The sequence below is a fragment of the Hoplias malabaricus genome, chromosome 5 (assembly GCF_029633855.1).
Source record: "Hoplias malabaricus isolate fHopMal1 chromosome 5, fHopMal1.hap1, whole genome shotgun sequence".
NCBI lineage: Eukaryota > Metazoa > Chordata > Actinopteri > Characiformes > Erythrinidae > Hoplias > Hoplias malabaricus.
Window position 1 is genome coordinate 2,290,652 of NC_089804.1, and position 72,089 is coordinate 2,362,740.

Consider the following 72,089-nt stretch of genomic DNA (forward strand, 5'->3'; position numbering starts at 1 on the left):
TGGGTTTTGGGTAATTGGAGGGATAAATGTTGAAAGTTGTAATATATAATGTATTCAGTAAAGAGGACAATATAATTTCTAAAAGAAATGTATGGTTTTGGTTATTGGTATAATAAATATCCTTCTGGTATAGCTGCAGTTCTAAGCAAAATGAAATTAGAGGTAGGGTTTAGCAAAGACTGTACAAAGCATGGATAGATTCATTTATTGGGCACCCCTGGCTAAACTGTGCGTAATTTATTTTAAATAAGTTACACATCCTCTACTGTAACCATACTTCTGCTCCTGCTGATGCACAAATATTGAATATTTTGTGAATTTAACATATGACTAAATGTAGTAATAATATTGACAAAAATGCACTCCCTCTAAAAAAATCACCCCATTACAAAATTACCCCATCTACACACCAAAGCATGTCACCAAAGTAATTTTTATGTGTATTAGGCCTTACAGCTCAGAGATAAGAGAAGAATTTTATTTCGGCAGGTGTAACAACAGCATTGCCAAAATAGTACTCCCCCTTCAGAAATCCCCCCTATATAAGCTACAAAATGCATTGAGTAATATGGACATTTAACATATGTGGGGCTTTACACACCACACACAGAAAAACATATTTGGAACCCAGTTACATGCAACAGTGTTAACAGGATAGAAAAAGAGCATAGTTAAACCAGCAATTTCACCAGCAAACCTAAATGAAGCAGTTTACCCGAGCATTTATTTCACGCTGTGATCTAAACTGATGTTTTTAACCAGGGGTTTGAGGGTTTAATCTGAAGACTGTGCTTAAATATATATACTTTCTTTCCTTTGACAGATTCTTGTTTAGGTAGTGCAATGCTTTTTGGGTTACTGGTCACCATAATGAAATGTGTATAACCCAGCTCAGTAAGCACAGTTGATTTGTTATAACACAGCTATTGTCTGAGAATATTTTTATATAGTTTAATTATTTCTTTTTAAAAGCTCTGAAAATTACAGGATGTCAGACAATGATGAGAGATTCCCTTGGTGGTTGTACAAGGTTGTGTAAAAAATAGGTCGAGTGTAAAAATAAATAAATAAATAAAAATGAAGCTAGTGCTTGATGCCACTTGGCACTGTTTTCTGTGACTGAAAATAAAAGATTAACATTTTTTTATAAACAGAAATAACAGGAATCGCGAGCGTAACCCGTTAAGTCCGTGTACTGCTGCGTGGGGCGCGTGCACGCGAAGGGGAGTCGGATTCTGGCAGGGTGTCTGTTTTCGGCACAACACCGGCGTGCGTGATTCGGCCAGAGTGTGGGCCGATATAATTTTGCTAGCTGGGATCCTCTGCATGACTGGAGTGTATTTGGGAAGCAGGAACAAAGAAAGATGATCAGAAATTCCGAGATGGGGGAGGGGTGTTGTTTTGTATGTGTCTGCCATGTTTGTATAAACTTTGTCCAAAGTTTTTTGTCCCCTTGTGGTGCAGGAGACATTCTGAAAAACACTTTGGTTGGTAGTCCAGATTTTAAATCTGAGTGGTTGAAGTCTCCTGATACAATAAATGCTCCGTCCGGATGTGTATTTTGCAGTTTGGTGATAGAAGCACAGAGACACTCCATAGCCGAGTTAGTGTTAGCGTCAGGAGGCACGTAGACTACGGCTGAAACAATACAGCTGAACTCACGGAGCAGATAGAAGGGTCTGCATTTAATGATCAGGAACTCCAGGTCCGCAGAGCAGTGGGTTTCCACAACAACAGAGTCCGTGCACCACGCTTTGTTTACGTAGATACAGTTTCCTCCGCCGCGGGTCTTGCCCGTAGTCACGCTTGACCGGTCAGCTCTGAACAGCGTTCGTCCCTCCATTTCCACAACACTGTCCACCACATCGTCCCTTAGCCACGTTTCCGTGAAAAACATTAAATTACAATCCCTGAGCCAGCTCTGTGTGAGGGTCCTGAAGATAAAAATGTTCCTTTGGACCGTTCTCAAAGTATTTAAAATTTACCTCATGAGAAAATAACAAAAAAGGTCCAAAATACACCCTCCCTCTTCGGGGGAGGCATGTCCGTTACGAGAGAGTCGCAGACACCAGTCGAGTGAAGTTCAAAGCAAATCAAAGTATTTATTTCCCAAAATACTGGATCCAGGAGACCTTACACATTGAGAACAGTGTGATACCCCTCCCAAGTGAAAATTCTGACCTCTCATCATCTGACTCCAACAGTTATACCCCAGATGACGTATAGCCTGGTGGTGAGGCGTTTCTGGCTGATTAGCGTATATTAATATGCATAATTTCACGTGTTAGTACTCAGCTCTTCACGTGCAATATTCAGGTGCCTGTTGTGACCCTGAAGACATTCATTATCTGGCCAGGCTGACAATGGGCCTCTCTTCTCAGCACTTTTTCCCTAGAGACTAAAATTTAGGGAGTCAGAAATACACTTCAAGGCCACAAACAGAAGCTACAGATCAGCGCCTCCGTGCCCAACACTATGATGTCAGTGTGTTACAATCCTAGAGTGCACATTTGTTCAAGGTTAGACGTTAAGAATTAAAACTGTGTGTAAATATCAAGTTATCATGCCATATAGTGAAGTTAGCTTATAATATGTCTTTAGGAGTAATTATCATATGAGTTTAACTATGTGTAAGTAATTCATAATGTAAATGCTGGTTAGTCATTCATATAAATGCATATAGGGTACAGGATTTCACACAATGAGTATGTAATTATAAATACTAATTTAACTAATCATCATTTAAGGATATTTGTCAACAAACACAAAGCAATAAAATTGTTTTCTACAACAGTCCAGATTATTCTTTTTTAAACCGTGTGGGTTTAGCCTTAGTTTGGCACGTAAGCCACCGCGCTTACCCCATCTTTGTTTACGCTGGCGTCGCCGGCGTCAGGTCCTTCCGGTCGCAAGATTGACTCGCTTGGTCCCGGTGTTCGGATCAACTCTGGTGGAAGTTGGTGGAAGTCAAACTGATGCGTGAATCCGGTGTTTGTGCAGTGAATGCTAATTTCAAAAAGTGTCTGTCTGTCGTAGCTGTAGTTCGCAAGAGTTATTTGCGCAAGAAACCTGGAGATAGCTAAGTATACTATTACTAAAACTGGTAAGACGCTGAGCCTCGCGGTGTGATCGCGACGCAATCTTGGTCTTCATACCATTAATCATAATAATAAAACCATAAACATACACCTCCTACACGTTCTGTCCAGTTCACTGCAGTAAAAGTGGACACTGTTTCCATGAAGAACACCTCAGAGTTACTGTAGAACTCACCTGAATTCACCTGCAGCAAACAGTAGAGTAGATACACACACAGCAACATCTTCAACACCAGACTGATTGTTTCTCTCTCTAGCTGCCTCTCTCTCTCTCTCGTGCTTGATCGCCGTGTCCACTCTGACACTGAGAGAAGGGTAGAGATTGTTTTTAACTCTCTATCTCTTTCACCACATCCTGAGAAGACCTCCCTTTCTTTCTCTCTCTGGTGCCCACTCTGAGACTGAGGGAGGGGTGAGTGCTGTGTTTAACTCCGGCTCATTCACCACATCAGGGAAAACACATCCGCTTCTTTTTTCTGCTGAAACTCTGCAAAACGTCTTTGGAGCTCAACACACTTGGAGGAGGGCACTATTCCTGCACTGACTAGTGTCACACCGAATGATAAGGGCATGGGGCACTGAGAGAGAAATGTAGTGGAAGTAGTATGCACACATTGCTGTGGCATTTGCACTACATAGTGGAGTCAATGATAATTCATTATTATTTAATTAATAATTAATTATTTAATTCATTTTGCTAAGCTCCATGTTTGGGAGCCATTAACTAATATGTAGTGTCCTTACCTGTCTTAATTTTAACTTAGACAAATAGGTCATCTTCACATATTATACAGCAGAATTAGCTAGAATTAACTATTATTAATGAATTATGCTCATTGACCCGCCGTGGGTTCTTGACTCTGAAATGGAATCTGAACTAGAAGTTATAATTCCATACAAGAAAGGTGCACACACAAACAAATAACCAAGGATTGGTTTTATCACACAACTGGTTTATTAATAATAATATCAAATAATGAATATTGATTAGACATTCATATAATAAAATGGATTACAGAGATATATGAGGGAACAGGGAGATTAATATATGAGGGAATTTCTCTATGATAATTATCGTCCTAAGTTCTAAGAAAGGCTATTGTTTATCCCAGCAAACTTTCAGTACCAACCCATGAGCCATGAGAGACATGAGACCATGTGACCTTACGTATTCGGAGATGGACAGGGAGCATGTCGCTGACGGTGCCTTCCGGCGCAGCCGTCGGAGCTGGTGGCGTTCTGAAGGTCTCTGTGGGGATTCTTCGTCGTCGCTGATCTGCTGCCTTGTGAGAGAGAGAGAGAGAGGCACGTCCATGCAGGTCTCTCCTGTGCAGGTTTCCACATCTCAGAAGGTCATTCTGAGGGTGCGTGCAGCAGTCCTCTTCGTGGCGTTGTCGTCATTTGGAGGGTCAGAGGTCTAAGGTTGCCTTCATGCTCTGGGTGTGGCGTTGAAATTTTGCTAGCGTTAAACTATAGCTCTTCTTAATCTGTAGTTTCTATCTGGACCACACTTTAAAGGTCCAAGACTGTTTAAGAAAGCCATGAGTCTGACGCCTGCAGAGTCATTTCCAAATCTCAGGTCATTTTACTCTTTTAGCCTTGAAAAAGCTAAAAGAGACAACGCCCCAAGTGTCTGGAGCCTTCAAGTGAAGAGTCGAACATCGGAGAAAAAGGGGCAGAAGCCCAAAAAGTTCGAAAAACCTTACAAAGCTCAAAAGCTGGAAAAAGCTTGTGTCATTTGGCGCCACAGGTTTTTAACTAGAGTTTAGAAAACCCGCCCCGAATACCTGATTCGTCCTCAATGAGGGAGAATTGGAGCTTTTCTTGCTCCTGATTGGCTGTTTCCTGTACCTTGGGAGTGGCATCACATAGAATTTATGACACTTGACAAGACAAAGACTTGACCATCCCTGAGTGAATACTTTGCAATATAAAAGATTATATGTTAACACAAAGTAATATAATTAAGAAAAAGATAACCATGTTTCTTTATAATTATTAACCAACTAAACACATAGTATGTGACTACCTTGGTTCTACATTTGGGATGTTTGAGTCTTTTAGAGTTAACAGTCTTTAAAAAGGTGTCCTTTAAAGAGGGCATTGTGGGTTTCAATCAAGATTGAGTCTATGTGTCTCTCTGCATTCTTTCCTTGACCCTGGGGGTCCTTAAGTCATAAAAAGGGTCTTTGGAGGGGGTTTTACGGGCCTGCTCTGGAGGTTTATCTCACCTTACGATCTTGGTTTGAGATGTCTCTGAAACGAGCTAAAGTTTGGGTATATCAAATCACATCTTCAGAAAGTCACAATTTCGTATTAGAAATTAATACACATTCATCATATCCACTACAGAAACTAAATACAAATGTGGTCAGTGAACTTCAAGGAGAAAAATATCAGGAGAAAATGTAGGGTATGAGCTCTTTAAATTCTCTAAGACACCACAGCGTGACACTCTCAGATCTTCAGGAGTTTACACACGTTCCTCTGTCACTAAACAGAGTTCTTTAAGGGTTCTTCAGTAAAAGTTTTAGATATTTTACTAAAAACAGAAAGTGTAAATGCTCTTCTCTGGGACTCTGCTCTAGAACCCACTGTAAACAGTTGTAGATAGCACTGAGAGGGTTCTCCAGCTGGTGTCTGGTGTAAAACCTGTTTCACTAAGAGTGTTTATCTAAGTCTGTTAGATCTTACAGGAGTGGAGTGAGGGAGAGGACTTTGGATGGAAGCTGATGAGGGACAATAGGAGACAGGTGTGTGAGACTGAACCGGTGCTGGGACAGTGGTTAATATTCAGGGGAGGAGGACCTCTGGTGGACAGGCTGAGAGCTGCACCTGACAGGTTTTTCTGTGTCTGTAGGGGGCAGTATTCACTGTAGAGTTTAGAGCCGAGTGCAGAGACATGTTTTATTCACTGAGTAAAAGCAGTGAAACAGAAGATGAAGAAGAATGTGAAGATTTCAGTAAAATACAGAAACACCACATGACTCTGAGTGATTTTTTAATTTAATAAACAATAAACGACAAAGAAAACCAAATCTAACAGACTTTAAAAGCAGAGCAGATGACAGAAGAACAGATTTAAACTGAAATAAAGTCGTATAAACTCTCCCACACAGAACACCTGAGGACAGTGGAAGATAAAGAAGGTAAAAGTGTAAAATCACACTCTTCTGGTTCTCTACCATCACTTTGAATTCTCCATCAGTTCTGATTATCATTAAAGTACAGGGTCCGAGTCTCTCAGTTCTCTCTCTGTCCACTGGAGGGCGACTCAGAGTTTTCTAGGGTTCCTCTCACAGTACTTTACATGCTCTGTAGAACATAAACATACACACACAAAAATGGTCATTGTAATTAAAAAAAAATAAGTTAAATTGTTTCCAGCAGCAAACGCTAGTGTTACAGATGATCTACAGAAGTAGTTCAGAACAAACTGTGTGTGTGTGAATAAGAGAGACTCCAGTAGTGTACCTCTCACACTGAGGCTGAAGTGGCGGTACTGGTTCTGGTTTATCCAGCACGAATACCTTCCTCCATCCTCTTCAGTCAGGTCTGAGATCAGAACAGAGAGATTTCCTGGAGACCTCTGGTTAAACGTCTGAACTCGGCCGCTGTAGCGCTGAGGGAGTTCAGTAGAGAGGAGATCTCCATGGTGTGGTGTTATCCACTGCACTGTCTCAGGTTTGTCCTGCAGCTCAGTGCAGGAGCAGGACAGAAGAACAGAGTCTCCTGGAGATCTACTGATGGTTACAGTATGTTTATTCTCCAGCAGAGCGCAGCCTGAAACAACAAACCAACCACTGAGAAATAGTTCTTATATCTGCACAGAGACCTGTGTTCTCCACCTGAGCTGCTACAGTTACCAGTGCCAAGTGCAGTTGGCACCTACCTGTAGATTTAAATTGCTGTCCATTACATGTCTGTCATTACAAATTACATTACTGTCTACATTCACTTTCATCTCACTTGTGGTGCTTTTCCACTGCATGGTACCTACATGGCTCTACTTGACTCAGCTCAGCTCTATGCCAATCCATTAGCTTCACATAGGGTCCACCACACTCTCTTCCTCCCTGCAGCCACCAAAATTCCTGTTGAATCCTACACTTCAACACTAAGGTGGCTGTGGTCATTTATGATCCGATCAGTAACCGGCTCCTTAACCTCTACACCCAAGCCCAGCCCATGAGCACACACACCACCCACTGTATCACTCGCTCTTCACAGGGGTCATCAGGTAGACACCTCCTCTCATTGGTGTTTCACTGAATTAAGCCCACAAAGTCTAGAAGAACTGTTCCAGACCTACCCCCTCCAAACCAGCTTTACAGTCCTTTACCCTTTACCATCAGCAACCGTTAATCCACACTGGCCTCCCTGGTGACTAAGACTGTACCTAGCCCCACTGGCACCGTTAATGCATGCTCAGTGCCACCAGTTCCATGTGATCTTTACATGCTACATCTCCAACAATCCCAATAGCACCTCTCTAAATACACTCATGTACACAACTGCTGCTTGGCTTTATCAGTAGAGGCCTCTTCTGACCCATTTCATTGTTGTTGCTACAAAAACAGTTCCCACAATTCACTGATTCAACTACAGACTTTACGTGAAGTCAGTGATTGGTCGAGAAGAACAGTGCTGAGCCCATTTCTGTGGCATAGTTCTTGATCATTTTGTGAAACTATAATTCTTTTGAAGATTATGTGACTGCATCTGTATGAGGTTAGTGTGTGTGTATGTGTGTGTGTGTGTGAGAGTGTGTGTGTGTGTGTGTGTGTGTGTGTGAGAGAGAATAAGAGAGACTCCAGTAGTGTACCTCTCACACTGAGGCTGAAGTGGCGGTACTGGTTCTGGTTTATCCAGCATGAATACCTTCCTCCATCCTCTTCAGTCAGGTCTGAGATCAGAACAGAGAGATTTCCTGTAGAGTTCTGGTTAAACGTCTGAACTCGGCCGTTGTAGCGCTGAGGGAGTTCAGTAGAGAGGAGATCTCCATGACGTGGTGTTATCCACTGCACTGTCTCAGGTTTGTCCTGCAGCTCAGTGCAGGAGCAGGACAGAAGAACAGAGTGTCCTGGAGATCTACTGATGGTTACAGTCTGTTTATTCTCCAGCAGAGCGCAGCCTGAAACAACAAACCAACCACTGAGAAATAGTTCTTATATCTGCACAGAGACCTGTGTTCTCCATCTGAGCTGCTACAGTTACCAGTGCAGTCAGCACCTACCTGTAGATTTAAATTGCTGTCCATTACATGTCTGTCATTACAAACCTGTCTACATTCACTTTCATCTCACTTGTGGTGCTTTTCCACTGCATGGTACCTATACGACTCTACTTGACTCAGCTCAGCTCTTTTGCTTTTCCACTGGCCAAATCTGGTCCTGTTCCTTGGAACCGGGAAAGTTTTCAGTCCCAGCTCACTCCGGGTTCTAACTGTGCAGAGTAGGTACTAAATGGTGAGGCATAAGCCCTGCAGAGCACTGATTGGCCAGAGCCATGTCAATCACCAGGAAATGCAGAGCTCATTCAAATCTAGCACAAACCACTGCTTGTAAAATCTCTAAAGTTACAGCAGCGTTCACATTTATTTTTATCGGAATCACAGTGGCAGCTTGCAACTTTACCTCGAGGCATTTTGAAGGGGTTTAAATGCTCCTTGGGCTGATGGCCGACAAAAATTTCTACTGAAAGCACAAACATGCAACAAGTAACTGATCGGTGAGAACTGGGGGCGGAGCCATGTTCAGTCCAAAAAACAAAAACAACACGCGGATACATGACGAGTAAACAGCACCTAACTTTACCACCACCGTTATTGTGGTTTTCAAAGCCAGTGATTCCTGTTAGAGACAGGGATTTCAGGGAGGAGCCCTGCCAGTGGAAAAACTTCAGACTTTAAGCGAGCCGAGCCGAGTCGAGTAGAACCGGACCCACATGGTGGAAAGCATCATTATATTTAGTGTTGATTATTCTATCATCAGGAATTCTAAGGATCATTGCGCTGATTAAATGAATATTCAGATAAAAATCAGTTTTCTGTATAAAAGAGTAACGTTAATATAAAGGAAAAATTCTGATCTCTTCAACTGAAAAACTGATGGGTTTCCTTCTCAGGAAGGTGAACTCTTTTATTGTTAAATCACATAAAATTCTAATATCTATGAATGTAAGTGCCATATTATATCTGAATTTTAAAATAGGGAGGGTTGTGTCAAGAAGGGCATCCGGAGTAAAACAGCCAAATCGATAACACAGATCACATGATCCGCTGTGGGGCCCCTGACGAGAACAGATGAAGGAAGTAGATCATATCTGAATTTTAAAGAAAACACTTTTAAAATGCAATTACAAACAAATAAATGAATCAATAAACAAAATCAAGTTTTTAAAATCAGTTTTACATCATAAATATGATGGATTCTGATGAGATCAGTCTCTAATTTATCTCAGTTCTGCTGGAGTCCAAAAATGCAGCGTATAGCTCTTAAGTCTCGTTCACTTTTACAGTTCACAGAGAGTCACACTGCGTCCTAAAACACATTGAGTTTTCTGTAAGAACCTATTTAAGACTTGGATGTGATTTGAGAGAAGTCCTTGTGAAGTATTTTTACTGAAACTATTCTGAATATTTGGGCAGCTGTTGAGTTCCATATTTTTTAGCATTGTTGGCTGTTATCAACATTTTAACTAAATGAATGAAGCAAAATTCTGATTCAAAACACGTTTTAACCTTTTGATTACATCTGGGTTCAGTGGAAAATCAGGTAAATTAGATTATTTTATTACACTCTACCTTTAAATGATAACATTAACGTTACTTTGTGTCGTATTCCTCTGAGGAACGGATGCTTTCTGCTGAGATGTTGAAGTGGTTTTACAACAGACACTGTACAATTTTATTTTTAAGTTGAAATGATCTCAAACACTTTTTGCCCTAAAGGTAACTTCAGATTCTCAGGGAATGATTTCAGCCCAAAGACAATTTATAACATTGTGTCTGCGTTTAGAATAATAGAGTCAAATATGATCATAATCATGACATGTTTTAAATGGCATTACATCTGACAGTGTTCCCCTAAAGGTATTTTAACACTGTTTACATTGAATTTGTCTTGCTTTACGTTTTAAAATAACTCTGTATTATTTGTTTAGGTTTCAGTAACAATATTAACAACAACAACAACAGTAAACTGAATTTATATGGCGCCTTTCTCATACCACATGTCAGTGTGAAATTCGACATAATACAGAATAAGCTAGCAGCATTATTAGCTGCTTGCCCAGAAATAGTAAAAGGCTCCTTAATTAATATTAGCAATCATAGATCTAGTCTTAGATCTAGCAGTCCCAACTGTTAGCATCTGAGTTAGCAAGCCGCTAATTACCAGAGAGCAATAAAGAAACCTGCCCCCCACAACCCCCACCACACACACACACTTCAGTAATTACAGCAGATGTGTTCACTAAATTTCCAAAGAAAGGGTAGAACCTTGTAGTCAGTGAGAGAAATGATGACACTATGTAATGAGTTTAGTGACTAACCTGTGACCTGTAGTAAGACACCTGGTGGACTGTCCTCGTAGACCGTACAGAGATAGACACCACTGTCCTCTTTAGTCAGGTCTGAGAGGAGGAGAGAGAAATTCCTGGACTTTTCTTGATCAAACGTCCAGACTCTGCTCCTGTAGGACCCTGTATCATTAGACACTGGGGTCTTTACTTCACTCTGTCCCTTTGAGAAGCTCCATGTGACTGTCTTTGGTGTGATGTTTGCGTCTCTGGGACAGAAGCAGGGCAGCAGTAGAGACTCTCCTGGAGATTTGATGAACACGTTCCCACTAAAATCCAGCGGTATACAGCCTGCAGATTCACACAAACATCATCACCATCACTCTACAGTCTACAACATATTAACATCCCTCACTGATTTATACCACACTGTTCAGTCCTCTGTTCACATCAGTTCAACAGGAACCTGTCACTCCTGATTCCTGCTTTAATCACAGTTTACTGACTACTGCTTTAGTGAGAGGTCAATCAGAGAAGTACAACATCACGTTAACGGTCAGGAATGAGTTATTAATGATGTTATTAATCAGTTATTGATGATCCATTATTGAATTAAGACATTGTCCACTTCAGAACAGACACAGAAATGAATCAATGTTGTTACACACAGAACGTGACACACATCAACAACATAAACCGGGGAAATATTGGCAAATGATCGTTCACAGAAAACACTGATCACAGAGAGGAGGAATGGAACTGAAGCAGGAACAGACTACAACACATTCCCCTGTTGTACGACATCTATCCACAAACATACTGCTCTAATAAAGGCCACAAAAGACCAGATGATTTTGTGTGGTGTATTTCATATGCTGTGTTTCTGTTACATTTACCTTTGACATAAAGAGTGATAGCGCTGGCAAACTTTCCATTGACGCCACACACATATGTTCCTCCATCTTCTTCAGTGAGGGCAGAGATGTTCAGAGATAAATATCCTGGAGGATACTGGATCTTTCTCTGAACTCTGCCTCTGTAGCGCTGACTCTGTCTGTCGTCCTCTGGAAACACCATTACTTCAGGTGTGTAATCACCTTGTTTGAAAGTCTTTGTATATCCCCACTGTACTGTGTCTGATTTACTCTCAGGGTTTTTACAGGAGCAGGGCAGCACCACAGAGTCTCCAGCTGATTTAGTGAAGATACCTTTCAGACCTTGATCTACCTCACAACCTGCAGAAAAATGAGCAGAAGTTGTGTTACAGTCTTTAACTCTTTCAGCTCCAGCTCAGTCTCAGTCCAGCTGTAAATCACCAAACCTTGACGTCAGTGTAGAGCTGTGTGTGATTCACCCGCTCACATCTGAACAACCTGATATCATGGCTGAAATGTGCCTATGCTACTAAAAGACCACACCAGCTAAAACGTACATTTAACTACGTTTAACTTGATATGCGTCCCCTAGCCTCTAAGGCCGCTTGGAAAACGGCATGCTGAACCAAAGCATTCAAGTAGAAGATTATTTAACTTTTTTTTAGTGGAAAAATGTGTAGGGCGGCACGTTGGTGCAGCAGGTAGTGTCACAGTCACACAGCTCCAGGGACCTGGAATTTGTGGGTTCAATTCCTGCTCAGGGTGACTGTCTGTGATGAGTTGCGCCCAATGATTCCAGTTCGGCTCTGGACCCACCGCGTCCCTGAATTGGATAAGTGGTTACTGATATATATATATATATATACACGTGTGTAGGATATTTTATTTTGCTTGACACCAAGACCTCCCTCTAGATTTATTTATTATATATATATATATATATATATATATATATATATATATATATATATATATATATATATATATATCAGTTGATTTTCTAAACATTTTTCCACAAAAAAAAAGTTAAATAATCTTCTACTTGAATGCTTTGGTTCAGCATGCCGTTTTCCAAGCGGCCTTAGAGGCTAGGGAGCGCATATCAAGTTAAACGTAGTTAAATGTACGTTTTAGCTGGTGTGGTCTTTCAATAGCATAGGTATGTTTCAGCTATGATATCAGGTTGCATCTGAAACAACCACATCAACAACCACAACACAACAACAACTGCTTACAACTTAGAGCCACAGCCAAGATTTGATGTAGAACAATCTGGAGCTGTTTCACACAGGACTACATTTATCTGTGAAAGACATTCAGACTTGTTTATAACTCATTTATTACACATCATACGTGATTCTTCAGAAGGTGAATCCTTGTTTCTGCTCGAGCTGATGGATCCGTTCTGTCCAAACAGCTACAGTTTTCTGATAAACTTTAAATGGAGAGGAGTTCAGTTTGAACTCTGCTTTTTCACAAATAGTTTTATCAGCTCAAGCTGAGCTACAAACCACAGGGATATAGATGTGAACAATAATAAACTACTCATTACTTCTCAACACTATTCCAACATCTGTATCTGATGTCATTGATTATATTAATGATAATAGCATTAATAAAAAAAATATTTATAGAACATATTTCTTTAATGCAGCCATCAAATCTTTGAGACCCTCAGTTTAATTAGTATTATACATAAAAAGTTAAATACAAACAGCTTAATTTTTAATGTACACATAAAGTGGTGTTCAGCTGTTTAATAAAAACTCTACTTAGCTTTCCTCTCTGATTACGTTCCACAGTTCTGAAAATGTAATATACCTCTCCATGTCTAATATATTTTACAGAAGGTGTTTACAGAGGACTCTACAGATCTAAGACTGAGTGCTGGAACATAAACAGAGACTGTATTCTGTGGTAAACAGGAGCTGTAGGAAGATTTAGAGTTTAAAATGTCTCCTAAAAGACACAGTGGGCTGGTGGAGCTCTTTCAGGATGGGAGCGAGAGGAGCTCTGTATAGTGTGTGCTAGATTCTGCTGATTCAAACAAATAACTGCCTCTTTATTAAATATAATTTAAACCATTGTAAGATGGAGCTACAGAGGCCAACCCAGTTTTCTGCACTATGTTGTGATCAACTGTAACAACCATCTGATAAGATCTAATGAGATCAAATAAATGAATTCTCTTTTTTATGTTTAGAGCGAAACATTGACTGAACTTTTCTTAATAATTTATTTGATTCACATTTGTTTGAAAACTATATTTTGTCTTAATGTTTTCTTGAAGATGTAATATTTGTGATAGATCTATAATTATAAACTCAGGCAGGAGACATTTTATTTAGAGCTGTCAGCATAAGTGTTACATATGTGAGTGAATTCATTTAAAATATCGTTAATCAATAAACATTGGTTCACATTTGTAAAATCTGAAATGTGGCGAATAGAGTTAATAAGCTCTTCTTTCACATATTTGATCATTTCAATTCATTAAAGCAAAGATAAAAAAGACTCATAAAAATGTAATGGTGTTTAGGACGGATATTAGGAGAGACACAGAGGACACAAACATGGAGAATACTATTATCTCACAAAGTTCACTGCAGTAAAAGTGGACACTGTTTCCATGAAGAACACCTCAGAGTTATTGTAGAACTCACCTGAATTCACCTGCAGCAAACAGTAGAGTAGATACACACACAGCAACATCTTCAACACCAGACTGATACTCTCTCTCTCTCTCTCTCTCTCTTTATATATATATATATATATATATATATATATATATATATATATATTTATTTCTCTCTCTCTCTCTCTCTCTCTCTCTCTCTCTCTCTCTCTCTCTCAGTCGTCTGTGTCCACTCTGAGACTGAGAGAAAGGTAGAGACTGTTTTTAAATCCAACTCATTCACCACATCCTCAGATAACTCTTCTTATGCTTCTTTTTCTGCTGAAACTCTGCAAAACGTCTTTGAAGCTCAACACACTTAGAGGAGAGCACTATTCCTGCATTGACTAGTGTCACACTGAGTGTGTGTGTGTGTGGTGGGGGTGGGGTCACTGGAGGAAACCCACGCAGACACAGGGAGAACACACCGCACTCCTCGCAGACAGTCACCTGGAGGAAACCCATACAGACACAGGGAGAACACACCACACTCCTCACAGACAGTCACCCGGAGGAAACCCGCGCAGACACAGGGAGAACACACCACACTCCTCACAGACAGTCACCCGGAGGAAACCCGCGCAGACACAGGGAGAACACACCACACTCCTCACAGACAGTCACCCGGAGGAAACCCACACAGACACAGAGAGAACACACCACACTCCTCACAGACAGTCACCTGGAGGAAACCCACGCAGACACAGAGAGAACACACCACACTCCTCACAGACAGTCACCCGGAGGAAACTCATGCGGACACAGAGAGGGGCTGTGGTTTCGAGTCCTGCTCCGGGTGACTGTCTGTGAGGAGTGTGGTGTGTTCTCAACCACCATATATCTCAAAATCATAACATGTTATAGAATTTCATTATTTTGAGATACTGTCTCATTATTTCAAGATACTATCTCATTATTTCAAGATACTATCTCAATATATTGACTTAGTATCTGAAAATAATGCGATAGTATCTCATTAATACTTGCTTATTAATGAAAAAAAAAAATGTTACATTTTTTAATTATTTTATGTGGTGGAAATGGGCGTCCAAAAAACTTTACCTGTAAAACCCTGTAACTCTTTATCTTTATGTTGTACATTATCTAGACAGTCTTTATCATAAGGAAATTACAGACATATTTTTCTTAGTGTTTTGCATAAAGTGTGTAAATGTAAATTCACCTGGTGTTGGGTGGGTTTGGTTTATATGTTCCTTGGTAAATTACAGTCTTGTATGTTTCCCAGTCCTGAGGAAGGTTAAGAATTTGTACATATTACTGAACACAGACCGGCTGATAGTGGTAGTCATTTACGATAGATATTTTTCCATGTCTTTTAGTCTCCATCCTGTTTCTTCTTCACAGCTCTTCCTGTAGAGTTTGAATGTAACTTCATTTATTCACTCACAAAGCTTTTCTTTACACAACCAAAATAATTCCTAAAATACTAAACTGTATTGTCTCTGTTTGATTTTAAAAGTATCTACAAAATTGTACTGATCACAAACATTACTGTCTCTAAACTAGAAAATACAATCAGTTTCAAAGCGTCAGTGCAAATTTGTCTTACATCATCCATTTGGTTTTACCTTACATACAATCAATTTATCATACATACATAATTTTACTGTGAACATGTCTCAAAATCATTACATGTTTGAGCATGACATATGGTGGTTGTAGGGTCTCATGAGTAAAACAATATTATTGCTGAAGTTTATTTTCCCTAGTCATTGTCATCCTCCCCCACGGCATGTTGACCAGGGACATTAACTCAAATTTTAAAATACTTTTCCATTTCAGTTTGACTTTGAATGACTTTAAGTGTGTTCTGCAGTGAGGAGCTGATGGTGATAATAGAGCTGTATGTTTGTATGGGTGTGGAATTATAGTTCACTCTGTTTTACCCATTCCGTATTTCCAGAAGCTGTAAGCAACACTTCCCAGAAGTGAGAGCAGTATCAGTACGAAAACACAGAGGGTGATGATGGGCTTCTGGTCTTTAAAGAGAGAAGAGTCACTTCCTGATTGACCTGCTGAAAAAATCAAGTGTATGTTAAAGTGGTTCATGGACTGAAAGTTCAAACCAATTCTGCAGTGTTTTTTTTTAAATGATTACTGACTAAATGAAAATATCTAAAGTCCACACCACATTTGTGTTTTCCAGGTTAATTATATTCATTGCTATGATCCTAAAATGTTTCTACTTATAAATTTCACCATATGTTACAATGTCCTGATGTCACTAAAAAATTTGTCATCAATATTTGTAAATAACTGTATTATGTTGATATATATACATATATAACAATGTAATAATCATGTTATGAATAATTACATTTAAATAGTGCAGCTAGTAAATACCCATCATTTCTAAGGGTTAAATTGTAAAATGTCAAACTTCAGGTTGTTTCTCACAAAAACTGATTGAATTTTAACACTATTTTAACATCCTTTCTTCTTTGTTAATGTTTACCTATAAAAGCAAAAATAAAAAATCATGTTCCATAAATTTTCATATATTTTAGACGGACAAATGACAGACAGTTTCCTACCACTGTATAAAAAGCTCAAGCTGGGTGCACTGTAGAAGACTCATTCTGAGTCCAGTTCACATCCCTGTGGAAGCATTTATTAATGAGTTTATTCAGTGAAACTCTAAAATGCCACAGCAGTATGAAGTAAGATTCATAATGTCATGAGTCCAGTTTCTACTGAAAATAATAAAAAAAAAAGTGAACATCTTGGGGGGTAAATATTAGTAATAAATTAATGAGTAGTAGTGAAGTCAATAGGAACCCTAAATCCTAATGCTGACACTGCATCTGTTTGTTGCAAAAACAGAAATACATTTTAATTGTGAAGAGTCATAGATAATGTAACCATTCTCAGTTCAGTTAAATATAAGTAAATTATACAAACTGCATAAACACATGTCCAGAACATCACAGTGAAAAACACATAAAAAAGAGGCAGGTCTGCAAATGCGTTTATTTATTGCCCTGCACTTAGATAAATGTGGGGATTTTTTGTTAGTTTTTTAAATTATATTTTGGCTTCTCAACATCATTAAAAGCTAGAAAAGCTAGAAGTGTGTTAGATATCATCTCTGACTGTGTGCACACACCACAAATGATAAAATCACTCATCATTGCCGAAGCAGCAGGCGATGTGTCTCTGCTGGGTGTGTCCAACAATTCACAGACAGCCAAGCAAACAACGTTTTTAAAGGAACAGCAACCAGTTTAAGCAATAAATGTAGCCTTTATTTATTCAGTAAATTATCACAATACCAACTTAACATTTTATATCATTTGTGTGAATCAAGACAATGTATTTTACACGGAATAATCAACAAATCTGATTAAAACATAGGTCAAATTTGATGCATGAAAACAGGCTTTCTTCTGTTCTGAGAGTCGCAACCTGTGCCTTCACCAACCCTTAAGTGCTCTTTTAAGATCCATACACCACTAATAAAAGCAGTGATTCCTTTCACACACAGTAATAACCCAACATCGGTTTCCCCAACTTTAGCTTCACTTAATAAAACTGCACTGAAACACAGAGATATACTTTACACATCTCCCATTTAAGACTCGTGGAATAATTCAAAGAAAAACTAATTACAAACCTGCCGTTTTTATATTGTCTATTTATTTAACAGTAACTGAACTCAATAAATGTTCATTGTAATTTGGGTATAATGTACTTTGTTCAAAAACAAACATTTAAAGCAATTATTATTTACAGCTGTAATGAACAGCACAAAACTATTTACTAAATAATATCTAAGTTTAAAAGTTTAAAACTAGTTTGCCTACAGCTGTAGTGTGTTTCTCCTTTTTGAGAAATAGAAAAATCTTTGGTAGGAAGTAAAGAGCAGTTCTGAGTGTACTTGGGATCCTGTTTTATGATTGGTGTCACTGCTCATTTGCATAAAGCTGAGTGGATCTGAACTGTATCGCATCGCTGAATTCATGCACTCCACATTGCTCATGGTCGGGTTGCTTAACACTTGCATGTCACTGAATCTCATTAAAAATGAATGACTTCCAGTCGCTCTGTTGTGTTCATTGTTTTCGATGTGGACACACTGTTAGATATTTGGAAAAGTGGGCTCTTGTCCTGGACACTGCATTAAGCTGTGTTTGTTTTAGGCAGGTCATTGAGTGATGTGCCATAATTCTGGAGATTTAGTGGCACAATTTGTCAACATTGCTAGAACCCATTTCAGCTTTGTGGTTTTCTGTGGTGCTGGGATGTTTCTTTTGGTGTTGCTCTTCACTGGCATGACTCTACATCTGCTGTTTTCTTATAAGACTATTGTCTTCATTTAGCTTTGTTGAGCTCTTCAGTTCTGATGATGATCTTGCTTCTTGAGGGTTTGACAGATACAGTTGTATAATCCGTGTAAATTACTGTGTGTTTGTGGTTCTTCAGGGGGTTAATTATTTATATTGGAAAATGTAATGAGCACTTGTTATATGAAAGGGAAGAGTGATAAATGTTTTATGAAGACTGAGTGTAGCACATGCTCTGTCCAAGACGATCTGCATTATTTTGGTTTCTGTGATTTATAAAAATAACTCAACATTTAACAGTAGTTCTCACTTTTGACAATGGGCAAATCTCATGTTCTAAAACTAGTTCCATAAACAATGAAACCTCTGGTCATGAGTTGATTTACTGCAAGTTCAATGATACACACAGTAAATATGCTTTGCCCTCTGTTTCAGTTTTGGATTTATCTTCAGAATCCTGTGTCTGAGAATCACTCCAAATGTCAATAACACAATCTGTGTTGATGTTGAGAATCCACTGTGTTACTGGCAGTAACGCTACTACACGCTTGCACTTTGATAAAAGGAGATTCCAAAGAAGATTATCATCACCTGTGTTATCTATTTTGCACACGTCCCTGACCTGAGGTGTGTGGCAGACAGTTGTGGAATTGCTTAGTAAACTAGGTGGCACAGCCCTTGCCCTAACATAAACACATCCTTTCTTCACTTTTGCCTTGATACTGCAGCAGCTCTCTTCTGCCATCTCTCTCCTTTCTCTGTCCTGCCATCAGGGAGAAGGTACCACACCATCCAGTCCAACACGAACAGACTCTGCAACAGCTTCATCCCATAAGCCATCAGACTCTTCAACTCCAGAGTCTGAACTGACAGACTGTTATACACACACACACACACACACACACACACACACACACACACATTCACCAACCACTTATCGCAGATAACCTGATTAGCAGTCTTGCACCTACTTACTACCTCACACTGTGGACTCACCCTGGATTCTCCTGTACATTGTATAATTTGTACTTTACGTCCTGTACTTTTACTGTTCTGTGGCTGTTACCAAGAAAGACTTCTGTGCACATCTTCCACAGAACATAGTTTACACTTATTTTCTGTATTGTATTATACTGGAACACCACTCCTTCTCCTCTATAACTTCAACTTCAAGAAGGAGGCTCTGCTGCAGCCGTCAGTGGAACAACCAAACTGAGGAAACGGTCTGGACGTGTAACATATTACCTCAGGTTCTCTTTGTAGGAGACAGTCCACACCGTCTTCTCTGTAACTCCCAAAAACCATCCACTATCGCTTTTTCTTATCTGTTTAGTGCTTTTGGTGATTTCAGTAAAAGTGAAGCAGTGGAAATGAAACTAAACACAAATGTGGTCAGTGAACCTCAAGGAGAAAAATATCAGGAGAAAATGTAGGGTATGAGCTCTTTAAATTCTCATAGAATCCACAGCGTGACACTCTCAGATCTTCAGGATTTTACACACGTTCCTCTGTCACTAAACAGGGTTCTTTAAGGGTTCTTTAGTAAACGTTCTAGATATTTTACTAAAAACTGAAAGTGTAAATGCTCTTCTCTGGGACTCTGCTCTAGAACCCACTGTAAACAGTTCTAGATAGCACTGAGAGGGTTCTCCAGCTGGTGTCTGGTGTAAAACCCATTTCACTAAGAGTGTTTATCTAAGTCTGTTAGATCTTACAGGAGTGGAGTGAGGGAGAGGACTTTGGATGGAAGCTGATGAGGGACAATAGGAGACAGGTGTGTGAGACTGAACCGGTGCTGGGACAGTGGTTAATATTCAGGGGAGGAGGACCTCTGGTGGACAGGCTGAGAGCTGCACCTGACAGGTTTTTCTGGGGGCGCAGGGCGCAGTATTCGCTGTAGAGTTTAGAGCCGAGTGCAGAGACGTGTTTTAATCACTGAGTAAAAGCAGTGAAACAGAAGATGAAGAAGAAGGTGAAGATTTCAGTAAAATACAGAAACACCACATGACTCTGAGTGACTTTATCACTTTATTAAACAATAAACAACAAAGAAAAACAAATCTAACAGACTTTAAAAGCAGAGCAGAGAACAGAAGAACAGATTTAAACTGGAATAAAGTCGTGTAAACTCTCCCACACAGAACACCTGAGGACAGTGGAAGATAAAGAAGGTAAAAGTGTAAAATCACACTCTTCTGGTTTTCTACCGTCACTTTGAATTCTCAATCAGTTCTGAATATCATTAAAGCACAGGGTCTGAGTCTCTCAGTTCTCTCTCTGTCCATGGGAGGGCTTCTCTCTCACAGTTCTCCAGGGTTCCTCACACAGAACTCTACAGGCTCTGTATAACACACACAAGTTTGAAAAGACAAATGTTGCTGTCATCATTTAAACTCTTTGCTTATGCTTTCTTTAATAGCATCCAGTAAATCATGCACTTACACTTCCGGGTGAACTGGGTACTAAACCCCTGACAAGGTTCCAGTAAATAGAACACAGTAAACTAATAATAACAATGGTGAACGCGGACTGAGCGACTGAATAAAAACAACTCTCTGATGTAAATTACTTGGTGCTGTTTCAGAACAGGTTTTGTGTGAAATCCACAGATGAATTTAACTCAAACTGAGCTACAGAACTACAGACGATAACACCTCAGCTACTCACTAACACACATATAGTCAAGGTCCACAGGGAACACACTGCAGTGAGACGTCATTCTGCAGGTTTCCAGGGTTTATTTTTAGTTTTTCTTTTTCTTTGTCTGAGTGAAAAGAAAGATTAATAAAAATTGTGTTTATAAACGTGACCCAGTGCTGTACAAAAACATTAAACAAGCAGTTTTTTTTTTTTTTTCAGTTTTATTCAAGACTGTGGTCAGAGTTGAGGACAGACTTCAGAACGAGGAACAGAGGGGACATAGCAACAGAAACTAGAGACTGAGAGAAGTGTGAAAATCACTCTCCAACTCATTGGCCACATTCTCAAACTCTCATCTTTAGATGTGTCCACACTCATCTAAAGATATGTGAAACAGTCTCAAACATTCAGCTTTCTTTCCGCTGACACTCATTCCATCCTCAATGCTACAGTCATAAAATAAAAACGGATTCTTCTGTTATCAGTCTCTAATTTCCCCATTTTTAGAGAATGTCCATCTCTCCATTACCTAGAGCTCCCTCAACAATCCCACACTGAAGGTGGGTGAGTGAAAGAGTACATTCTTTCCCCTTAAACAGACGAAGGGCCAGGCCTTCGGGTATTTACTGTTTTGGAGTTTCCAGTGAAATGGCCAGTGATTGTAGCCCTGAGTTTATTTGGAGGATCTCTGCTCTGAAAATCTCTGAAGCTATACATTCCTGAGTGAAATCTGTTAAATGCTAACTTTTTGAAGTTTAAGTTTCAACTAACTTTCTGAATTTATATTGTTGGTAACATGTCAGCCATTAGGGCGGCACGGTGGCGCAACAGGTAGTGTTGCAGTCACATAGCTCCAGGGACCTGGAGGTTGTGGGTTCGATTCCTGCTCCGGGTGACTGTCTGTGAGGAGTGTGGTGTGTTCTCCCCGTGTCTGCGTTGGTTTCCTCCGGGTGACTGTCTGTGAGGAGTTGGTGTGTTCTCCCCCTGTCTGTGTTGGTTTCCTCCGGGTGCTCTGGTTTCCTCCCAAAGTCCTGCAACACACGTTGCAGGTGGATTGGTGACTCAAAAGTGTGTGTGTGTGTGTCTGTGTTGCCCTGTGAAGGACTGGTGCCCCCTCCAGGGTGTATTCCCACCTTGCGCCCAATGATTCCAGGTAGGCTCTGGACCAACTGCGACCTTGAATTGGATAAGCGGTTACAGATGATGAATGAATGAATGTCAGCCATTTCTTCTTATTCAGATTATTGCCTCGTTATTGGCCCATGATCCTCCTGTAGGAAATCTCTGTGTCCTATTTCACCCTAATATTAGTTTTGTCCCGCATCAAGTCTCTAAGTCTGCATTGTTTCATCTGCATGGTACAGCCAGACTCCGCCCTCAGCTTTCCCATAGAGACACTGAACTACTGGAGCAGTCTGTAAACACATCCTCGTTAGACTACTGAAGCTACTCTATTGTGTAAAAATTAGAAGTTGAGGTTCAATTAATGCATTAACTTAATATCAAAAATAAATCCACCTGTTAAATATAGAATATATAAATTTTATGAGATTGATTTATGAGAGTAAGAAGAGGGTTAGAAGTGAAGGCCCTGGTCTTGTGTTGGTTTTCAGGTTCCTTGGTAAATTACAGGTGACTATGACATTCAACCCTGAGGAAGGCAGAGTGTTGGTACATATCATTAAATTAATAGACAGCTGTTTTGAGTAGACTTTCTACATTGTCCTGTTTGTTTCCTGTAGAGCTTGAATGTGACCTCAGATACTCACTCAGACACACGCTGGTTTTACAAAGCCAAACATTCCTAAAATCCAAACAGGCTAAAATATTCTTTATTGTATCTTTATTGCATCTGATTTAAGGACAGTCCAAATGTTTCACTCATGGTATAACCGAGTAAATAAATCACTTTCATTTTTTTTTATGAGAATTTGCATCATTCATTTTATTTTACTGTTAAACCATTGTCATCATTGTCCTCAGCATAGCGCCTCAGCACATGACTAAAGTATTAAATCCATCTCCATTTCAGGTTCACTTTAAATGTCCCTGGTGTAATTACTTATTAGAAGAACAGTGTTTTATACAGTGAGGAGCTGATGGTGATAAAAGACCTGTATGTTTGTGTTATTGTGGATTTTAGTTCAGTTTTAGTCTCCTAGCAGTAAGAGGAGTATCAGTAAGAAACCACAGTGGATGATTGGGTTCCAGATTTTCAAGACAGAAGAGACACTTCCTGATGCACCTGCAGAAAATAAAAACATGGTTTATGAAAGGTTTTTCATGGTCTGGACATCATCCAGAGGAACCAAAAACACACTGTAAATATAGTTGAACTATGACTGACTTGTAGATCATTGAAACAAGTGGAAATGTGAAAAATTCTGAAGTCCACACAACATTTGTTTTTTGAAAGAAGAAGATGAGAGAAATAGTTGTGGTTTAATGAAAATATTCTCACTTAATTTCTCCATATTTTAAAATCTTTGAGGTATTAATTATGTTGTTAAGCCGTTATTGGTTACCCTTTAAATTAAGGGCATTTTATTCACTTTATGTAAGGGGAATATAAACATAAGTCTTAAAGTTACATTCTTAATGGGACAAGAAATAATCGCATTGACAAATTGAGCTAATTTCTAACTTTTAATTGAAGTTATGTAATAACATAATTTTGTACACTTCTTTCTGTTCTGTGCATCCCATAGAGTACATTTCCATATAAAAATTTCACATGGTGTTTTTTAAATTATTTAATTGGTACACCATCGCGTCCTGGCTGTTTTTACGTGTGTGTTTTTTTTTTTGTTTTTGTTTTTTTTAACACTTACTGGTTTATACCTGCTGACTTTGCTAAAGTGGTGTCCTGCTAACAGTCACACTAAGGACATTTTATAAAGTCTGGTGATGTATTTCTGGTTTCATTTGGTAAAGTAAATATATCATTGCTATGTTGCAGTGTGTAAAATACAGATTGAGTTAATTAAATGTTCTCATCTGTCCGTTTCATACTTGTATAACAGGGCACAGCAGACTTGTATAACAGGGACACCACCACCCATATCCTGCCCATGTCCCTGAATTAAATATGCATAAGATGCAAAGACATCATGTACTCTCCTTGAATACAGAGCTCTAAACCTCATTTTGACTAGTAACCATAAGGACTGTAGATCTCATAAACTATAGTTTGGATCTCCATAACAAAATAGGAGATATCTGTAAAACTATTATGATTAGCCATAACTAAAATGGTTGATATCATAATCTAAATTATTACTAGATCTGTTGCAGTGGTTACTAGTAAACATGAAATTACAGATATCTATAATTAAACTTTTAATAGAACAACTGACACTGCAGATATCTAGAATGTAATCCTGACTAGTAACTGTTCCAGTTTAAGATATCAATAATGTTAGTCTTAGTAGTCATGTAAATCCATGGAGACATAAGACTAGTCAAAGTTACACTAAGCATATGTTTCTTAGTTTTGTTGTGAATATGTGGGTCATTATTGTGACTATTCACTTATCGCACAGCATCCATCCAGAAGATACGCTCTTTTAATAAAGTCAGTGTCACAAGAGACCAGATGAGTTTATTTAATGTATTTCATATCTTGTTTTTCTATTAGATTTACCTTCGACATGAAGAGAAACAGCACTGGAAAAGTTCCCATTGATGCCACAAAGGTATGTTCCTGTATCTTCTTTAGTGAGCTTAGAGATGTTCAGAGATAAATAACCCGGAGGATTCTGGATCTTTCTTTGAACTCTGGCTTTGTAGCGTTGATTCGATCTCTCCTCTGGAAGTCTTCAGCTTCATATTTTCCTGGTGTGAATATCTTTGTATATCCCCACTGTACTGTGTCTGATTTACTCTCAGGGTTTTTACAGGAGCAGGGCAGCACCACAGAGTCTCCAACTGATTTAGTGATGGGTTCTCGTTTCAGACCTCGATCTACCTCACAACCTGCAGAAAAATGAACAGAAGTTGTGTTACAGTCTTTAACTCTTTCAGCTCCAGCTCAGTCTCAGTCCAGCTGTAAATCACCAAACCTGGACGTCAGTTTAGAGCTGTGTGTGATTCACCCGCTCACATCTGAAACAACCACATCAACAACCAAACACCTCAGAGAATAGAGAATTGATATTTCTGTTTCACACAGAATGATAATTGTGTGAAACACATTTTAAGCATGTATAAGTCTTTTTTCACTGTACTGAAATGAGTTTGTTCAGAAGGTGAATCGTTGTTTCTGCTCGAGCTGAAGGATCTGTTCTGTCCAAACAGCGTCAACTTTCTAAGTCAAATTCTAAGTCAAAGTTTTAAAAAAATCCTAGGGTTAAATTTACAGCTAAATTGATATTTTAGATTTTTATTATTTTAATCTATGATTAGATTAGATCATTTTAATCTACTAATTATAATCTATGACTGAGTGTCTTGCGTGTACTTTTAAAATTTTCCTGATGTAATTGCCTAGGACTGACATGTTCAGAGAAAAGAGCAGAGGTCTTAAGATCGAACCTTTCTGAACTCCAAATGAAAACTGTATCAAAAGCTACATTAGGCTCTAATAAATCAAAATGGGTACTTTTTAATGTCATATTTAAAATGGACCAGTGCTATGTCTGTGCTGTTTCAGACTGAAATACGGCATTCTCAAGATGTTTAAATCTGGTTTCACATTTAATTGTTTGAAAGCACCCTTTTCCTATTTGTAAAATCTCAAAAGTGAGAAACAGTTAATTAAAAAATATTTTGTTCACCTTTTTCAATCTTTTCTATTCATTTTCAGAACCAAGGCAAAATATAACTGTAAATGTAATGCAGTACTGTGTGGCAAAATTCAACTTTTAAATTCAAGTTTCACCCAAGCATGTGATCAGAGATTAGGGCAGGATTTATAGGACAAAGTGGGCACACCAATAAGAAGCACTAATAAAAATATTTATAATAACAAGCATAAAAAAAATAACCTTCTTCACGTTCTGTCCAGTTCACTGCAGTAAAAGTGGACACTGTTTCCATGAAGAACACCTCAGAGTTACTGTAGAAGTCACCTGAATTCACCTGCAGCAAACAGTAGAGTAGATACACACACAGCAACATCTTCAACACCAGACTGATACTCTCTCTCTCTCGCTCTATTTCTCTCTTTCTCTCTCTCTCTCTCTCTCTCTCTCTCTCTCTCTCTCTCTCTTTGTCTCTCACACAATTGCTGATGTCTACTTAGACTGAGAGATGTGTGAAGGTTGTTTATAACTCTCTGGCTCATTCACCACATCCCCTGAAACTACCCTCCCTCTCACCCTTGATCGGTAGTGTGAGATAAGTGTGACTGACAGTTTTAACCCTTTGGCTTATACACCACATTATGAAATATAACTTTATAACTTGTATTTATATTTATAAACATTTTTATATATATATTATATGTGTTAAAACCCAAAAATATTTTGGGTTCTAATTGGATGTAAGCCATAAACATCGAAATAGGTCACTCTGTTTTTAATGAATGCATGAGCTTCACTTTTTTAACTGAATTACTGAAATTAATTCACTTTTTGATGATATTCTAATTTATTGAGATGCACCTGTTATACGTCTCTCGGTTCAGTGTCAAACACACACACACACACACACACACACACACACACACACAAACACATCAAATCTGTCTTTTTATTGTGGTTCTTTAAGTGTTTTTAACAAAGGCAAATTATGTCATTAGTTCATTATCATCAGCAAAAGCAGATGATGGTAGAGATCAGTAGGGACCTTCATTAAACATGTGCACTCCACCTGGGTAGAGTGGTGTTCCACTGGACTCTCCAGAGTGTTTTTAGGGTGTAGTTTGCACCCTGGCCATTGGTGTAAAGATGGGTGTTTCGGATGGCTCACGCACATGTGGGTGTTACATACAAACAGAGTATTTACCATAGAATTTTACTGTCTTATCAGACCTAGCTCATCTGTAAAGCAGCTCAGTGACCAGCATTACAGTTCTTGTTCACTGTGGGAACATATCTCAGTGTCCATAAATGCTTGTATTATCATTCTACACAACTGGGTTCTTAACATCATTAAAAGCTAAGGATGGAGTGACTGAAATCATCTCTTAGATATTTGGAAGATCAAGCTCTTGCCCTGGATTATGCTGTGTTTGCTTTGAGTAGTTCATCAAGTGGTGTGTCATCTATCGGACTTGTGGAGATACAAGCAGTCAGCCATTGCTTAAACCTATTTCTTTTGCCATTGATATTAACTGACAAGCCCTAAGAGCTATTGTCTGATTTGGTGGAGGACGCATAACATTCTCCTCCAAGTGTGTTAAGCTCCAATAACTTCTGACTTTGTCAACATCAGCAGAAAAGTGCATAGAATTATTGTCCATGATGTGGACAGGACTACAGCGGTGAGCATATTCTGTCTGTCTCGTTCTGTAGAGGCACACTCCCCACACAGTGCACTTTGCAGATTATAAAACAAAGACTACTATACCCAGACTTTGCACTAGTTTGACAGGGTCCTGTCAAGCTTATAGAGAGGTAAAGGATGAACACATGGCTTGTACTTGTAGTCTCTTACACATAGAAATAAAACGAGTAAAATTAATGGATTACTGAAGCTTGTATATTGGCTGTGTGTGAAAGACCTTCACAGATTTGATTATGAGAACAGAGAAATACACTGTTAAATAAAATGCTAATATGGCTAACAGTGGGCAACAGCACATTCTATGTGGTCAGATCCATGTAAAAAATCAAGAGTTAAACCATTCTGTGTGAAGATAAAAGCACTGCTCGTGAGGAAAAAAAAAAGCACCTCTCTACAGGAAGGAAACACTGCATGAGAAGAAATACAACTTGGAGTGTTTCAAATGAAAATTACTATTGCATGCAAGGAAATTGCACTTTTTAAGTTTTGCACTGAGCTTTCTGGAGCTGTGCTCTGGCCGAATAGCAACAAAATTTCTCAGCTGCTTTTACAGTGCTGCTGTGTGTTTTAACCAGGAGAGCACCATAAACCACACACTGCAGGTTTACTCACTCACTCTTTACAGCAGGTTCAGTTCAAAGTGATATATGATATAAGTGTGGAAAAGATGGCAAATTCCAGGTTTATTAGCCAAGAAAATGTCTAATTGGCCAGAGCACAGCTCCAGAGAACACACAGAGAGAGCACTGTCCTGTTTTATTTCTTTGTGAGTTTTTTTTTTTTTTTTCTGATTTCAAATCAGAAAGCAGATAACAGGGAAACTGTCATCCTGTTTTTCCGATTCCAAAATGAAGCTGATCAGCTATAAACACAGAGATGCCCGTCCTCAAAGAAGGCTTCTTAGAGGCAAGAAATAACAAAACATCAGCCAATAACATTCACTGAGAGAAACAACCCTGTGTCCGTCCCCAAATCCCTGTCCATAACCATCTCTCCTCAGTTGATTTTGGCACGTGAGTTCCTTGCATACAAGAGTAATAGATATTGCACAAGAGGGTTTTAAACACTCATGATTTTACTTCTCCCAATGCGAGCTGTTTTCTTCCTTTGAGAGGTGTTTTTTTTATCACAAGCAGTGATTTCTCTTCACACACAATGGTTTTGTCTGCTCTGGATTTTTTGGCATGGATCTGATTTGACATTCCTCCTTATTATGAAACACAGCGGGATCCCTTTACCCTGCTGACAGGAAGAGGCTGTGCATTTCTGTGTATTTAAATGCTGTGAGCCTCTCTCCAGTGTGGGGAGAGAAGTTGTGTATGAGGTAAAATACCATCTGTATTTGTGCCAGCTTTCTTTTCTCTTTTTATATTGTTGCTGTGACTACAGCAAAAAAAAAAAAATAATGTGACTCAAAAGCAGGTGTGGGCATGTTTCTGATAAATAAGACAGGGACTAGGCGCTCCCAGTAAGGAAACGAGCAGGGCATTCTCCTGGCAGGATATATCACAGCACAATGATTATGTAAAAATGCTGGTATGTGCATTGTGCTTTTAAAGATTTAGGGTGAAATGAATGTATTGTTTGGTTTGGTTCACCAGTTTGTTTATCAGCCGCAGAGTCTATAAGAATGCAACAATAAACCCTTCTGTTTAACATCCTGTTCTGTGCTTTAATGTGGGTAGTTCTCTGTTGCTGATACAAGATTTGCTGCTAAAAATATTTTTATTTTTCACACCCTCTACTTAGGCTAGAGTTAACTTGCATCCTGTTTATGACTTATGTGTCGATAAACCCTCCAAATGAGAACTGCAACCTAAGTCAGCCCAAGTTATGGCCAGTAAAATTACACAGAAACAAGAATTTAAAACAAGGTGTTCTTCATGTGTGTGCAATGATTCTGTTGTGATCTAATCTAATTGGTCCTTGGTGGTAGTTCTCGTGTCTGTCTGACTATCAGCCTACTGTTTAATCTCTTCTATTTACTGTAATAATCAGAGCTTTGCTTGAAAGTGACTTTTTGAAAGTGTCATTCTCTCGAGTTCAGTAAAGAGGACTGCAACTGCGACGATAAAAGGGTTGGATTAAGGGAACATTTTCCAAATTAATTCCATGAATATATTTTGAGACACTGAAGGATACTGTTCCCCAACATCTCATGATGATCAGCAAATATTTTTTACAGAAAATAATATGGGAGCTGTGATTGTTTCCTCGGTTCTGTTTCTGAGCTGCAGTTCTGTGGAGTGTGGTAGCTGATTGTGCTCTCCTGCTTATTAAGTGTTGTAGAGTTTTTTTAGGCCACTCCCTCTCCACACAATTTGGGACAGACCCCAGTCTGGAAGAGAGGAAGTGGACTGAAATTGGGGGAAGAAATCAGCTTTCACTTTTGGCTTCAAAATATCAGTGTGTGTGAACAGGAATGGACTGTCCACGCTTATATACAGCTAATGATTACAATACCACACATCTGTCAGACACAGGTGACAACTCAATAGAGAGAGAGAGAGAGAGAGAGAGAGAGAGAATAGCTTTCTCAGGATGTGGTGAATGAGCCGGAGAGTTAATAGCAGTCTCTACCCTTCTCTGTATCAGTGAATCAGTCTGGTGTTGAAGATGTTGCTGTGTGTGTATCTACTCTACTGTTTGCTGCAGGTGAATTCAGGTGAGTTCTACAGAATGTTCCCTTTTGGTTAGGAACATTGCACTCTAAGGTTCCACTTAGGGTTGTAGGAAAGGTTTAAAGGAATGACCCCAGACTTTGATTTAGTTCAGTTTTCTGTTCCCAAAATGTTTGTAATTTAGAATATTTTCTGAATGTCACCTCAACCTGATTTTGAATAGTAATTTTGTATGCACCTTTTGTAAACATATTCTCTTAACCCTTTAATTGTTTTTTTTAACAAAAAATTGAAACATTGTTTTGGAATGTTCCCTGAACACAAAAGTTTCAATTATTCTGATTGTTTCCAAAACATCATTCTTAAGGTAAGAACAAAAATAACATTGAATATTAAAACCACAACCTCACCTCAACTGTATTTACACCGACACCTGAGCATTCCTAGAACATGAAGGTTCTTAAAAGGTTTATAATTTGAATCTTCTTAATGATTTCAGGACGTTTTTTTCAAGTTAGTAGTCCATCCACTAACGTCTTCCCAATCTTTATCTTTGTGCACCTTGGTGGAGATATGTTTAGTAAATAGTCTGTTAATTAGTTAATTCTGATAGTTCCTCTTAGTTTTCATTTCAACACCCCCCTCCAGATAGGCCCATTTGTTAAACAAAAAGAAAAAAGAAAAAAAAACATTATATTTCATTAACATTTGCTATGTTCTAAGTTTAATAACAACAAGAACTTAACCAAAAAACTGTGACAGTGTGGTGTTTACCACTGTGTTCATTGCCTCTTCTTTAACTGACTTCTTTAAGCACTTGGGAACTGAGGAGACCAGTAGCTGTAGCTTTGAAAATGAACTTTTTTCTGATTCTTGTTGCAGGATATCAGCTGCTCCATAGCTCGGGGCTCAGTTGTTTTTAGTGGGGGACAGGTCTGGACTTGTTTAGCTCCCGGAATATTTTACTATGAAGCTGTGTAGCATGTTCCTCAAATACTTTATCAGTATTGTCAGCGTTATGTACTTTGTCTTAATAAGCATTTTCTGTGTCTGACTTTAGATGATTCTTTGCCCAATCCTTTTGACTAGTTTGCTTTGGCATGTGTTTCCTGTGTTGTTGGACTGTCATTTTTCATACTATGGATTCTGAATTACTCCTCCTATTAAACTATATTTTTGCTTGAACTCGTCTGCTCCCATGTTTCCTAACATGAGGTTGTAGATCTAGTTGTATATTTTTATTATAGCTTTTGTTTGTTGAGCTGTGACAAAAACAAAAAATCTATCCATAAATTTATTTATCATTTCTTTTTTTTTTAATCAGCTACTTTTATCAAATCTCAAATATGAGTGGTGTGTAGTTAGTTCATCTATATCCCTGTGTTTTGTAGCCCAGCTTTGAGATGATAAAATTATTTGTGATAAAGCAGTGGTGAGACTGAACTTCTTTCCATTTGACTTTTATCAGGGAGCCATAGTTTGGACAGAGCGGCTCTGTCAGCTCAAGCAGAAAGAAGTTTAACCTTCTGAAAAATCAGTGTGTATTAATGAGTAATAGACAAACAAGCTTGAATTAATTTCACTTCTGTTCAGTGAACATTTATATATTTAGCCCTTTAATGAGCCAATAATTGTCACAAAGCAGATTTACTGAGATCCGTGTCCAAGGTTCTTTGAGACGTAGGTGACAACACAACACAAGTCTATGTTGAAAATCTAACACAACATCTGCTCATTTTTCTGCAGGTTGTGAGGTAGATCGAGGTCTGAAACCATCCATCAGTAAATCAGTTGGAGACTCTGTGGTGTTGCCCTGCTCCTGTAAAAACTCTGAGAGTAAATCAGACACAGTACAGTGGGGATATACAAAGACTTTCAGACAAGGTGATTACAAACCTGAAGTAATGGTGTTTCCAGAGGACGACAGACAGAGTCAGCGCTACAGAGGCAGAGTTCAGAGAAAGATCCAGAATCCTCCAGGATATTTATCTCTGATCATCTCTGACCTCACTGAAGAAGATGGAGGAACATATGTGTGTGGCGTCAATGGGAAGTTTGCTAGCGCTGTCACTCTTTATGTCAAAGGTAAATCTAATAGAAACACAGCATATGAAATACATCAATAGGTGAATGTGAGGATGTGCTCTGTCAATTATCATTGATTCCTTCTTCAACCAGGGGAACACTTTACATTAGAGGCTGTAATTCAGTTATAATATTAATAGGTTATTAGTCACCAATTGTTGATATCGTAGTTTACTGTTTATTAAGCAGTTGCTATGACACAGCAACAGATTACTCTGAAGTTCAGAGTTTTCTTTCTCATGAGTAGGGTTTGGCAAAGTTGGCATTAATTTGAGAAAATCATCTAGTGTCAAATTTCAGTTCAAGAGTATCACACAGTCAAGGCTGTGGTGAGTCGAAAGTGGTTCTGTGTGTGGTTACATTTCTCAAAACCTGATTCCTGTAAAACGTTGCACTTCTGTAGGGCAAAAAGCAGAACTGGCTACGGCAAAATCCTCTCACCTGACCAAACACTTTGAGGGGGTTAAGTGTGTCTCTGAGGAGGCTGAAGCAGCTTCTTGTCACATGTGAATGTGCTAATGGAAGGAATAACTTCCATAGCACTCTGTAATTAAACGGTTAAAAAGAATATAATCAGGCACATTACTAAACATGGAAAAAAAAAAAAAAACTTTTTCTACAAGTCTCTGAACTTTTAGAATACTTGTAAGAATTACTTATTTTCTCATTTTCACGTCTGTTTATTTTGCACTGTATAATTAACTTAAAAGCAATGTAACTCTGGAGAACTACTGTTCTCACAGTACAACAAACTCCACCCTCCTGTTTGTGTCTATTTTCATGTGGAATGATATGCTTAATTAAATTATTTTAGGATAATAATACTACATATTCCTTTAAACTCCCAATTATTAACATAATTCCTGTTTCCCACTCACTGTCCTTTCTTCTTTGTTTTAGTTTTATTTTAGAGCTTTCCTTTTAGATTTTTTTATTTGAAAAGTTTTACAGAGTTACAGTTTTGTTATACTATTTCCTGCCTTACTGTGGTTTGTGTCAAGTAAAACTGTCTTTAGTGCCTGATACTATCCTGCCAATGTACACTAATAGAAAAAAAATACAAAGAATAAAATATACAAAAAAACTCAAAGATTATTTCAGTGTGGGTTAATATTTTATAACAATAATTTAAGTTTCTTTAATCAAATTGAGTAGTTCTACCATGTCAATTGGAAGACATTGTTTAAAGTGTTTTGTCAAGTACAAAGTTGAAAAACAAATAGAAAACTCAGGAAAGGTAAAGAAACAAACCCTACATTTAGGAAAGTATTAATAATCAGTAAAATAATCAGTAATAAAGTTAGTTATTGTATAAATTGATCTGTACACTTATGTTCATTATCCAAATTAAGTGAAAAAAAAAGCTCTTGCTCTGTTGCATTGGTGCTTGCTTCCCATATCACTAGCAGTCTGTGTGTGTTATCAGGCTCAGACTGTGCACTGAGGATTGTGTTCCATCTTTTTCTGTCATGAGTTTTAGGTCTATACATTTTTGTTGTTTTCTTATTAACTTGGAAGGTGGTGCTTGCACGGTAATGACTCTATAAAGACTCATTGCTTATTATGCTCACTGGTGGCCACTGAAAGACAGATATCTACCTTGACTAAATGTTGTAAATTGCAGACTGTAGAGTGATGGTGATGATGTGTTTGTGTGAATCTGCAGTCTGCACTGAGCTGGTTAAAGGTGGGAACATATTCACCAAATCTCCAGGAGAGTCTGTACTGCTGCCCTGCCCCTGTCCCAGTGACTCCAACATCAAACCAAGGACAGTCAAATGGAGCTTCTCAAAGGAAGAAGGGAGTGAACAGACCCCAGTGTCTAATGATACAGGGTCCTACAGCGGCAGAGTCTGGACGTTCGATCAAGAAAAGTCCAGGAATTTCTCTCTCCTTGTCTCAGACCTGACTAAAGAGGACAGTGGGGAATATATCTGTACGGTTTATGAGGACAATCCACCAGGTGTCTATCTAGAGGTCAAAGGTCAGTCACTGAACTCATTATAGTGTCAAAAGTGTCATCATTTCTCTCATTGACTCAGCACCAAGGTTTGATGCAGAATCCTGCAGCCTGCTAATGTGGATAGAAGAAAAATTTTATAATCCCTTCAGCCAGATGGCTATAGGCCTACTTATACTGCTGCTAGCTGCTGTTAATGTCAACTGTGGGAAACTTTTATCACCAGGGTTGCATTGTGGCCTGCTAATACTGCTGCTAATACATCCACTGAGGGAACCTATCATTGTTGGTGTGTGATTCATACAGTGAATACAGTGAAACTTGTTGTTGCTCACTGGCTTTAAAAGTAATACAAAGACCATATCCTGAATGTTAAAACTGAGAAAGTATGTGTTATTATATGATGCCACAACATGTTCCAGAATGTCTGGAACAGGGCCATATTTATTACTCTGTTGTATTACCTCTACTTTGAACAAAATACTGTAAACATTTGGGAACTGACAAGACCAAGGGCTGTAGTTCTAAAAATGAAGAATTTTCCCATTCCAGCTTGAAATAGGATTTTCACTGTTTACCAGTCTGAGTCACTAATTAAGTTGTTTATTTGTTTCATGATATACCAGTTTTTTCAATGGGTGACAGGTCTAGACTAATTTAGCACTCATACTCATATACTAAAGAGCTGTGCTGTTGTACTCTGTGCAGATTGTGACTTGGCTTTGTCTTACTCAAATAAACAAGGAGTTCACTGAAAAAAACTTTGTCTGGATGGCAGCATGTTCCTCCAAAATATGTATATATTGTTCAGCATTAACAGTGCCTTCACAGATGTGACAGTAACCCATGCCATGTGCGGCATGGACGTTGGCCTTTGAACTGTATTTATAGCATGCCGAATGGTCCCTGTCTTCTATAATATGGAGGATGTAGCATCCTTAATTAAAAAAAAAAAAAAAAAAACAATATCTTGTTTTGATTTGGCAGATCACAGGCACTTTCCCACTTTATCTTATTCTATTTTAAATATCTTTGCAAGAAAATGGGACTGCACTTCAGTATCCCATTTATATATGGAATCATGTTTGACTTTGTGACATTTCATTTGTGGTTAAGAAGGTGCAGTGATTGATTCAGCAGTGATTTCCACTAATGCAGAGCCATCTGAGGGCTCGAAGATCACAGCCTGATAATACTGGCGTTGGGCTTTGTCCATTTTATATAGAGATTACTCCAGATTATTTGAACCTTATAGTGACATAATCTACTATTCACCAACATGTTCAAAAAACATACAAGTAAAATAAAGTCCATCACAAACATTAAGAAATGGCACTGGCACTGCACCAAGATGCAGGGAAAGGCTGCATGACATATTTTTCCAAAAATGTTTCAGTTCCTTAGTGCACCACCTTAGTGCTAGAGGAGACACTGGTGTTGCTGGCATCCAACTCAAAATAGGCACATCTTTTTAATCAGTTTCAACATCTGAAATATTGCCTATGTAGAATTTCTAATGAAAAACAGGGTTTAAATAATTTGCACCTACAGCATAGCTTTCTGTTTTTATTTACATCCCACCTTTTCTGACAGATTTGTAAGGATCGATGTAGCACAGAGAGCAGCACAACAAGCAGATGCTGACTGAACTTGTAACTGTAACTTGTTGTTTCAGGCTGCGCTCTGCTGGAGAATAAACAGACTGTAACCATCAGTAGATCTCCAGGAGACTCTGTTCTTCTGTCCTGCTCCTGCACTGAGCTGCAGGACAAACCTGAGACAGTGCAGTGGATAACACCACACCATGGAGATCTCCTCTCTACTGAACTCCCTCAGCGCTACAACGGCCGAGTTCAGACGTTTAACCAGAACTCTCCAGGAAATCTCTCTGTTCTGATCTCAGACCTGACTGAAGAGGATGGAGGAAGGTATTCATGCTGGATAAACCAGAACCAGTACCGCCACTTCAGACTCAGAGTGAGAGGTAAACATTCACACCATACAGGATATAGTCATGTGATGTATTTTGATGTTACACCTTTAATTCTTTTAAATCTGAATTTAATAAATCTGAAAATGTCATGACCTCAGAAATTAATTTTTTATTAAATGCTATATATATATATACAGCCCAAAAAGAGCTAATGTTTACAAATAAATATAGTTAAAATATTGTTTATGTTCCCTCAGGCTGCACACTGTCAGAACCTCAGGAGACAGTAATCAGTAAATACCCAGGAGACTCTGTTCTTCTGCCCTGCTCCTGCACCGACCCCAACATCAAACCTCTGAGTGTGAAATGGCAGCGTGTAGACTCAGGTGGGACTGAGGTGTCCAGTGGAACACCACTCTACACAGGTAGAGTCCATGTGTTTAATGAGACCCTACCAGCAAATCTCTCTCTACTGATCTCCGACCTGACGGAGCAGGACCAGGGCACATACAGATGTACAATCAACAACAAACAGTTCGTCAGCATCAAGCTCGAAGTTAGAGGTAAACTGACACTGATCTTTACAGTATTTAGATGTTCAACTTTACCTGATCATACACTGGTGTCACTGATCCCAAGAAACATTCATCAGGGGTTGGTTTTTCAAAATGTAATCGACTACATTAAAGCAGTCTTGTTTTTCATAACAGAGGGATTTTGATCCTGTTTGAATTATTTTCACTCATTAAATACACATTTTGTACAAAGTAAAATTAGATTTAATTAATTATAAAAAGCAAAAGCAAGAAACATCCATCCATCCACCTACGGTCACTTTTGAGTCAAAAATCAACCTACCAACGTGTGTTTTTGGACTGTGGGAGGACACTGGAGCACCCGGAGGAAACCCAGCAGGGAGAACACACTAACTCCTCACAGAAGCAAGAAACATTTTAGCGTATTTTGTTAGAGGTTTTAAAAACAGAATCATCCATCCATCCATTATCTGTAACCGCTTATCCAATTTAGGGTCGCGGGGGGTCCAGAGCCTACCTGGAATCATCGGGCGCAAGGCGGGAATACACCCTGGAGGGGACGCCAGTCCTTCACAGGGCAACACAGACACACACACATTCACTCACACACTCACACCTACGGACACTTTCGAGTCGCCAATCCACCTGCAACGTGTGTTTTTGGACTGTGGGAGGAAACCAGAGCACCCGGAGGAAACCCAGCAGGGAGAACACACCAACTCCTCACAGAAGCAAGAAACATTTTAGCGTATTTTGTTAGAGGTTTTAAAAACAGAATCAGTTCTGCAAAAATATCTAAATCGTGTTAAAATATATTTTGTACAGCAGAGGGCCAAATAGAGGGTTTATATAAACACAGAAAACCCAGATCTAGAAATCTTGACCCTGTGATATCAAGATTAATTTTATCCAGTGGAAAAACTGTTCTATATTTTAAGTCAATACTTTGTAGCCTTAGCATTGAGCTTAAGATTAATCAGATAAGTCAAAGAAATGTTGTAGTAAATGTTCTTGGTTTGAATGACAGTACCATCATAAACAGTTTTCTGTGTTTACCCATTCTAGGCTGGTTCTCAGTTAAAATGAATTTTGCCCCCGCTAACACCCAGAGGAAACATGCTGAATTCTTGCAGCGTGTTTAAACATGTTGGAACGTTTTCTTTGTTCTCTAAATACTGTAAATTCTTTCACACCACTGACAAGCTCAGCTTGAGCAAATCTGAAACACAATGTTTCATTAACTGTAAGAGCGCAGATGATTAACAGCTACAGTACAGATATATTCATAAACAGCTCTAAAAAGCCAAGCAGTGTAATTATAGCATATTTATTTTTCTGCAGGCTGCGCACTGTCAGAACCTCAGGAGAAGGAGATCAGTAAATACCCAGGAGACTCTGTTCTCCTACCCTGCTCCTGCACCGACCCCAACACCAAACCTCTGAGTGTGAAATGGCAGCGTGTAGACTCAGGTGGGACTGAGGTGTCCAGTGGAACCCCACTCTACACAGGTAGAGTCCATATGTTTAATGAAGATCTTCCAACAAATCTCTCTCTACTGATCTCCAACCTGATGGAGCAGGACCAGGGCACATACAGATGTACAATCCACAACAACCAGTCCATCAGCATCACACTCAACTTTAGAGGTAAAGTGACACACTTGTTCAATTGCCACTATAGCGTCCAGAATGTTGCTGAACCCAGAATGACACAAGTCTCATGTTTCTTCTGATCTGTTTAAATGTCTATCAACATAAAAAATATTTGTTTGTCACAGTGAGTGATAAATACATATAAAAACAAATGAGAATATCTAAGCAAATCTACATTTTTATTATATATCATTTAGCAGCAGTGGTTATGGAGTTTGTTTTATTTTTTTATTTAAGTGGACTGGGAATGGTAAAGTTATCTAGGATTTTAGTTCACAGCAGAAATGTATTATTTTATGCACAACGAACAGATACAAAATAAAACAGGAAGATTAGTTTTTCACAATTGTATAAACTGCCAGTCAATATTCTTTTATTAATATTGACCTTTTTCATGATAATATTGTAAATCTACCCTAAAGCCATACATATTATTTTTCATGCATTGTATTATATATTTGTCATTTGTGGAGAGTGATCATGGGGATCAGAAACAAACTTCATGAGGGTTTTCTAAGGATATGTATAAAAATATTAACAATTGCCTGTCAACTTCAGGTATTGTTTTAACGATACATCTACTTTTACATATGCTGGCACAACTGAAACTTAGCTCCAAAATGTTATCTTTTCAGAAGTTTGGGGGTAGGGGGTAGGGTGGGGGATCATTAATATGAAAATATTCAAACCTAAGTATTGTTTACTGTTACTCTGATGAGGGATACATTTATACATTTTTATTAAACTAGAGCAAATCTCATCATCTATTTACAAAAAAACAAATTTAATATGGATGTTACATTTTCCCATGTTTTTATTTGTTTTAATGATCAACAAGTCAGTAACAAATGTAATAACATTACAACATGCTTTTGATTCTCAAGATAAAATACACATCACGAACCACTTTTACAAACCATCGTTTATGTTCTGCAGGTTCCTCAAGAAGTGGCTCCTCTCCCCTGAGGAACTGGAAGCCTGTCTTCATCATTGTGGTCTTTCTGTTATTGCTCTAAGTTACTATAGTTCATCAGAAAATTTTATTGGTTTCCACAGGCAAAAAATGCCTAAAGTAAAAAATTTCTTTTTTACTTTATCTTATATTTTGCTTTTATACTGCACCTCAAAACTTAATATAATAATTCAATTAAAAATATATTCAGTGAATGAAACCATGGAGTAGGCGCCAGTTCATCACTGGGCACTTACTCACACACTCACAACAGTGGAAAATTTCCATTAGCAGTGAAGAACAGACCAGTGTCTAATGATACAGAGTCCAGATTTTGGAAGTCAGACAACCAGAAATTCCTTTCTCCTCATCTCAGACCTGAGAGGACACTGGAGAAAATTACTGCACTGTCTATAAGTACAACACATCAACTTTCCGAATACTGGCCAGAGGTCAATCACTCAACTCCATATAGTTTCATGAGTAATTATAAACATGCCCATTAATATATTCCTGAACTTGATAAAATATGCTGGCTTTTTTAATCACTCATTTGTTTATTTTTTTACATTCATATATATTTTTTAATATGCATAAATATGCTAAAATTCAAATATACACATACTGTGTAGTAACAATAGAAAAAATTTTGTAAAATATTTTTAAGTGATCATCAGACAAAATATCTATTTACAGTATAATACAAGTTCCATCCATCCATCCATTATCTGTAACCACTTATCCAATTTAGGGTCGCGGGGGGTCCAGAGCCTACCTGGAATCATTGGGCGCAAGGCGGGAATACACCCTGGAGGGGGCGCCAGTCCTTCACAGGGCAACACAGACACACACACATTCATAATACAAGTTAAATTACTTAAAATATAAGTTTACTTTTATGACAGCATTTTTTGTTAGTTTATTCAAATTTAAATGCAAATTTAAAAATCTCAGTTCAGTTATTAGTTTTCAGTTATTTTCCAGTTTGAATGTATATTACCTTACCAGATCTCTAGTTTACCTACAGTGCTCACCAAGATGAGTGTACTTCTGAAAATATTGGAACAGAAAGCAGTTAAGGCATTTAAAGCATTCATTCTGATATGACTCTGCACTTTCTTCTCCCAGAATACTGCCTTGATAGACAGCATTGCACTTCATTAGACAAAGGCCCTCTCTGTTCCTCCTGTTCGGTTTCTCTCCTCTCCTCTCTTCTAGTCTCTTTTTCTCCATCTCTACTTATCATGAAACACCTTCCCTTTATTATCCCACCCCTTCCCTTTATCACCCCACTCTATCCTTGTGCTGGCCACCACTCCCTGCCTCAAACTTTCCAGCTCGCACCAACTCCACAGATGCTGTGGTGGAGAAACACTCAGACCATTCATATCCCAACCCCTCCCTTTGTGACCATGCTAACTAGACAGCTTGCATACACTTGTGGACATTTGTCCCAATCTCTCCAATTTACATCTGTGCCATACCCAGCTTCTAAATTTACAGCTCATGCTTTCTCATTTTATGTTCTTCTCTGGACCATGGTCCCAAACACTCTCCTGGCCACGTTGCTCTCACTTTCCAACTTTCCAGCTTGTGCTTTCTCTTTTTAGGTGGTGCTGTGGACGTTCATGCCACCCACTCCCTAGTCTCTGACTTTGTAGAGACTCATCCTCTTTTCCGGTACTGCCTTGGACATTTGTCCCAATACCCTACCTTTTGCGGCTGCACCCACCCTGCCTCCAGCTTTGCAGCTTGCATTCTCTCCTTAGAAACTTCTGCAGACCTTCATCCCAATCCCTTCCCCTTCACAACTACACAGCTCCATGCGTCTACTGTACAGTGCACACTCTCCTGCTGTGGATCTTTGTCCCTGCCTCTCCCCTTTAAAGTTACACCACTCCCAGCCTCAGCTTTGCAGCTCACACTTTCTCCTACCACGTAAATCTCATACTCTCTCCCCCAGCTGCTGTGGGCCTTCAACCTGACATCTTCCCGTTGAAGGCACACAGCTCCCAGCCCCTAAATTCCAGCTCATGCTCTTTTCTCAGGCAGTAACCTGGACCAACCTCTTGCCCAGTGTTCCAGGCACTTGACAACACCTCTTACCTGAATTTCATACTCATTATCATTTCACACTCTTGTGCCCCCTCCTCCAACACCTGCCTTATGCCATCTAGGGATCTCTGTCATCCTTGAGTCGACTTTCGAACCTGCCACCATGCTCGAGCTTCTCAACACCATTCAGATTCTGTCTTTTTCAGAGTTCGCTCCCATGTGACTGCTTCCCCTCTCTCTTGTTATTCCTGTGGCTACCATTTTAGGCTTCTTATTTGCCACGCCCGTCTTCCCTCTAGATCATCAATTTCCCACTTCCTCCTTCTACTTTCCCTTTATGCTGAAACAGCACCTTTATGGCATACCTACCAACTGAGGACATCTCAATTTAATTAATGTCGCCCCCTTATTACGTTCAGTGGGTTTCATTTCAGCTACTGATCCATTTCCTGCTACACCAATGATCTCATCAGTCTTTTGAAAAACTCTAATGGCTCTATCACTTTGCACAATTGTTACCCCTTTGAATTACCCAGTCACTAACAGTCCTATCATCATCACAAATAAATTAAGGAGATTCAGTTTACTCAATCTAATGCTATCCCTCTATGGGCTCACATTGCACTTAGTCATGCACCAGTTTATTAAAGGCAATTCATTCATGGACTCACTAACCCCCTTTTCACTCACCTACTTATGATCCAAGACATGAATCAAACCCTCGATCAAAGGACCACTTAATCTTGACCATTCTGCAGCACTCATTCTGCAGCACTCTGCAGAGCCACCCTGAACTCCTGCCCAAAAAATAGATGTGAGTTCACCTCCCCAATTCAGCCTTTGAAAGTGTGGAGGGCATCTCCAATTTTTTCCCTGTGGAGATGTTGTTGTTTCATTGTTAAAATGTCATTTTAAATACGATTATATTTCTATTTCTGTTTGTCAGAGTGGAATGATTCTTAAGAATGTTTTGTATAAGCATATGATTCTGAACACATTCCAATGTGTATAAGATGATGAGAATAAAACAAGTTTGATTTCATTCACTAGAAATGAATGTTGATTTTTCCAAAGACTTTGGGGATTAGGCCATAAATACCACAATGACCAGATGTCCTGCTATTAAAAAAAAACATTAAACATAAACGTTTTAAACCTAAATGATGTCTTTCTGAGTTTTATTGGGGGATGTTGTCCTGGTCTACAAAGAGAGAAATTAAACATGTTTGATAAGTTTGTTGTTTCACAGCATGTCAATTTTTTATCAATTTGAGTGTCTCTCTCTCTCTCTCTGTGTGTGTGTGTGTACAGTATGTGTAACAAAGACTAGAACAAAAGGAGTATGCTGTTGAGATATCTTCCTTAGGCTCACACCTACTTGTGTTTTGTTTATGTTCTATTTTCATTCTCTTCTATTCATTTTAAAATTTTCTTCAAATATATCCAAGTGCTGCATGTTTGCATCCTCTGCTAATGTCAACTGAGGGAACCTGTTGCTATTGCTGCTCCCTGTTGGCTTGCAGCTTTTTAATAATAGTGCTACTAGAAACTAAAGTCTGAAACTTGTGCCAGGGATGAATATTTTACAGAGACATAAATACAGCAACACTACTTCTATACATGGTAACTCTCTGAGAAAAATTCATATTGTTTATGTGGTGAAGGACCTTGTGTGTCTGTGTGTCTGTGTGTCTGTGTGTGTGTGTATGTGTGTGTGTGTGTGTGTGCTGAGAGAGAGAGAGAGAAAGAGAGAGGGTGTGTGTGTGTGAGAGAGAGAGAGAGAGAGAGAGAGAGAGAGAGAGAGAGAGAGAGAGAGAGAGAGAGAGAGAGAGAGAGAGAAAGAGAGCGAGAGAGAGAGAGAGTATCAGTCTGGTGTTGAAGATGTTGCTGTGTGTGTATCTACTCTACTGTTTGCTGCAGGGGAATTCAGGTGAGTTCTACAGTAACTCTGAGGTGTTCTTCATAGAAACAGTGTCCACTTTTACTGCAGTGAACTGGATAGAACATGTAGGAAGATTTATTTTTTGGTTTACTATTATAATTACTTTTATTAGTGTCTTTTTATGTTCCTCCTTCTAAGTCCTGTACTGCATCCTGATCTCATTCTTGGGTGAAACTGATAAAAGCTTGTTGAATGTTGTTGCACTACACTGTGTCAAATTTATACATTTTAAATGTATATTTGTCTCAGATAATTAAATGGGAGCCACCAGAATATATGGAGAAAAGTGAAAGAAATAAACAAGAAAAATAGCATTCCACTGTTGCTCCCATTTCTGATTACATACATACTAATTTTATCTATTTGTTGTTGTTTCAAACTGCTTATTGGGTTCAGTGTTGCATTGTATCCAGAGCCTACTCAGAATCACTGGGCACAAAGCAGGTACACACACTGGGTGCAGCGACAGTCCACCACAGGGCATCACGCACTCAGCCTCATACACATTAAAATGAATGGACACTCATGTAATCCACTTACAAACACGTGTGTTTGGATTTTACTGCCATATGTAAAAAAGCTCTGGGGAAGCTCTTGCTAAAAAGTAGAAACCCATTTGAAATCTTCTACTAAAAAACATTTATTCCAGCTTTTGGTTCATAAACACAGAGACAGTGTTGTTGCATGTTCCAGATAACCATACGAAAATGTTTTTTAATAGTTTCATTTATATTGAATAAAGGGGCAGTTAATAGTTTCACTGGGAAATAATTCATCAAAACACAATAACATTTCTGGTGGAGTTCCACAAGGTTTGATTTTGGGGCCTTCATTGTTTCCTTTAGACACATTACCCATACATAATATCATCCAGCAACATAAAAAGCAAGTATACATTGAAAAACAGGTTGTTGAAATTTATCCTCAAGAAAAGCTGATTTGTGCGAGACTAGGTTCCATTGTGTCATAAAAAATTCAGTATAATAAAAGTTGGTATAAAATTATATTAGTTTTATTTCTGATGTAAACGGCGACTACAGAAGCTGTTTATCATTTTAAAAAACACTGCTAAAGTGAACTGTCCTGTGAAGGACTGGTGCCCCCTCCAGGGTGTATTCTTGCCTTATGCCCAATGATTCCAGGTAGGCTCTTGACCCACCGCGGTTACAGATAATGAATGAATGAATGAATGAATGATAAAGTGAACTGTGGTACTCTGTTCAATTCATCAGTGGAGCTCACTACAGAGTTTAGAAAAATTATTTTAATCAAGCTTCGATAAATGTAAACTTATTATATATTTTTATAATATTACTTATCTATAATGGGATCTATATTTTTTATCTTCAAATACTGTTTACGGTCCAACTTGATATTAAGTGTCTCTAATAATTGTGTGTTACACATGAACAATGTATGCAACAACAATATAACTACTGATGAATTAGTACCTGTTACAGATGGATTACAGTAGTAAAGCTTATGTAACTACATATGTGTATCAACTTCAGTTTTGCCTTTTGTAATTATACAAATTATACATATCTTCAGAGTTGTAACAGCATATTCTTTTTCATGTAATTACACACATGTAATAACATGTGTAATTACATTTGTAATCAGACAGGAACAAGATTTTTTGTTTTAAAAGCCTTTTCTGGCAGGTGTGTATTAATGTACATTAGGAGATTACACTGGATTTTCCCTAGTTTCTAACATTTAGCTAATATTTATGTTAGTGTTGAGACGTTGTAACCAGTTTCAGTTTTAAACCTTTCTGCAATTGTGATAGTTAAGTGGATGATTTCACAGTGTAGCATTTATGAAAGTATTTATTCTTTACTTACATTTTAATCATATATGTTAAGATTATATAAAAGGTAAAAGTAAATATAGAAACAGAATTTTGTGCAAGTTACCCGATAGCGCTGTGGTTTGGAGCCCAGTTTGAGGTGATAAGACTATTTGTGATAAAGCAGCAGTCAAACTGAATTTATGTTCATGAGAAAGCTGCAGTTGTTTGGACAGAACTTATCTGTTGATTTGAGCAGCAACAAAGTTTCCCCTTCTGCAGAAATAATGGGTTATTACAGAGAAATACACAAGTTTTAAAATATTTTACAGAAACAAACTTTTTTTTTTTTGATACTTTAAATAAACTCTTTTTACTCTGTTAAACAGTTTTATCCACTTGCTGTTAAAGTCAATAGTAGTTTTTTTCTGTTCTCTGTGCTCTCAGTTGTTTGGGTTGTTGATATGATTCTGGTGAATCACACACAGCTCTACACTGCACAACAAATTCACCAGTGTTAAATCAACGCTATTAGTGTTAAATTAACAGGGTAAGTGTAATAATTTAACTCCCTCAGTGTTAAGTTAAAACTAATAGTGTTGATTTAACACTGGTGAATTTTCTGTGTGACGTCCAGGTTTGGTGATTTACAGCTGGACTGAGACTGAGCTGGAGCTGAAAGAGTTAAAGACTGTAACACAACTTCTGTTCATTTTTCTGCAGGTTGTGCGGTAGATCAAGGTCTGAAACCAGACATCACTAAATCAGTTGGAGACTCTGTAGTGCTGCCCTGCTCCTGTAAAAACTCAGGGAATAAATCAGACACAGTACAGTGGGGATATACAAAAAGTTTCAGGACAGGGAATTACACACCTCAAGATGTGGTGTTTCCAGAGGACCACAGTCAGAATCAGCGCTACAGAGGCAGAATTCAGAGAGTAAACCTGAATACAGCAGATTTATCTTTGAACATCTCTGCCCTCACTGAAGAAGATGAAGGAACATACCTCTGTGGAGTCGATGGGGAATTTTCCAGCGCCGTCACTCTTCATGTCAAAGGTAAATCTAAATAGCATGTGTTTAGGCCAATATTGTTCAACAATATTCAATCCAATAAATATTCTTTAGACTGTACCTGCTATGGTTTCATTCCCACTCTCTATGCTCTGTTTTTTCTGTAAATTGTCTTCACTTCTTTCTTCCACTTGTGGAATGTATAGAATGTTGGCTGAAGTTTAACTCGTCTAAGTGTTTATTCACTTTTGAATTCCTACAGAAACTCACTTGTAACATGAGCTGTTTAGTTTTGCAGCACTTTGCTATTACTCAGCTGTTATTACCACACAGCAATCAACAGAAAACCACTTATTACAATAATTGATGTCCAAAGCTAAAAAGTGAGCTAATCTGGCTAAAGTTAGCAGGTGCTACCACTTGCTTTTGTTCATCAATAACTCTCAAAAACCTCATTATAACACTTAGTCGTCAACAAAAATTGTAACTCTGGCCATTTCATCTACACAACAACCAGTGACTGGCTATTTTGGCTAAAGTTAGCAGCCACAAAACCCTGGCTCACTGCTCTGTAAGCCTCAAAAATCTGATTATAACATTTTTATCAACAAAACTCATCATTCAACTGCATCTCATGAAAAAAGGAAATAAGATAATTACTAATCCAACATGCGTGCTCATTTCTGTTTCAGCTCACTCTACAGAGTAAAGTCATTCCTCTATTAACTCTTGAACCGCCACTCTCACTCTCTCTCCTCCTTGCTCTCTCTACCATAATGGTGTACTGAAAACTGATGTGAACAGAGGACTGAACAGTGTGGTGTAAATCAGTGAGGGATGTTAATATGTTGTAGACTGTAGAGTGATGGTGATGATGTGTTTGTGTAGATCCAGGCTGCACTGAGCTGGTTCCTGGTAAGAACTTATTTCCCGGATCTCCAGGAGAGTCTGTACTGCTGCCCTGCCCCTGTCCCAGGTATTCAAGAGTCCAACCAAAGAGAGTCACATGGAGCTTCTCTAAGGTGTGTAGTGACAAAGAGACCCCAGTGTCTAATGACACAGGGCCCTACAGCAGAAGAGTCTCAACATTTGATCAAGTAAACTCCAGGAATTTCTCTCTCCTCATCTCAGACCTGACTAAAGAGGACAATGGAAATTACTACTGTACAGTCTACGAGGACAATCCATCAGTTGTCATCCTATTTGTTAAAGGTCAGTGGTTAACTCATCACAAAGTTTTATCAGTTCTCTCACTGATGTAGCACCAAGGTTTAATCCAGAATTCTCTCTGGAAAAGGAGACACATCTGCTGTAATTACTGCTTTTTAAATTGCTGTTGCCTGGTTGTTAATGACCTACTCATAATACTGCTTCCAGCTGATCATATTAACCAACTGAGCCTTGTGTCATCACTGCTATCTGATGGTTAACAGTCTGCAAATACTTCTGCTATCCTCAGTCAAGGGAGCCATATATCATAGCTGCTATACTGTGGTTAGTGGCTGGCTAATGCTTTCACTAGCTGCTGCTAATATCGATTAGCGGAGCATTTCATCATGCCTGCTGCTTGGTGGCCAGTGGACTGCTAGTACTGGGAACTGGGAACTGTAAAGGTGAAGTGCTCTGGTGCAATGTGCCATAGTTTCAGACTTCAAACAATTCATAAAGCTGTGAAATGTTAGCGGACTGATCTCGGTGTCCGCATATTTATAACTGAAACAGCTTAACACGTGTCTTTTGTAAAAGTATGAGAACTCAGTGGTTGGTTTGTTGTTACAGGCTGCGCTCTGCTGGAGAATAAACAGACTGTAACCATCAGTAGATCTCCAGGAGACTCTGTTCTTCTGTCCTGCTCCTGCACTGAGCTGCAGGACAAACCTGAGACAGTGCAGTGGATAACACCACACCATGGAGATCTCCTCTCTACTGAACTCCCTCAGCGCTACAACGGCCGAGTTCAGACGTTTAACCAGAACTCTCCAGGAAATCTCTCTGTTCTGATCTCAGACCTGACTGAAGAGGATGGAGGAAGGTATTCATGCTGGATAAACCAGAACCAGTACCGCCACTTCAGCCTCAGTGTGAGAGGTACACTACTGGATGCCTTTCACACATCACATTCTCACCATATACCATGTATATTACCTGCAGCATTACAGATTGGCCAACACATCTGGGTCTGTTCAGATTTCAACCTTGGGCAATGCACAGCCTCTACAGATCATATCACTTTCCTCTTGTGATCTAAATCTGTCAAATATTACAACACTTTCTACAATTCCAATAAACACTTACATCAAACAAAGAGGCAGTCTTTAGGGGAGCCCAAGATGAGGAGTATGCATAGGAAGAAACCATGAGCAGAAACTCAGGGCAAAGGCAAAAGTGTAGGGAGACCCGCTAGGTGATATAGTGGGAGAAAGCCAACAAGGCATTAACTTTTAAATGATCTGTTTGTGGAGTCATAGCCAGTGTTAATTTTTTTAAAATGTCAATGCTCTCAAATTTACACTGGTGCCCTTGCACAGTCACTGACTACATTACTACAGAAATACTCACATATAAAACCCTTAAGATAAATCCAAAATTGATATCTACTTAGAGTTTATTGGACTGTACTAAAAGTAGATTGGAAAGTAGCATCCCAGGGCGGCACGGTGGTGCAGCAGGTAGTGTCTCTGTCACAGCTTTAAGGTTCTGGAGGTTGTGAGTTTGAATCCCACTCCAGGTGACTGTCTGTGAGGAGTGTGGTGTGTTCTCCCTGTGTCTGCGTGGGTTTCCTCCGGCTGACTGTCTGTGAGGAGTGTAGTGTGTTCTCCCTGTGTCTGCGTGGGTTTCCTCCGGCTGACTGTCTGTGAGGAGTGTGGTGTGTTCTCCCTGTGTCTGTGTGGGTTTCCTCCGGCTGACTGTCTGTGAGGAGTGTGGTGTGTTCTCCCTGTGTCTGCGTGGGTTTCCTCTGGGTGACTGTCTGTGAGGAGTGTGGTGTGTTCTCCCTGTATCTGTGTGGGTTTCCTCCATGTGACTGTCTGTGAAGAGTGTGGTGTGTTCTCCCTGTGTCTGCGTGGGTTTCCTCCGGGTGACTGTCTGTGAAGAGTGTGGTGTGTTCTCTCTGTGTCTGTGTGGATTTCCTCCGGGCAAATGTCTATGAGGTGCATGGTGTGTTCTCCCTGTGTCTGCATGGGTTGCCTCCAGGTGGCTGTCTGTGAGGAGTGTGGGGTGTGGACATTCCCTTTAAAGTGAGATTTGAAAATTGGTCCCTGAGCTCCAGTCCTAAAGAGTGCTGACTACATGCCAATCATTTACATAATAATTCCCTTGATGGAAGCTTAAGTTGGGGATGCTACATTCATTCATTGTCTTTAACCCTTATCCAGTTCAGGGCGGTGGTGGGTTCGGAGCTTACCCGGAATCAATAAGCGCAAGGCAGAAACACACCCTGGAGGGGGCGCCAGTCCTTCACAGGGTGACACACACTCACATATTCACTCACACCTATGGACACTTTTGAGTCGCTAATCCACCTACCAATGTGTGTTTTTGGAGCGTTGGAGGAAACCGGAGCACCCAGAGGAAACCCACACAGACACAGGGAGAACACAGGGAGTTTAGTTTTGTAGCACTTTTGCTCTGTGTTTACTTTCATGCTGGCTTAGGGTTAGGGCTCTCCTGAACTTAGAGAGGCCTCCTACCTCAATAATCTGAAACAGCCAAAGTCAATATTAATCACTTATTAATATTGCAGTATTGCAATAATTTTCAATATTTAAAGTCTCACTCTTTGCTGTTTCTCTGCCGTGAAAGTAGAGTGCAGATAGAAAGTATGCCAAGCATACATTTTTATACACATTAACTGTGGATTCATAAACACATTAAAGTAGTTAATCGACTTGAGAGCAGCAAATGGTGATGAAACATTGTCTTAAACTGCAGTGTTTTAGCAAATTATCGACAGTTTGCAGCACTGTTCACTAAGATCAATTTAGACAGAAATTAAAGCTGCATTTACATGAATGAGCATCAGCAACAATTTCCATTTTATTGTTTTATTTTCAGCTTTAGGCACTTTGGGAATAAAGGCCCAAGTTGTTAATTCACGAAAAATCAGATGGAGATTTAGTTGCTCTTGGTCTGCTCTGAATTATGTCTGTGGAACATCTGTAACATCTGCTTTTACTTATGATCAAAGGAGACATCATTTCTCTTGTTAAAAATGTCATAATTATAGTGAAAGGTGTGTGTCTGTGTGTTCAACAGAGCCTGTAGAGTTCTGTGTGAGGAATCCTGGAGAACTGTGAGTCGCCCTCCAGTGGACAGAGAGAAAACCTGAGAATCAGAACTGATGGAGAATTCAAAGTGATGGTAGAAAACCAGAAGAGTGTTATTTTACACTTTTACCTTCTTTACCTTCCACTGTTCTCAGGTGTTCTGTGTGGGAGAGTTTACATGACTTTATTTCAATTTAGATCAGTTCTGTTCTCTGCTCTGTTTTTAAAGTCTGTTGGATTTGTTTTTCTTTGTTGTTTATTGTTTAATAAAGTAATAAAGTCACTCAGAGTCATGTGGTGTTTCTGTATTTTACTGAAATCTTCACCTCCTTCTTCATCTTCTGTTTCACTGCTTTTACTCAGTGAATAAAACAGATCTCTGCACTCAGCTCTAAACTCTACAGCGAATACTGCGCCCTACAGACACAGAAAAACCTGTCAGGTGCAGCTCTCAGCCTGTCCACCAGAGGTCCTCCTCCCCTGAATATTAACCACTGTCCCAGCACTGGTTCAGTCTCACACACCTGTCTCCTATTGTCCCTCATCAGCTTCCATCCAAAGTCCTCTCCTTCACTCCAAGAATGTAAGATCTAACATACTTAGATAAACACTCTTAGTGAAACGGGTTTTACACCAGACACCAGCTGGAGAACCCTCTCAGTGCTATCTAGAACTGTTTACACTGGGTTCTAGAGTCCCAGAGAAGACTTTTGCACTTTCGGCTCTTAGTAAAATATCTAGAACGTTTACTGAAGAACCCTTAAAGGACTCTGTTTAGTGACAGAGGAACGTGTGTAAACTCCTGAAGATCTGAGAGTGTCACACTGTGGATTCTATGAGAATTTAAAGAGCTCATACCCTACATTTCTCCTGATATTTTTCTCCTTGAGGTTCACTGACCACATTTGTGTTTAGTTTCATTTAGACTACTTCACTTTTACTGAAATTGCTAAATATAATAATGCAGGTGTGTAGGAGTAAGGGAAGGAGGTAAGTGCAGGAGGTTACAACAATAACTTAAAGGAAACTAGACAAAGGGACGCTAAACAAAAGGGCAAAACACAGAAGCTAAGGAAACAAACAAAAGGGCTAAATACAGAGGCTAAGGAAATAAACAAAAGGGCTAAATACAGAGGCTAAGGAGCTAAACACAAAACACTAGGCTAAACTATAAACAGAGCTAAACACTAAACACAAAACAAGGCTCAACACTAAACACAAGAGCTAAACAAGAAGGCTAAACACCAAGCAAGACTAAACCCAGAGCAAGACAGAACACTGAATTAAACATAGAACCAGGCTAAGGAACATCAAGCAAACATACATACAACGACCCACGAACAAGAAATAGTGACAAGGACAATATAAAGACAACACCAACAAGAAACACCTAGGTACTAATTAAGACACATGACACTAGAAACACAAGGGAAGGGTATCACATGACCAGTGAACAAGCAGGAAGCAGACTCAAGACAGGGGGTAACAGTCACATGACAAGGGGAACACAAACAAGGAACAAAAACAGAACAGAACACAATGCAGCACGTTACACTAAAAGCATAAGGGGGGGGGGGGGGGTTAGATTAGTTAAAGAGCATCGATTTTATGAATGTTTCCCAAAAGAATCACAAACTAGATTTAAGTAGTTCCTTGTTGACTCCACCCCTTTATCTGTGCTGGAAAAGCACCATTCAAAACCTGAAGCATTGATTTACACTCATCCTCCCATGCTCCAAGAACACACGTTGGTAGGTGGATTGGAGACTCAAAAGTGTCTGTAGGTGTGAGTGTGTGAGTTAATGTGTAAGTGTGTGTCACCCTGTGAAGGACTGGCACCCCCTACAGGGTGTGTTGTTGCCTTGTACCCAGTGATTCCGAGTAGGCTCCGGCCACATCGCGACCCTGAACTGGATAAGGGCTACAGATAATGAATGAATGATTTACATATATTTTCACATTATTATACCACAAAAGGTATTATTAGGCAAATAGATATGATTAAAAAAATTTACGAATTTTATTTGTATAAAAAAACCATGAAAAACCATTCAGTGTCAAACCTGAATATGACAAACATGAGGATGATCTGGAAAAAAAAAACGTAAGTTTTAAAAAATTAAAGAGAAGGGGCAGAAATGAGGGAAATTGGCAGAAACATAAATAAAGTGTAGAACCATGAACAGATCTGCCACTGAATCAGGGGAAAATAGCATGAGTTTTTCTAGTCGAGCTAAAAGACAGGGGGCAGGACTCAGGAAAGAGAGGAAGCCAAGGTCAGTCATCTACACCAGCCCTGACCCTGGAAGAGAAAACATCTGGGAAAAAGAGCCAACAGCATCTAAAGGGATCAGCCTCAACCTCCATCCCCTGAGCATCCTTCTTCACCTTGTAGACGTCCTGGGTCACCTCCTGCACCCAGTCAAAGCCCTCCAGCTGCTCCAAAATAATTATTTAATGATGTACAATTATACAGTAATAAATACACTTCTCCTGCTACTGCACTGGGAAATAAACTTCTGATGGAATATATTTCTGTTAAATGTGTGAATCAAGAAATAATCTGATTATATGTTTGATGTGAATGAAATGATTAAACAATGGAATTAAATGAAACACTGTGAGTTTATGCTCAGTCTCAGACTAAGGGTCTACACAGTGGGGGACTGTAACTCTACACACTTCACAATAACACACACAGCTGGCCTCCCACGCTAGGAACATACAGCTACATAATTCAGGATTGTAGTTCTCTGCTACTGAATTTAATATGAAGAACACGCGTATGTTTTTGAAAATAAATTTTGATTTTCATGAATTCGTAAGTACATATGTGAACGAGCCAATGCAGGTGTAATGCTCTCATCTAAGTGTGTTGAGCTCCAATGGTATTTTTAGGACACATCAGTAGAAAAAAGAAGAGAGTTAAATACAGCAGTCTCACTTCTCTCAGTCTCAGAGTGGACACAGGTCATTGTTAGAGAACAAGAGAATGAGAAAGAGAAGTTTTCTCACGATGTGCTGAATTAGACAAAGAGTTAAAAACAGCCTTCACACTCACCTCAGTCATAGAATTGACACGGGCGATCGAGCATGAGATATATATATATATATATATATATATATATATATATATACAGAGAGAGAGAGAGAGAGAGAGAGAGAGAGAGAGAGAGAGAGAGTATCAGTCTGGTGTTAAAGATGTTGCTGTGTGTGTATCTACTCTACTGTTTGCTGCAGGTGAATTCAGGTGAGTTCTACAGTAACTCTGAGGTGTTCTTCATGGAAACAGTGTCCACTTTTACTGCAGTGAACTGGACACAATGTGTAGGAGGTGTATGTTTATGGTTTTATTATTATTAATATTACTGTTTCTGGTTTGTCCTCTCTAACTCTGTAACTCCGATGGCATTCTGAGTTAAACTGATAAAAACTGCATTTTAAATACTGTTATAAATGCTATACCTTTGCCTTTCTCTGGAGAAACTCTGCTAAAGTGCTGCACAGAAATGTGTTGATGTGTTTGTTACTATCAGGACAGATTACTGTAATGTCCTCTGAACTGCTTTGAATCTGAAGGTTGATCTCTGTACAGTGTTGAAAAATCATCTTATTAATCCAGCTTCTAATTAAATACTATACATTTGGTATTAAACTTCAAATCAAATGTCATCTATAATTAGATCCATAGATTCATCTTCAGATACTGTATTGTATTTAATTCAGTGCAAATCAAGCTGAGCTGGTAAACATTCAAAAACAACGTCTAGATCTGCATGCATGAAATTGTTTATTATTAAACTTTTTATCTTCTATTTGAGATGTGATCAAAGTCAAAAGGGAGATGTTGATATATAGTGTTGTGTGGTTTGATAGTTCATCTGTAGCCCTGTGGTTTGTAGCCCCAGCTTGAAGTGACAACAACTGTGGTCAAACTGAACTTCTCTCCATTTATGTTCATGACAAAATCGCAGTTGTTTGGACAGAACTCTGTGTAAATAACATTCCACTTCATGAAATATCACTTACAACTGAGTTATACACTTTAATAGACAGTTTTTATACACTGATCTTTAAATTTGTTTCACACACTGGTATTCAAATTTGTTTTTAGCTAGAGCTGAAAGAGTTTAAAGACTGTAAAACAACTTCTGTTCATTTTTTTGCAGGTTGTGAGGTAGATCGAGGTCTGAAACCATCCATCACTAAATCAGTTGGAGACTCTGTGGTGCTGCCCTGCTCCTGTAAAAACCCTGAGAGTAAATCACACACAGTACAGTGGGGATATACAAAGACTTTCAAACAAGGTTATTACAGACCTGAAGTAATGGTGTTTCCAGAGGACGACAGTCAGAGTCAGCGCTACAGAGGCAGAGTTCAGAGAGAGATCCAGAATCCTCCAGGATATTTATCTCTGAACATCTCTGACCTCACTGAAGAAGATGGAGGAACATATGTGTGTGGCGTCAATGGGAAGTTTGCCAGCGCTGTCACTCTTTATGTCAAAGGTAAATCTAACAGAAACACAGCATATGAAATACATCACATAAAATCATCTGGTCTTTTGTGGCCTTTATTAGAGCAGTATGTTTGTGGATAGATGTCGTACAACAGGGGAATGTGTTGTAGTCTGTTCCTGCTTCAGTTCCATTCCTCCTCTCTGTGATCAGTGTTTTCTGTGAATGATCATCACTTCCTCCTTCAGTCTGAGGAACTCTTCACATTAACGGCTGTAATCCAGTTCTAATGATGGTAATAAATCAGTAACTAGCCCTTGTTGATGTGGTAGCTCAGTGTTTATTAAGCAGTTATGACACAGTAACAGATGCAGTGTTAGTAATTAATAATCCAATCCTCTGCTCTCTAATAGTTTGACTTGTGTTCAGTTCAGAGCGTCCTTCCTCATGAAGTGTGCACTACCTGCTGTGTGTTACGCTCCTGAACTGATCAGTGTGTTTCTCCTGTAGAAAAATAAGATGGAGCTGGTGAATGGTCTGTAGCTGATAGACTGAGTTACTGATGCACTTCTCCTTTATTGTGCTGCTTTGTGTGGAACACACTTCTTTTCCATTCTTTCCTTTTACTTCGACATGTTCAGCCTCCTGCTGTGTTCAGAGCGTCTTTACATTATGACCATCGTTACCATCATTAACCACTAATTACTACTTCCTGTGTCCCTCCAAACACTGATCTCCTATTGGTCCCTGGGTTACACTCTGAACTCATGATTAAAGGCCTGTGTGCACTGAGGGGGATTTATTAATCTGGTTTATTTGGATGACAGGAAATGAAAATGCAAGATCTTGTAAAATTTAACTGTGACAAAATTTCACAATCCAATGATTTTTGCCTCTATAATTGTCATAACAACAACCAGTAAACTGGCTTAATGTATTTGTGTCTCAGCACCTAGTGCTTTCTAACAGAATTGTCTATCGACACTTACCACAGACCTCAGCACTGGACTGAAAACACCTGCCTACAATGTGGCAAAAAGTGTGCGGCCACCCCTTATAATTGATTCAGCCTGGGTCACTGGGTCAGCTCTGATATGAGAGCGGTGTTGTCCAACTTATGTTTAATTTTTGCTGCAAATAATGTTGAACAAGTGCAACAGTGGGATTAAAATTTGTGTTCAATGTCTAGGGTTTAATATCTGACCAAAAATCTTTTCATGTTGTTGTTTCCTGTCGCTCTCTCTGAATGTCATGTTATACCACTCTGATTGACCTCTCACTAAAGCAGTAGTCAGTAAACTGTGATTAAAGCAGGGATCAGGAGCGACAGGTTCCTGTTGAACTGATGTGAACAGAGGACTGAACAGTGTGGTGTAAATCAGTGAGGAATGTTAATATGTTGTAGACTGTAGAGTGATGGTGATGATGTGTTTGTGTAGATCTACAAGGCTGCTCTGAGCTGGGTCCTGGTGAGAACTCTTTCACCAAATCTCCAGGAGAGTCTGTACTGCTGCCCTGCCCCTGTCCCAGTGACTCCAACATCACACCAAAGACAGTCACATGGAGCTTCTCAGAGAAAGAAGGGAGTGAAGTAAAGACCCCAGTGTCTAATGATGCAGGGTCCTACAGGAGCAGAGTCTGGACGTTCGATCAAGAAAAGTCCAGGAATTTCTCTCTCCTCGTCTCAGACCTGAATGAAGATGACCATGGTGTTTATTACTGTATGGTCTACGAGGACAATCCACCAGCTGTATTTCTACATGTCAAAAGTCAGTAACTGAACTGAACACATTACATAGTGTCATCATTTCTTTCACTGACTCCTAGGTTTGATCCAGAATCCTCTCTCTCTCTGGAAATGTACTAAACACATCTGCTGTAATTACTGAAGTGGTAATGGTAGGGTGACCAGGCGTACTCTTTTACTGTAAACTAAGCCCATAATTCCATTTAACCCTGTTGTTTTGCTGCTAATCACTTACTGCTACCTCCTTTCACGAGCTCTCTCTGTGCTGTTTTATACTCTCTGTATTGCTGTGTCTTTTAAATTTGGTGTTAAATTGCAGAGCAAATTTAGTTATGAAAAAGGAACTCCATACATTCCATATATTAATATTAATATCATTATTATCACTCACTCCTATAAAAAAAAAAAAAAAAAAAAAAACACGACAGGAGTATTAGTATGTAAGCAACATATAAATTATTATTAGGATAACATTTTCAACAACCTCAATTTAAATATGTAACAATTAGATAGCTACAATCATAAATATAAATATAATGAAAATGAATGTAGACAGGTGTAAGGAGAGACATATCATGGATATGATTAAAAACAAGAGGTAGGTACCGACTGCACTGGTAACTGTAGCAGCTCAGGTGGAGAACACAGGTCTCTGTGCAGATATAAGAACTATTTCTCAGTGGTTGGTTTGTTGTTTCAGGCTGCATTCTGCTGGAGGATAACCAGACTATCATCATCACTAGTTCCCCAGGAGACTCTGTTCTTCTGTCCTGCTCCTGCACTGAGCTGCAGGACAAACCTAAGACAGTGCAGTGGATAACACCACGTCATGGAGATCTCATCTCTACTGAACTCCCTCAGCGCTACAACGGCCGAGTTCAGACGTTTAACCAGAACTCTCCAGGAAATCTCTCTGTTCTGATCTCAGACCTGACTGAAGAGGATGGAGGAAGGTATTCATGCTGGATAAACCAGAACCAGTACCGCCACTTCAACCTCAGTGTGAAAGGTACACTACTGGAGTCCCTCTCTTTCCCAGAAACACACACCTCATACTGACAAATGAAACCACAAAATGTCTACAGCACTAAATATTACCACCCTAGAGCAGCGGAACTAGACCTTGTAAACATGTTTTAAAACAAAGCCTAGGTAGACCCTTGTGAATGAGCTAACTTACAGTAATATGTGTGTCTCTGCAGTCTGCACGCTGTCAGAACCTCAGGAAAAGGAGATCAGTAAATACCCAGAAGACTCTGTTCTCCTGCTCTGCTCCTGCACCGACCCCAACATCAAACCTCTGAGTGTGAAATGGCAGCGTGTAGACTCAGGTGGGACTGAGGTGTTCAGTGGAACCCCACTCTACACAGGTAGAGTCCACATGTTTAATGAAGGTCTTCCAGCAAATCTCTCTCTACTGATCTCCAACCTGACGGAGCAGGACCAGGGCACGTACAGATGTACAGTCAACAACAACCAGTCCGTCAGCATCAGACTCAACGTTAAAGGTAAATGGGCGAGTATTGAGGGGCAAAGTTGAGAAAAAGGGAGATTTACAAAATAATAAATAATATTCAGTGTAAATAATATTCAGAGTGTCCAGCGACGCTACACTGCCTCAAACTGTAAAACTGTTTATAATGGAGGCACACACACTGCCACCAGCACTGCATCTGAATGCACACAGGTGCTACATGACTCCAAGCACTGTTTAACTCCTCAGTGTGCCACTATACACCACACAGAAATCTGATCTAAATCCATCCATCCATCCATTATCTGTAACCGCTTATCCAATTTAGGGTCGCGGGGGGTCCAGAGCCTACCTGGAATCATCGGGCGCAAGGCGGGAATACACCCTGGAGGGGACGCCAGTTTTTCACAGGGCAACACAGACACACACACATTCACACCTACGGACACTTTCGAGTCGCCAATCCACCTGCAACGTGTGTTTTTGGACTGTGGGAAGAAACCGGAGCACCCGGAGGAAACCCACGCGGACACAGGGAGAACACACCAACTCCTCACAGACAGTCACCCGGAGGAAACCCACGTGGACACAGGGAGAACACACCAACTCCTCACAGACAGTCACCCGGAGCGGGAATCGAACCCACAACCTCCAGGCCCCTGGAGCTGTGTGACTGCGACACTACCTGCTGTGCCACCGTGCCGCCCTGATCTAAATCTAAAACCATAATTAGACCACAGAACGCCACAGCAGATCACACAACTGGAACTTTACACAGAGAGTCAGAGGCAGCCAGTCTGAGGAAATTGAGGAAACTGCTAGTGAGTGTGATAAGGAAGGCTGAATACTTTCTTTCCTCTAATCTATGAGTGTAAAAGGGTGAAAAAGCTGAAGAATAAAGAGGAAACACTGTTAGGTCTCTATCTTTCCCTGAACACACTGAGGTGTTACTAAAATGTAGCTTCACCAAAACAGCATCAACTGAAGCAGTAAAACTATACCACACTGAATGTGAGATCTGTGTTTATTTGCAGATGTTGTCTAAGAATGCTGTTTAATTTTTTTAAACATTTTTTCTTGAAGTACTCCACCAGTAACTGCTGCAAACCTATCCATATGACACCTTCATTTAAAGCAAACACTGGTTATAGCTGGTAAAATTAGGTAGAACAGCATTTACACAAATTCTGTATAAACCATAACATTATTACAATCATAAGATCATAGCCCACTACAACAGGTCCAGCCACCGACCACAGCAGTGCAGTTACACGTGTTTACACAAGCTTTTCCAGATCCACACCTAACAGGAGCTGTAAATCTTACCAATGGCCTGTTTTACAGATAAAGTAGATCGGATTAGAACAGCTCTCTATTACATTTAACTGGTTTGTTTACAATGACAACAAGTTAATTATTTCCTGTGTGTCCCAGTTCTACACCACAGGCCAGTCTGTCTTAATCAGTTTTGAACCCTGCTGACAATACCCTGAAAACACCACTATGTCATTTCACACCACTGACAATGCAAACAGCAGCTGTGACCATGCTTTATGTTCCTGCAGGCTGCACACTGTCAGAACCTCAGGAGAAGGAGATCAGTAAATACCCAGGAGACTCTGTTCTCCTGCCCTGCTCCTGCACTGACCCCAACACCAAACCTCTGAGTGTGAAATGGCAGCGTGTAGACTCAGGTGGGACTGAGGTGTTCAGTGGAACCCCAATCTACACAGGTAGAGTCCACATGTTTAATGAAGGTCTTCCAGCAAATCTCTCTCTACTGATCTCCAGCCTGACGGAGCAGGACCAGGGCACATACAGATGTACACTCAACAACAACCAGTTCGTCAGCATCAGACTCAATGTTACAGGTAATTTATTTTACTGTATTTTGCTGTAAAATAAATTAGAGAATTCCTTTTAGAACTAAAAACAAATGGAAAGCTGCAATGGGTTTGTTCTGAACTATGTATGTGGAACATCTGGAACATCTGCTTTTGCTCATAATTAGAGTATAACAAATGATGTAATTATTTGCTTTGTTAAAAATGCTTTAATTCTAGTGACAGGTTGTGTGTGCGTGTGTGTGTGTGTGTGTGTCTGTGTGTGTGTGTGTGTGTGTGTGTGTGTGTGTGTGTGTGTGTGTGTGTGTGTGTGTTATACAGAGCCGGTAGAGTTCTGTGTGAGGAACCCTGGAGAGTTGTGAGAAAGAAGCCCTCCGGTGGACAGAGAGAGAACTGAGAGACTCAGACAATGTGCTTTAATGATAATCAGAACTGATGGAGAATTCAAAGTGAAGGTAGAAAACCAGAAGAGTTTTTTACACTTTTACCTTCTTTATCTTCCACTGACCTCAGGTGTTCTGTGTGGGAGAGTTTATACGACTTTTTTTTTTCAGTTTAAATCTGTTCTTCTGTCATCTGCTCTGCTTTTAAAGTCTGTTAGATTTGGTTTTTGTTGTTTATTGTTTAAGTAATAAAATCACTCAGAGTCGTGTGGTGTTCCTGTATTTTACTGAAATCTTCACCTTCTTCTTCATCTTCTGTTTCACTGCTTTTACTCAGTGATTAAAACATGCCTCTGCACTCAGCTCTAAACTCTACAGCGAATACTGCCCCCTACAGACACAGAAAAACCTGTCAGGTGCAGCTCTCAGCCTGTCCACCAGAGGTCCTCCTCCCCTGAATATTAACCACTGTCCCAGCACCGGTTCAGTCTCACACACCTGTCTCCTATTGTCCCTCATCAGCTTCCATCCAAAGTCCTCTCCCTCACTCCACTCCTGTAAGATCTAACAGACTTAGATAAACACTCTTAGTGAAACAGGTTTTACACCAGACACCAGCTGGAGAACCCTCTCAGTGCTATTTAGAACTGTTTACAATGGGTTCTAGAGCAGAGTCCCAGAGAAGAGCATTTAAAATTTCAGTTCTTAGTAAACTATCTAGAACATTTACTGAAGAACCCTTAAAGAACCCTGTTTAGAGACAGTGGAACGTGTGTAAACTCCTGAAGATCTGAGAATACTGTGGATTCTATGAGAATTTAAAGAGCTCATACCCTACATTTTCTCCTGATGTTTTTCTCCTTGAGGTTCACTGACCACATTTGTGTTTAGTTTCATTTCTTCTGCTTCACTTTTACTGAAATCACTAAAAGCACTAAAGGGTTTCTTCTTTTACATTAGTTAAATGGCATCAATTTTATGATTTTTCCCAAAAGTCTCCAGATTTATGACGTAGAATTAGTTCCTTGTCGACTCCGCCCCTTTGTCTGTGCTGGAAATACAGCACCGTTCAAAACCTGAAGCACTGATTTACACTCATTCTCCCACAGTCCAAGAACACACGTTGGTAGGTGGATTGGAGACTCAAAAGTGTCAGTACGTGTGAGTGAATGTGTGAGTGTGTGTCACCCTGTGAAGGACTGGCGCCCCCTCCAGGGTGTATTCCCACCTTGCACCCAGTGATTCTGGATAGGCTCTGGACCCACCACGACCCTGAACTGGATAAGGGTTACAGACAATGAATGAATGAATGATTTACATATATTTTCACGTTATTATACCACAAAAGTATCATTAGGCAAATATTTATTATTTTAAAAATGACCAATTTTATAGGTATAAAAAACACGAAAAACTCTTCCGTGTCAAACCTGAACATGACAAACATGAGGATGATCTGGAAAAAAAAGTTTTTAAAAAATTAAAGGGAAGGAGCAGAAATGTGGGAAATTAGCAGAAAATGAGTTTTTCTAGTCGAGCTAAAAGACAGGGGGCAGGACTCAGGAAAGAGAGGGAGCCAAGAGTGTGGAGTTCAGTCATCTACACCAGCCTTGACCCTGGAAGAGAAAACATCTGGGAAAAAGAGCCAACAGCCTCTAAAGGGATCAGCCTCAACCTCCATCCCCTGAGCATCCTTCTTCACCTTGTAGTCACCTCCTGCACCCAGTCAAAGGCCTCCAGCTGGTCCAGAGGCTCCAAATTAGTGCTGTAATAATGTAAAAATATACAGTAATAAATACACTTCTCCTGCTACTGCACTGGGAAATAAACTTCTGATGGAATATATTTCTGTTAAATGTGTGAATCAAGAAATAGTCTCATTATATGTTTGATGTGAATGAAATGATTAAACACTGGAATAAAATGAAACACTGTGAGTTTATGCTCAGACTCAGACTAAGGGTCTACACAGTGGGGGACTGTAACTCTACACACTTCACAATAACACACACAGCTGGCCTCCCACACTAGGAACATACAGCTACATAATTCAGGATTGTAGTTCTCTGCTACTGAATGTAGTATAAAGAACACACATATGATTTTGAAAATAAATTTTGATTTTCATGAATTCGTAAGTACATATGTGAACGAGCCAATGCAGGTGTAATGCTCTCATCTAAGTGTGTTGAGCTCCAATGGTATTTTTAGGACACATCAGTAGAAAAAAGAAGAGAGTTAAATACAGCAGTTTCACTTCTCCCAGTCTCAGAGTGGACACAGGTCATTGTTAGAGAGCAAGAGAATGAGAAAGAGAAGTTTTCTCACGATGTGCTGAATGAGACGGAGAGTTAAAAACAGCCTTCACACTCACCTCAGTTTCAGAGTGGACACGGGCGATCGAGTATGAGATATACATATATATATATATATATATATATATATATATCAGTAGCGAATGCTGGTCTTTCAAAGAGGGGAAGCTCAGAACAGAATGAAAATGTAATGCTCCCACGGATCTTTACACCAAAGGATCGCTGATTCGCTCATTTCGCTGTCAATCAAAAAGGGATTCAGCCTCACACAGATCATCCAATCACCATGCAGAAGCTGAGCGTCCGGGCCAGCCGAGGCCAGCACACTGCCCCATAGACCCCCAGAGACGCACTTCGCTGCTTCGCTATTGAACTCTCAGCGTTCACACTGTTTAAAGCACTGAAGCTGTGGGAAAGCCATGTCTTTACCAGTGATAAGAAGCTTCTGAACAATAGTTGAGCTTGTTGTAGTGCATATTTATTTAATGACATGTACACACAACAGTACATATTTATTCACTTATTTTTTGACATTTTAGGGGAAGCTGAGCTTCCCTTGCAGTCTTAGAAAAATCGCCTCTGATGTAGATATATACAGAGAGAGAGAGAGAGAGTATCAGTCTGGTGTTGAAGATGTTGCTGTGTGTGTATCTACTCTACTGTTTGCTGCAGGTGAATTCAGGTGAGTTCTACAGTAACTCTGAGGTGTTCTTCATGGAAACATTGTCCACTTTTACTGCAGTGAACTGGACACAATGTGTAGGAGGTGTATGTTTATGGTTTTATTATTATTAATATTACTGTTTTTGGTTTGTCCTCTCTAACTCTGTAACTCTGATGGCCTTCTGAGTTAAACTGATAAAAACTGCATTTTAAATATTGTTATAAATGCTTTACCTTTGCCTTTCTCTGGAGAAACTCTGCTAAAGTGCTGCACAGAAACGTGTTGATGTGTTTGTTACTATCAGGACTGATTACTGTAATGTCCTCTGAACTGGGCTTCCTAAGAACACTGTCCATCCTTTACAACTCCCCCATAACACAGCAGCATCAGCAGAATCTAACACACACTACACAGAGCTCCTCTCACTCCCGTTCTGAAAGAGCTCCAGATACTGTATTGTATTTAATTCAGTGCAAATCAAGCTGAGATGGTAAACATTCAAAAACAACGTCTAGATCTGCATGCATGAAATTGTTTATTATTAAACTTTTTATCTTCTATTTGAGATGTGATCAAAGTCAAAAGGGAGATGTTGATATATAGTGTTGTGTGGTTTGATAGTTTATCTGTAGCCCTGTGGTTTGTAGCCCCAGCTTGAAGTGACAACAACTGTGGTCAAACTGAACTTCTCTCCATTTATGTTCATGAAAAAATCTCAGTTGTTTGGACAGATCTCTGTGTAAATAACATTCCACTTCATGAAATATCACTTACAAGTGAGTTATACACTTTAATAGACAGTTTTATACACTGATCTTTAAATTTGTTTCACACACTGGTATTCAAATTTGTTTTGAGCTGGAGCTGAAAGAGTTAAAGACTGTAAAACAACATCCGCTCAATTTTCTGCAGGTTGTTAAGTAGATCGAGGTCTGAAACCATCCATCACTAAATCAGTTGGAGACTCTGTGGTGCTGCCCTGCTCCTGTGAAAACCCTGAGAGTAAATCAGACACAGTACAGTGGGGATATACAAAGACTTTCAAACAAGGTAATTACACACCTGAAGTAATGGTGTTTCCAGAGGACGACAGACAGAGTCAGCGCTACAGAGACAGAGTTCAGAGAAAGATCCAGAATCATCCAGGATATTTATCTCTGATCATCTCTGACCTCACTGAAGAAGATGGAGGAACATATGTGTGTGGCGTCAATGGGAAGTTTGCCAGCACTGTCACTCATGTCATTTATGTCAAAGGTAAATCTAACAGAAACACAGCATTTGAAATACATCACATAAAATCATCTGGTCTTTTGTGGCCTTTATTAGAGCAGTATGTTTGTGGATAGATGTCGTACAACAGGGGAATGTGTGGTAGTCTGTTCCTGCTTCAGTTCCATTCCTCCTCTCTGTGATCAGTGTTTTCTGTGAATGATCATCACTTCCTCCTTCAGTCTGAGGAACTCTTCACATTAACGGCTGTAATCCAGTTCTAATGATGGTAATAAATCAGTAACTAGCCCTTGTTGATGTGGTAGCTCAGTGTTTATTAAGCAGTTATGACACAGTAACAGATGCAGTGTTAGTAATTAATAATCCAATCATCTGCTCTCTAATAGTTTGACTTGTGTTCAGTTCAGAGCGTCCTTCCTCATGAAGTGTGCACTACCTGCTGTGTGTTACGCTCCTGAACTGATCAGTGTGTTTCTCCTGTAGAAAAAATAAGATGGAGCTGGTGAATGGTCTGTAGCTGATAGACTGAGTTACTGATGCACTTCTCCTTTATTGTGCTGCTTTGTGTGGAACACACTTCTTTTCCATTCTTTCCTTTTACTTCGACATGTTCAGCCTCCTGCTGTGTTCAGAGCGTCTTTACATTATGACCATCGTTACCATCATTAACCACTAATTACTACTTCCTGTGTCCCTCCAAACACTGATCTCCTATTGGTCCATGGGTTACACTCTGAACTCATGATTAAAGGCCTGTGTGCACTGAGAGGGATTTATTAATTTGGTTTATTTGGATGACAGGAAATGAAAATGTAAGATCTTGTAAAATTTAACTGTGACAAAATTTCACAATCCAATGATTTTTGCCTCTATCATTTTCATAGCACCAACCACTAAACTGGCTTAATGTATTTGTGTCTTACCACCCGGTGCTTTGTAAAAGAATTGTCCATCGACACTTACCACAGATCTCAGCACTGGACTGAAAACACCTGCCTACAATGTTGGCAAAAGTTTGTGGCCACCCCTTATAATGGATTCAGTTTGGGTCACTGGGTCAGCTCTGGTATGAGAGAGGTGTTCTCTAACTTATTTTTGCTGCAAATTAAATTGAACAAGTGCAACAGTGGGATTAAAATTAGTGTTCAATGTCTAGGGTTTAATACCTGCCCAAAAATCTTTTCATGTTGTTGTTTCCTGTCGCTCACTCTGTACGTAATCGCCTTAAACTTCATTTTGAAAAATTAAATAAAAAGTGACCTAAGGTAATAGATACTGCCTTAAAGCAATAATGGATAACCATTAACTAATTAAATGCATGATCATGATTCTTGAATGTCATGTTATACCACTCTGATTGACCTCTCACTAAAGCAGTAGTCAGTAAACTGTGATTAAAGCAGGGATCAGGAGCGACAGGTTCCTGTTGAACTGATGTGAACAGAGGACTGAACAGTGTGGTGTAAATCAGTGAGGAATGTTAATATGTTGTAGACTGTAGAGTGATGGTGATGATGTGTTTGTGTAGATCTGCAAGGCTGCTCTGAGCTGGGTCCTGGTGAGAACTCTTTCACCAAATCTCCAGGAGAGTCTGTACTGCTGCCCTGCCCCTGTCCCAGTGACTCCAACATCACACCAAAGACAGTCACATGGAGCTTCTCAGAGAAAGAAGGGAGTGAAGTAAAGACCCCAGTGTCTAATGATACAGGGCCCAACGGGGGCAGAGTCCAGACGTTCGATCAAGAAAAGTCCAGGAATTTCTCTCTCCTCGTCTCAGACCTGACTAAAGCGGACAGTGGAGCCTATTACTGTATGGTCTACGACAAAGAACCACCAGCTGTATTTCTACATGTCAAAGGTCAGTCACTGAACTCATTCCATAGTGTCATCATTTCTGTCACTGACTCAGCACCAAGGTTTGATCCAGAATCCTCTCTCTCTCTGGAAATGTACTAAACACATCTGCTGAAATTACTGAAGTGTCGATGGAGAGTCTTGTCTGATGCTGGTTCTCTGTGAGAGGACACTGGCATCCTGCTGTTATTCTGCGGCTTTCTGCCGTGTCTTACTTGTTTGTGCTACAGTTCATTCTGTTTTGTTTAATGTAAATCTAAAAGTATGGTGTGTTAGATTTCACTAATGTTGTCTGGTTACTGTGAACACTGACTGGAAATAAGCTTTTTTTTGTTTGTTTTTTTCTGCTCTTTTTTTTCTGCTCTGGACCCTTTTATGGTCACTGCTGCTTGGTGACTAGTGGTCTGCTAATGTGGCTGCTAGCTACTGCTAATGTTGAAAAAGAGCCATTTATCATTGCTGTGTAAGAAGCCTGAAAATAATGTTGATGTCTTCTGGGCTAGCAGTCTGCTAATGTGGCTGCAAGCAAATGATACTGCAAAGGGAGTCTTTTATAATTCCTGACGCTCAGTGGCTAGTGTCCTGCTAACAGTGCTGCTAACTGCTGCTAATATCAACCAAGGTCATCATTTATCATCATTGCTACCTGGGGGCTAGCAGCCTGCTAATACTGCTGCTAGCTGGTGATGATCTCAAAAAAGGAGTCTTGTCTCCATTGCTGTGTGACAGTTACTGTAAACTAAGCAAGCCCATTTAACCTGTTGTTTTGCTGCTAATCACTTACTGCTACCTCCTCTCACGAGCTATCTCTGTGTTGATTTATACTCTCTGTTTTGCTGTGTCTTTTAAATTTGGTGTTCCTTCTCAAACTGCAGAGCAAACTTAGTTATGAAAAAGGAACTCCATTAATATTAATAACATTATTATCACTCACTGCTATAAAAAAAGAAAGAAAACAGGAGTATTAATATGTAAGCAACGTATAAATTATTATTAGGATAAGATTTTCAACAACCTCAATTTAAATATGTAACAATTAGATAGCTACAACCATAAATATAAATATAATGAAAGTGAATGTAAACAGGTACAAAGAGAGACATATCATGGATAACATTAAAAACAACAGGTAGGTGCCAATTGCACTGGTAACTGTAGCAGCTCAGGTGGAGAACACAGGTCTCTGTGCAGATATAAGAACAGTGTAGTGGTTGGTTTGGTTGGTTTGTTTCAGGCTGCGCTCTGCTGGAGAATAAACAGACTCAGACTAAGGGTCTACACAGTGGGGGACTGTAACTCTAAACACTTCACAATAACACACACAGCTGGCCTCCCACACTAGGAACATACAGCTACATAATTCAGGATTGTAGTTCTCTGCTACTGAATTTAGTATAAAGAACACACATATGATTTTGAAAATAAATTTTGATTTTCATGAATTCGTAAGTACATATGTGAACGAGCCAATGCAGGTGTAATGCTCTCATCTAAGTGTGTTGAGCTCCAATGGTATTTTTAGGACACATCAGTAGAAAAAAGAAGAGAGTTAAATACAGCAGTCTCACTTCTCTCAGTCTCAGAGTGGACACAGGTCATTGTTGGAGAACAAGAGAATGAGAAAGAGAAGTTTTCTCACGATGTGGTGAATGAGACGGAGAGCTAAAAACAGCCTTCACACTTACCTCAGTCTCAGAGTGGACACGGGCGATCGAGCACAAGATATATATATATATATATATATATATACATATATATATATATATATATATATCTTGTGCTCGATCGCCCGTATATATATATATATATATATGTATATGTATATATATATATATACAGAGAGAGAGAGAGAGAGAGAGAGAGAGGTTGTATCAGTCTGGTGCTGAAGATGTTGAAGATGTTGCTGTGTGTGTATCTACTCTACTGTTTGCTGCAGGTGAATTCAGGTGAGTTCTACAGTAACTCTGAGGTGTTCTTCATGGAAACAGTGTCCACTTTTACTTCAGTGAACTGGACAGAACGTGTAGGAGGTTTATGATTATGGTTTTTAAAATGATTTTCATTAGTGTATCTGTTCTGTGGTGTCCTCTAAAGTGTGTCCTGAACTCTGGTGGCCTGTTGAAACGTGTGTTTATTAGGTGAACAGATAAGTTCTGGCGTGTCTTTGTGTGATGTTTAATTGTAATTCAGACTTGAAATGTTCTCCCACACAACATCATTTTATAGTAACTGTGTCGTATTAAAGATGACAATTCACATTTTAGTCAACAACAATTCACCTAAAAATGAGCCAGTGTGAAAATGGAGAAGGATGAATATTTTAAACTCTAAATCTTCCTACAGCTGCGGTTTACCACAGAATACTGTCTCTGTTTATGTTCCAGCGTGTAACACTACATCTGTAGATCCTTCTGTAAACACCTTCTGTAAAATATAGTGAACGTGGAGAGGTCTATGTCAGTTATTATGTTTCTGAACTGTGGAACTCTGTTCCTCGTTTAATAGGAGACTTCAGCACTCTACACAGTTTTAATAAACATCTGTAATAAATAACTGTTAAAAATTAAAAGCTTTATTTGGAAAATATGAAGCACATTAAATCAGTGTTAAATTGTTTGAATAGTTTTGTAATACATACTTATTCATATTTCCAATTTATTTATTACATTTATTTTAAAATTTATAATTATTATTAATATCAGCTGCAGATGTTGAGCTCAGACTAAAAAAAACTGAAAACTCTTTTTTATATTTTTTTAATGTTCTTTAAATTTAAATACAATTTTCCTTCTGCTCATTTCTGTATAGAATACAATGTAAAAAAAAAAAAAAAACATGTGGAACCATCCATCACTAAATCAGTTGGAGACTCTGTGGTGCTGCCCTGCTCATGCACTTCTCCTTTATTGCGTTGCTTTGTGTGGAACACACTTCTTTTCCATTCTTTCCTTTTACTTCGACATGTTCAGCCTCCTGCTGTGTTCAGAGCGTCTTTACATTATGACCATCGTTACCATCATTAACCACTAATTACTACTTCCTGTGTCCCTCCAAACACTGCTCTCCTATTGGTCCATGGGTTACACTCTGAACTCATGATTAGAGGCCTGTGTGCACTGAGGGGTATTTATTAATCTGGTTTATTTGGAGAAATGTAAATGAACTGGAGCCTCTGTGGAACTGATGATGTCTTTTACATCAGACTCCATTTTTCTGGACGGTGAAATGCAGCATATGATTTGTCCTTTGATTTTAGCAGATCTTTGTCCACAACAAAAACTCACCGTCCAATCATCTTAGTCTCTGCCGTCACTAAAGCCACAACCAGCCAATCAGCTTATTGCGTTTGTGTCTCAGTGCCCGATACTCTCTGAAAGACTTGTGCAGAGACACTGACCACAGACCTCAGCACTGGACTGAACACACCTGCCTACAATGTGGCCAAAAGTGTGTGGACACCCCTTATAACTGATTCAGACTGGGCCCCACACCGCCGAGAGTCTGAGAGAGAGCGCTGGGTATAAAGTGTCTCATATGAGACGGTGAAACTCTCTGTGATTCTCTCTGTTCTCCAGAGTCAGATGAGGCTGATCTCAGCGTCTGTGTTTTTCTGTGAGCATCAAAAGAATATTCATCATTTCAGAAAACACATCTTCTCCAACTCTTTAATTGTTGCTGGAACCAGTGAAACACTGCAATAAAAATATCACATTGAGTCTGTGTAGAGTTTAACTAGTGCCAGTATTTCTCCGGTTTATGTTGTTGATGTGTGTCACGTTCTGTGTGTAACAACATTGACTCATTTCTGTGTCTGTTCTGAAGTGGACCATGTCTTAATTCAATAATGGATCATCAATAACTGATTAATAACATCATTAATAACTCATTCCTGACCGTTAACGTGATGTTGTACTTCTCTGATTGACCTCTCACTAAAGCAGTAGTCAGTAAACTGTGATTAAAGCAGGGATCAGGAGCGACAGGTTCCTGTTGAACTGATGTGAACAGAGGACTGAACAGTGTGGTGTAAATCTCTGAGGGATGTTAATATGTTGTAGACTGTAGCGTGTTTGTGTGGATCTGCAGTCTGCTCTGTGCTGGGTTCTGGAGGGGAATCTTTAACTAAATCTCCAGGAGAGTCTGTACTGGATACAGGAGCCGTGTATCATCACTGCTGCCTTGTGGTTAATGCCCTGCTAACATTGTTCTTAGCTGCTGCTGAAATCAACTGAGGGAGCCTTGCTGCTGTCTGGTGGCTAGAAGCTTTGTAACATTGCTAGTATCTGCTCTTAATATCAGCCAGGGAGCATTTAATTATCACTGCTGCCTAGTGGCATCATCCTGCAAGTGCTGCAGTAGCTACTACTGATGTTGACCAGAGGAGATATTTATCATCTCTGCCACTTTGTGTCTCATCTCAGATTCATCAGATTTATGATGTCAACTGAATTCATTATTTAATTGCTCTTGAAGCCTTGAGCCCAATTATGCCAAGTCGGCTCTGGACCCACCGAGACCCTGAACTGGATAAGCGGTTACAGATAATGAATGAATGAATTAATTAATTAATTTAAGGACATATTTTTCTTTAAAACCCAGAACATGATGTCACAATTTACATGTGATACTTTAATTTATTGCAATTAAACTATAAAATATGCCATTTAAAAAATAGAAGAAATGTAGTCCTTCATTTGAGATGTGTTAATAAAAATATAAATTATCAGTAATATATATTCACACCATACAAGATATAGTCATGTGATGTATGTTACACAGCCTCCCAGATCAGTACAGTACATTACTCTCTGATACACCACCTGTTAAACTGAAGCTCCTTTCTGGTCAAACCCATAAATAATGCTAGAAGCCTCTTCCAGCTTTAGATCACTATCTAAATAATGCCAGATAGATGTGTTTAATTTCCTTAAAATGAGATACAGGCTACATCCAATGTAGAGGCAGTCTTCCGAGGAATTAGGAGTTGAAGGAGGAACTAGGGGAGAACGTGACAAAGACTGTGTGCAGAAACCAATGTGGTTTTTGGAGAAGACCTTCAGGACACAGACCTGCCACTAGGTCTTATTACACAAGGCAGTAGATCAGGGCAAAGTTATTAAATCATATACGGTGAAACTGATCATATAAACAAACTACCCAAAATACAATGGTCTCAAAACACTTCAGGCTCTCTGGAAAAATCACTGATTCCTCACTTAATTAACAATGCCACAAATCCAGTCATAGATGTCAGTGTGAGCATCACTTTACAGATGATGTAGATCAGAGAACACTTCTCTAGTACATTTTCATGGTCTGTATGTTATTGACAACAATTACACTAGTCATTATTGTGACTGCCACATAACACCAACAGCCAATCCACTGCTGATCATTTGTGCCTCTCACAACAGCACCCTGTAAAAACAAATCTCTTAGTTTAATCTTGAAACACTTTGCTCTCCCACCGCTGTATGATTTTTTCACATGTTTGAAAGGAACATAGAGAGGTCTCTTAGGACACAAAGCCAAATAGCCGCTGTGAAAGTGAGTGTAGTTTGAGCATGGTTTCTGTTCCTGCAGGCTGCAACCTGTCAAAACCTCAGGAGGTGGTGATCAGTAAATACCCAGGAGAATCTGTTCTCCTGTCCTGCTCCTGCAATGACACAAAGACCAAACCTCTGAGTGTGAAATGGCAGCGTGGAGACTCAGGTGGGACTGAGGTGTCCAATGGAACAGACGGCTATAAAG

At 39.4% G+C, this 72,089-nt stretch overlaps 2 protein-coding genes and 1 long non-coding RNA gene across 3 annotated transcripts; 2 read left to right on the top strand and 1 right to left on the bottom strand.

Annotated features, from left to right (window-relative positions):
* Positions 1 to 22,576: 22,576 nt before the first annotated feature.
* Positions 22,577 to 26,280, bottom strand: LOC136696848 (uncharacterized). Its single transcript, XR_010802644.1, has 3 exons — positions 26,098 to 26,280; positions 24,756 to 25,087; positions 22,577 to 23,357 (listed from the first exon to the last, which is right to left on the bottom strand). It is a non-coding gene; the product is annotated as an uncharacterized lncRNA (long non-coding RNA).
* Positions 26,281 to 30,102: 3,822 nt separating this feature from the next.
* On the top strand, positions 30,103 to 39,929 carry LOC136696815 (polymeric immunoglobulin receptor-like). The gene is made up of 7 exons (XM_066671511.1): positions 30,103 to 30,224; positions 31,927 to 32,265; positions 33,932 to 34,249; positions 35,901 to 36,209; positions 36,416 to 36,721; positions 38,036 to 38,341; positions 39,284 to 39,929. Exons 1-7 carry the CDS (start codon positions 30,176 to 30,178, stop codon positions 39,361 to 39,363), a joined length of 1,707 nt encoding a protein of 568 aa, XP_066527608.1. The 5' UTR covers positions 30,103 to 30,175; the 3' UTR covers positions 39,364 to 39,929.
* A 3,274-nt stretch (positions 39,930 to 43,203) lies between these two features.
* On the top strand, positions 43,204 to 50,577 carry LOC136696821 (polymeric immunoglobulin receptor-like). Its single transcript, XM_066671520.1, has 5 exons — positions 43,204 to 43,284; positions 45,812 to 46,147; positions 46,991 to 47,314; positions 47,882 to 48,190; positions 50,357 to 50,577. Exons 1-5 carry the CDS (start codon positions 43,236 to 43,238, stop codon positions 50,395 to 50,397), a joined length of 1,059 nt encoding a protein of 352 aa, XP_066527617.1. The 5' UTR covers positions 43,204 to 43,235; the 3' UTR covers positions 50,398 to 50,577.
* Positions 50,578 to 72,089: the final 21,512 nt, after the last annotated feature.

Excerpts from the sequence above, each read along its gene's own strand:
- LOC136696815 (XM_066671511.1), top strand. The coding sequence starts at position 30,176 with ATGTTGCTGTGTGTGTATCTACTCTACTGTTTGCTGCAGGTGAATTCA. Across the intron at positions 30,225-31,926 it reads TTTGCTGCAGGTGAATTCAG|GTTGTGAGGTAGATCGAGGT; the intron begins GTGAGTTCTACA and ends ATTTTTCTGCAG. Across the intron at positions 38,342-39,283 it reads CATCACACTCAACTTTAGAG|GTTCCTCAAGAAGTGGCTCC; the intron begins GTAAAGTGACAC and ends TATGTTCTGCAG.
- LOC136696821 (XM_066671520.1), top strand. The coding sequence starts at position 43,236 with ATGTTGCTGTGTGTGTATCTACTCTACTGTTTGCTGCAGGGGAATTCA. Across the intron at positions 46,148-46,990 it reads CGTCACTCTTCATGTCAAAG|ATCCAGGCTGCACTGAGCTG; the intron begins GTAAATCTAAAT and ends GTGTTTGTGTAG. Across the intron at positions 48,191-50,356 it reads CTTCAGCCTCAGTGTGAGAG|AGCCTGTAGAGTTCTGTGTG; the intron begins GTACACTACTGG and ends TGTGTTCAACAG.